Source organism: Rhododendron vialii, chromosome 5a (genome assembly GCF_030253575.1).
Source record: "Rhododendron vialii isolate Sample 1 chromosome 5a, ASM3025357v1".
Taxonomy (NCBI): Eukaryota; Viridiplantae; Streptophyta; class Magnoliopsida; order Ericales; family Ericaceae; genus Rhododendron; species Rhododendron vialii.
The window spans coordinates 32,886,590-32,958,034 of record NC_080561.1 but is presented as its reverse complement, the minus strand read 5'-3'; the positions used below and the strand labels follow the sequence as shown (position 1 = coordinate 32,958,034).

The 71,445-nt window shown below is 42.5% G+C and overlaps 5 protein-coding genes and 1 long non-coding RNA gene across 7 annotated transcripts in view; 4 read left to right on the top strand and 2 right to left on the bottom strand.

The window, feature by feature from the left end:
- Window positions 1-695, bottom strand: part of LOC131327242 (uncharacterized) — a 1,997-nt gene extending 1,302 nt beyond the window's left edge. Inside the window, exon 1 of the long non-coding RNA XR_009200243.1 lies at window positions 175-695. This is a non-coding gene — a long non-coding RNA (uncharacterized LOC131327242). The remainder of the gene's footprint in view (window positions 1-174) is intronic.
- Window positions 696-6,661: 5,966 nt separating this feature from the next.
- Window positions 6,662-10,819, top strand: LOC131327836 (disease resistance protein RPV1-like). The gene is made up of 4 exons (XM_058360964.1): window positions 6,662-8,350; window positions 9,329-10,458; window positions 10,553-10,612; window positions 10,656-10,819. The coding sequence occupies exons 1-4, from the start codon at window positions 7,824-7,826 to the stop codon at window positions 10,817-10,819; spliced, it is 1,881 nt and encodes a 626-aa protein (XP_058216947.1). The 5' UTR covers window positions 6,662-7,823.
- Window positions 10,553-12,757, top strand: LOC131327834 (disease resistance protein RPP2B-like). Its single transcript, XM_058360963.1, has 3 exons — window positions 10,553-10,990; window positions 11,075-11,953; window positions 12,062-12,757. The coding sequence occupies exons 1-3, from the start codon at window positions 10,949-10,951 to the stop codon at window positions 12,755-12,757; spliced, it is 1,617 nt and encodes a 538-aa protein (XP_058216946.1). The 5' UTR covers window positions 10,553-10,948.
- Window positions 12,758-23,125: 10,368 nt separating this feature from the next.
- On the bottom strand, window positions 23,126-24,176 carry LOC131327230 (uncharacterized). The gene is made up of 2 exons (XM_058360274.1): window positions 24,058-24,176; window positions 23,126-23,535 (listed from the first exon to the last, which is right to left on the bottom strand). Exons 1-2 carry the CDS (start codon window positions 24,098-24,100, stop codon window positions 23,273-23,275), a joined length of 306 nt encoding a protein of 101 aa, XP_058216257.1. The 5' UTR covers window positions 24,101-24,176; the 3' UTR covers window positions 23,126-23,272.
- A 36,045-nt stretch (window positions 24,177-60,221) lies between these two features.
- On the top strand, window positions 60,222-65,150 carry LOC131327228 (uncharacterized). 2 transcript variants are annotated; one of them, XM_058360272.1, is made up of 4 exons: window positions 60,227-60,450; window positions 62,584-62,677; window positions 62,828-63,680; window positions 63,759-65,150. In XM_058360272.1, the coding sequence occupies exons 3-4, from the start codon at window positions 63,504-63,506 to the stop codon at window positions 64,419-64,421; spliced, it is 840 nt and encodes a 279-aa protein (XP_058216255.1). In that variant the 5' UTR covers window positions 60,227-60,450; window positions 62,584-62,677; window positions 62,828-63,503; the 3' UTR covers window positions 64,422-65,150. The 2 variants fall into 2 exon arrangements, with proteins under 2 accessions (XP_058216256.1, XP_058216255.1); XM_058360273.1 differs by having other exon boundaries at window positions 60,222-60,450; window positions 62,828-65,150.
- Window positions 62,876-63,397, top strand: LOC131327833 (disease resistance protein RUN1-like). The gene has a single exon (XM_058360962.1). It carries the CDS (start codon window positions 62,876-62,878, stop codon window positions 63,395-63,397), a length of 522 nt encoding a protein of 173 aa, XP_058216945.1.
- Window positions 65,151-71,445: the final 6,295 nt, after the last annotated feature.

The following is a 71,445-nucleotide window of genomic DNA, read 5'->3' as shown; positions in this document are numbered from 1 at the left end:
GAAGGTTTAGAACCTCAACATAGGTGAATAGATTGATTTAAAACACATGTGCATACCACAGGGTCCCTACCGGTAGGGAGTGATGTCCTACCGGTACTAACAAGAGGCAGACGGTGGACAAGATTTGCACAATAAAATTAACACATGGCCTACCTGTAGGGAATAGGATCCTACCGGTAGAGAACTGGGTTCTGCAGGCGACTTCCACTGCTTTTGGATTTTGAACCGATCTCCACAATGATCAACACCAGATCCTAACTCAGCAAACTAGATCGAACAACTACAAGGGGGCACACTCGCGCGCGCGAAAGGGGGACCGGCTCGCGCCACTCGCAACCAGGTACGAGCAGAAAATAGAAACTGCAGCAGATCTCAAAACCTGCCCAATCAACAAAAATAAGCCTGATCCAGGCACATAAACATCATTTAAACGCATAAAGTGAGTAAGAAATCTCTGCCTTCAGTTTGGAGAGCAAACCCCCAAGATTGTCCAAGCTCTAGACTCCGAAAACTTCAAAATCAACCCGTTCCTCCTTTCCCGAGCTGGACCTACGAAATTTAAGACTTGAATCACATGCAGGAGATAGATTGGAGGTTAACCCATGTATATCTTGTGTTAATTTGGTGGGTTTTTGGCTGAGGAGGTGAGAGAGATGAGAGAAAGAGAGAGACGAGAGAATGAGAGGGTTAGGGAGAAAGACTGTAGAAATTTGATAACTATTTCGGTGGAAGGAAGAGAAACAAAACAAGTTCTTTCTTTCTTACTAATCAAACTTTCTTTCTTTTATTTCTTTCCCCACTAACTTACAACCGGATAGTACTCTATTTATAGTGCTAAACAAGACTCTTAAAATTCGTATTAAAAACAGCTTTAAAACAGAACAGTAAATTCTAACCCTTCCTTGCTAAAACTGCCATAACTCTCTGTAGAAGACTCCAAACGCACCCCTTGGCCTTTCAGCTACAAAGCCTCTTGACCTTTTATTTTCCACTAACTTCTAAATTTAAAACCCACTAAAGATAGCATTTAATGTTTATTCAACAAAACTCCCCCATAAACTTAAATGCTTCTACCATCCTTCATGCCAATCATCTTCTTGCATTTATCGAGAAGTACTTTCGGTAGCGGTTTTGTGAAGATATCGGCAGCTTGATCCTGACTTGCCACATGTACCAATTCCACACTTCCTTCCTTCACATGATCTCGGATAAAGTGAAAACGAACGTCGATGTGTTTGCTTCTTTCATGGTTCACTGGATTCTTTGCCAACTCAATTACTGATTTGTTGTCAACTTGAATCACGGTTGCACCTAGTTGCTTTAGCTCCATCTTGCTCAACAAATTTCTAAGCCATATTGCATGACATACAGACCAAGATGCCGCCACATATTCAGCTTCACACGTCGAGAGCGTCACGATCGGTTGCTTCTTTGAAAGCCAAGTAAACGCAGTATCTCCCATAAAGAACACATATCCCGCGGTACTTTTCCGATCGTCTATGTCTCCGCACCAATCGCTGTCGGAGTAGCCAACCAATTTGTTATCTTCTGCTTTTGAGTAGAACAACCCGAGTGACACCGTTCCTTGGATGTACCGTAGGATACGCTTCAACGCCTTCCAATGTGAATGAACCGGCTCCTCCATGAACCGACTTACAATGCCAACACTTAATGAAAGATCCGGCCTTGTGCATGTGAGATAGCGAAGGCTTCCTATCAAACTCCGGTATCTACTCGCATCGACACGTTCTCCTCCATCGAACTTCGAGAGTTTTGCACCTGGTTCCATTGGTGTTGATACCGGGTTGCAATTTGTCATCTTGTACTTCTTCAGAATCTCTTTTGCATATGTCTCCTGTGATATAAAAATACCCGTCTCTGCTTGTCTAACCTCCAAACCAAGGAAAAACTTCATCAAGCCCAAATCTGTCATCTCAAATTCCCGTGTCATTGTGCCCTTAAACTCTTCTATCATCTCATCATTGTTACCCATAAAAATGAGATCATCGACATAAAGAGCAACAAATAACACGTTACCTCCATTCTTCTTTACGTAAAGGGCATGCTCGTAGGGACATTGCTTGAACCCGTTCTCTTTGAAATAAGAATCGATACGTGTATTCCATGCCCGCGGTGCTTGCTTCAACCCGTAAAGCGCCTTCTTCAATTTTAGCACCTTCTTCTCTTCTCCGACTTTCTTGTACCCGGGTGGTTGTTCGATATAGACATCTTCTTCGAGCACACCATTCAAGAATGCCGACTTGACATCCATTTGAAATATCGGCCATTTGAATTGAGCAGCTTGTGAAATGAGTAATCGGATTGTCTCCATTCTTGCAACAGGAGCAAATACCTCGTCATAGTCGATTCCTGCCTTTTGCTTGTATCCCTTCGCAACAAGTCGCGCCTTGTACCGTTCTATCTCGCCTTGAGCATTCATCTTTTTCTTGAACACCCACTTCACACCAATAGGCTGACTTCCTTTCGGCAATTCTGCTAGCTCCCATGTGTTGTTGCGGTTAATCGCCTTAATCTCCTCGTTCATGGCAGTTTGCCACTTCTTGTCTCGCACTGCCTCTTCAAAACTGATATTTTCAGCATCTGCCAAAAGACATACAAGGTGTACCTCATTTGTCGAATCATACAAATCCTGCAAACTTCGCATTTTGGGTTGTCGTGGTTCATCTTCGTTATCAGTAGTTTCAGAGTTTGTTGGTATGCTTGTTGGTGCAACGACTGATGATTCTCCAACTTCGATGATTACACTACAAGAAAAATTCAATTGGGTGACGAATGAAAGTCGTCACAAATTGTATGTTTTTCGTCACAAATAATATAGGTGACGAAAAAAAATTTGTCGACTAAAGGTTGTCGAGGATTCCTACCTGGTGACAAAATCTATTTTTCGTCACCTATAGTGTATTTTGATGACGAAATATTTCGTCACCAAAAAGTGAATAATTGGTGACAAAATTTTTTTCCTCACTTATTGTGCTTTTTGACGACGAAAAAATTCGTCACCGATGGGTCACATTTGTGACGAAATTTTTTGTCACTAATATAAGAAATCGGTGACGAAATTTTTCGTTGCGAAAGATATTTTCATGTGGGAAAAGAAATCCATCTTTCTTGCTCCTGCAGGGTTTCGAACCCGAGTCCCTTGAGTTTTTCGCGCAAGTTCCAACCAACTGCACTACACACACTTTTCAGTAAATATTTGAAATATCTAATATATAACACATATGTTTAACATGAAAATATATTTCGAATGTAATTTTGGACCTTTAAATATTAAAATTAGCAATTTTGATAAACATGAAAGTTGTAGGCAATTGAGTTATTGTTCAAACCCAATTTGAATTATCTTAATCGGAGATTTTAGTAAAGAGTTATGTCCGAAATACATTTAGTGACGAAGCGTAATTCATAAATTTCGTCACGAAAGGTACCCACTTGACAATGAAATATATTTTTTGTCACTGAAAGCGTTAAAATGGTGACAAAGTTATTTTTTGTCACCAAAGCTAAGCATTTGGTGACGAAAAAAATATTTCGTTACTAAATTGCTCACATTTGGCGACGAAATATATTTTTTGTCACCAAATGATTATCTTTGGCGACGAAAAATAATTTTGTCACATTTTTTAAGCTTTCGGCGACGAAAAATGTATTTTATCGCCAAATGGGTACCTTTAGTGACGAAAATATTTTTTTCATCGCTAAACAGGCATAATTGGTGACGAAATTATTTCGTCACGAAAGTTATTAAAATAGTGACGAATTTATTTTTTCGTCGCCAAATATACTCATTTAGTGACAAAATTAAATTTCGTCGCCACTTTTTCGTCACTAATTTTCATTTTCCTTGTAGTGTTACCTCCGTCGAATTATTCCAGTCCCACTCGCTTGCTTCATTTACTCGCACATCACGACTCACCATCACCTTCTTGCTTATTGGGTCGAGTAGCTTGTACCCTTTTGTCTTCTCATCATACCCAATAAAAATATACCTTTTGCTTTTGTCTTCGAGCTTCGTTCTTCGTTGATCCGGTACGTGTGCATAGGCCACACTACCGAACACTTTGAGATGAGAAACTGTCGGCTTTTGTCCGCTCCATGCCTCTTGTGGTGTTTGATCATCTAACTTCACATGTGGACATCGATTTTGTACATAGATGGCACATTGCACGGCTTCTGCCCAGAATTCCTTCGGCATCTTCTTGCTCTTGAGCATTGATCGAACCATGTCGAGAATAGTCCGGTTCTTCCTCTCGGCCACACCGTTTTGTTGAGGAGAGTATGGTGCGGTTAGAAATCTCCTTATGCCTTGCTCCTCGCAATACTCCATAAAAGCCGTCGAGGTATACTCACCGCCTCTATCGGATCGTACGGCTTTGATGTGTCTGCCAGTTGCCTTCTCCACCATTACTTTGAACCTTTTGAACACCTCGAATGCCTCGGATTTTTCTTTCAAAAAATAAACCCAAGTTTTTCGTGAGAAATCATCGATAAAGGAAATGAAGTACCTTTTACCGCTGAAAGATTCGGGGGTGATTGGTCCACATATGTCGGTATGAATCAATTCGAGAATATATTTAGCTCGATATTCTGCCTTTTTCTGAAACGAGGTTCTCGCTTGCTTGCCAAGCACACATTCTTCACAAAATTTGCCCTCATAGTCCATGTCCGGCAGCCCGTGCACCATGTTCTTCTTTGCTAACTTTTTTAGACCACCATGATGTAAGTGACCAAAACGGAGATGCCACAGCAACGCCTTGTCTTCTACGTTGACTCGCAAACATTTTTCTCGCATTCTCAAATTCAGTTTGTACATCCGATTTCTTCCCATCTCGACTCGAGCAACCAGATGCCCTTGATTGTCTTTCAATTGTAGTACCCGGTTTTTCATGAATACCGAGTATCCCTTCTCCATGAGTTGACCCATGCTCAAAATATTGCTCTTAAGATCAGGTACATAATAAACATTCTCGATTGACCCTTCCGTACCACCTTTTTGTAAATAGTAAACCGTACCTTGGCCTTTTACTTGGATCTTTGACGCGTCTCCGAACGACACATGTCCATCTTCAACCTCTCGCATCTCCTTGAATAGGTGCTTGTGCCCGCACATGTGGTTACTAGCGCCGGTATCGAGATACCATACTGTGTCGTTATCGGAAACGGTATCTTTGTAGGCCATCAAGAGTACACCATCTTCTCTTGTCTCCTCTTCCGCGACTAGATTCGCGTTTTCTTATACCTTTTTCTCGGAATAGCACTCCTTTGCATAGTGCCCATACTTACCGCAATTATAGCACTCGATATTTGATTTGCACTCTTTTGCGTAGTGCCCATGCTTGCCGCAGTTGTAGCATTCGACATTTGAATGATTTGACCGGCCGCCTCTCCCACGACCACGTCCTCTACCTCGACAATTTTGTTGGCTTGACTGCCCCTTCTTCTCGTCATATTCACCTCGACCGCGGCCTCCACCACCGCGACCATTGTTACGACCTCCACGGCCACGACCTCTACCTAGAAAGTTTTGAGAATAGAGTAACTTTTCGTCTTTGATTGACGCTTTGGTATGAAGTGCTTGCTCGAGTGTCTCCTCCTTCTTTTTCTTCTTACGTTGTTCATGTGCCTCGAGAGAACCGACAAGCTCGTCGACTGTGAGCGTCGCAAGGTCCTTTGACTCTTCTATCGCGCATACCACATTCTCAAAATTGTCGGTTAATGATCTCAAAATCTTCTCCACAACTCGCGCATCGGTTAACGCTTCGCCATTACGAATGAGTTGGTTCACCACGACTTGTACACGCGTGATGTAGTCAGATACAGTTTCCGACTTCTTCATCTTCATGCTCTCCAACTCGCCACGAAGAGTTTGGAGACGCACTTGTTTGACTCGGTCGGCACCTTTGAACACTTTTGCTAAAATGTCCCACGCTTCTTTTGAAGTAGTTGCACCGGCAATCTTCTCAAAGCCCGACTCGTCAACAGCTCGGAACAAGAAGTAGAGAGCGATCTTGTCTTTCATACGCGTTTCTTTTAACGCCTTTAGCTGATTCGCCGTCTGATTGGTGTTTGCAGCCGGCTCTTCATAACCGTCTTCAACTACCTCCCATGCATCTTGCGCACCGAGCAAGGCCTTCATTTGTATGCTCCAGTTCTCGTAGTTCGCCTTCGTTAGTCGTGGTAACGGCATTTGACCCGTCACATTCGCCATTGGCTCTGATACCAAACTGTAGAAATTTGATAACTATTTCGGTGGAAGGAAGAGAAACAAAACAAGTTCTTTCTTTCTTACTAATCAAACTTTCTTTCTTTTATTTCTTTCCCCACTAACTTACAACCGGATAGTACTCTATTTATAGTGCTAAACAAGACTCTTAAAATTCGTATTAAAAACAGCTTTAAAACAGAACAGTAAATTCTGACCCTTCCTTGCTAAAACTGCCATAACTCTCTGTAGAAGACTCCAAACGCACCCCTTGGCCTTTCAGCTACAAAGCCTCTTGACCTTTTATTTTCCACTAACTTCTAAATTTAAAACCCACTAAAGATAGCATTTAATGTTTATTCAACAAAGACGTCTCCTGGAGAAGTCTCCTGGCAATTATTGCCATGGAGAAATGATTTCATGCACTCACACTCATATTCACACACACATGCACCTCTCTCAATAATTACTCTTATGCCCTCTCACTAATTCGCGTTTAACTCCAAAATAAATAACTAAGGCATACTCTCACGTGCAATTCGTAGTCTAACATTTTATAAAACTCCGGAATAATTAAAAAAAATTACGGGTCTCTACATGTACAGCACACTTATCTACCGTATGGTAGTGGTTACGTGGAACAGATTAGTTGTTAAGTTATTTTCTGCAATTAAATGGATATATGGAAGTATCCGTCAAATTTCTGTTCAAGGCATGCCGGTTAACTGCTTATGTGCTATAAATTATTTATGTGAATAAACTTAAGCAATAAAATGATTTTCAAATCCCACAAGTATTAGTAAAGATCGATTTTATCGGGCGAGAGAGGTGTTTTTTCAAACAAAATCTTCTCCTCTCGTAACCTGGCTCCCGAACCCAAAATCTTTGATTTATTTTCAAATTCAAAAATCATTTTCAAATTCCAGGTTTCTCGGATGGCAAACCATTTCACAAAAACCCGAGTGGTGACTCTTCAATTTCAAATGAGCACACGGGGAGGCCTCCGAAAAAGCCTCTCGGGCTCTGGTAGCCCACAGAGTGATTATAATCCTCCTCCGTTTATAGTGAATCCGTTGCCCCTCTGTGGATGTACTTATTTCCTTGGAAAACCACGTATATCGCTGTGTTGCGTGTGATTGAGTGTTTGTGTTTGTTGGTTTCATCATAATTCGGCACTAAAATCTGGGTTTTGAAGCGGCGATCTTAAAGCGGCAATTACCCCGCGATCTCTTCATCAAAATCGCCGGGGAGCTCGATCTTGGCCGGTATGTACTGTGTCCACGAACACCTCCTCCTATGGCATCAAAACGGGCTCTGTATGTTGATATCTGTGTAAATTGATGCATATATATGTATACATGATACTCTAATAGATATACTCCATTTGTGTTCTTTTATATGTGTATATATTGATGCATATAAAACAGACATACTCCATGTGTAATTTTTTGTGTGTGTGTATTTATATTATTCGTTTGATATAGATTCTAATGTCCGAGTCTGAGGTGGGTAAAACTAGCAGTAACAGAGCCTTTCGAACAGATTTTCGGTGACCAAGAAGCCTCGTTCATTTAGTAGTCTTTTTCTTGGGGTTTGTTCAATGTCTGCTATGAAATCCCAAGAAGCCTCTGCTTTGGCTTCTCCATGTAGTTATCATGTGTTCTTGAGCTTTAGGGGCGAGGACACTCGCAAGATTTTCACTGATCACCTCTACATAGCATTGGACCAAGCCGGATTTCGCACCTTCAGAGATGATGATGGCATAGAAAAAGGAGAAGACATCAAGTCTGAACTAGAGAAAGCAATTCGAGAGTCGAGGATTTCAATAATCGTCTTCTCGAAGAACTATGCCTCGTCAACTTGGTGCCTTGAGGAGCTTGTGATGATCCTCAAACGCAGGACTCTTGGACACGTAGTTCTACCTGTCTTCTACGATGTGGATCCGTCTGAAGTGAGGAAGCAAATCGGCAGTTTCGAAGAAACATTTATAAAGCATGAAGAGAAGCTCAAATCAGAAACAGGTGAGCTCGTGAAAGAGAAATTGAAGGAAAAGGTAGGAACATGGAGGGCAGCGCTTAGAGAAGTTGCAGATTTGGCCGGGATGAATTTACAAAATCAAGTTGATGGGTAATTTTCTCATACTTGTGTCACTTTTCAGCTCATATTCATCTGATTATTGAAATTGCAGTGGCGACACTACAGTGTAAGTAGTGGGGTCGGGCGATCCCACAGAGAAAAAAAAACAACGAGTAATATTATACTGATTTTAAAAAAAAAATTAATTAAGGACCTCATTACAATTTAATGATGTCACACTAAATTATTTTTTCTCACTTGAAACCCACACTCCCCCGTAAAAGTTAGTAGTAAAACGTGAAACCCTATTTCTCCGCTTGAAACCCTCCCCATCTCTCTGTAGAAAAATTATTGGGTGGTATTGGGCACCGCCTCAATATCCCTAAACACTACACATTTTTTGTGGAGTCTACCGCTAAATGTATGGATTTGTAGAGTCCACCTCTAAGTGTATAGACCACACAAAAAGTGTATGGTATTGATTGTTGAAAGGTGTATGAAACCACGTGACGGTGCCCCAAGATCATTGAATAATTACCTATTCGCAACCTTTTACAAAAGTTAATTAAAACACCGCCAACTGAATAAATCGCAAGGGCGATGTAATTGACAAATAGACTATCATGCAACAATTCCGAAATACGAAACTTCGTGGAATGCAATTGAAGAAACTGAAAAAAGATTATTATTTATTACTACATCTTTTTTTATATCTTTTTTTTTTGAAATAATTGTTGAGCTTTTGATGCGTTTTTGGTTGAAACTAGGTTATTAATTATCATTACTATTTATGTTTTTATTTATAATTGGTAAGAGAATTTATACTTATGAATAACCTCATGCTTTAAAAAATCTGGAGTCGCCACTATATATGCAGTAGTCCCAATAACGTGTTATATATATATATATATATATATATATATATATATATATTATAGTTATTGCTTTGAAATGTTTAATTCTTTGCTTGTGCTATTCAATCATGTATTCTTATTGTTTTTAATATCCCATCTTCATTGCAATTTTCAGACACGAGGCAAGGTTTATCAAGAAAATAATAAAAGTAGTTGGAGACAAGCTAAGTCGCACGACCTTGAACATTGACCCCAGCTTGGTTGGAATATATTCACAGGTCAAAAACATTCAGCTTTGGTTACAAGATGGGCCACGTAATGTTGGAATAGTTGCAATTTGTGGAATGGGTGGAATAGGAAAGACAACCACTGCAAAATTTCTGTATGATTTCAACTTCTCGAGATTCGAAGGTAGTAGTTTTCTTGAGAATGTAAGAGAAACTTCACAACAACAAGATGGTTTACTTCGCTTACAAAGAAAGATTCTTTCAGACATTTTGAAGACAAGGAAAGTAAAACTGAACAGTATTACTGAAGGAACTGCTATGATAAAAGATGCCATATGTTGCAAAAAAGTTTTTGTAGTTCTTGATGATGTGGATAAACTTGACCAATTAGATGCACTACTTGGAGTGCGAGGTTGGCTTTTTTCTGGAAGTAAAATCATCATAACCACCAGGCGTGAGCGGTTGCTAGGGGTTTATGAATTCTATAAGGTGCATAGGATTCAACATCTGAGTCACGAGGAATCCTTGGAGCTCTTTAGCTGGCATGCCTTTGGAAAATGTTGTCCTAACAATGGGTATGAAGAGGTCTCAAAAAGGGTGGTAAGCTACTGTGGAGGGATTCCATTGGCAATTAAAGTTCTAGGCTCTTCTTTATCAGGGAATTCCTTAAATGTATGGAAAAGTCAATTGGAAAAATTAAAAGTGATTCCCGACAGTCAAATCGTAGAAAAACTCCGAATAAGTTATGACTATTTACAAGATGACCACGACAAACGTCTATTCCTTAATCTTGCTTGTTTTTTTGTTGGAAGCGATAAGGATTCTACAGTTATAGTCTTAGACGGATGTGAATTTTACACAGTGGTTGGAATACAAAACCTCATGGACAGATGTCTGATATCCATTGACGAAAGTAATAAACTGCTAATGCATCATTTGCTTCAACAAATGGGAAGAGAAATTGTTCGTCAAGAGTCACCAGAGGAGCCAGGCAAACGTAGCATCCTCTGGAATCATAAAGACACATTTAATGTCTTAAGAGAAAACAGTACTGTAAGAATTATACTTTGCTCCTTATGTATTTTTATATGAGTTCATGTAGGGATGTTATTCACTAATTATTGTTCCTTTTGCCTATGCTTTCTATTTTTTTTTCCTTATTCTTATGTTAGGGCACAAGCAAAATAGAAGGCCTCAAACTCGATACGTCTTTGCTGAAAGAGGAAGCATATGTTTGTACTGTTTTTGCTGACAATAGAAAACGTCGCTATGAAGACTTCCTTGGGAAGCCCTTATTGTCAAATTTGGGTGGTTCGCTTAAAAGATATGGTTACGGTATCTTCTCCTCTCACCTCGAACCCACAGATCCAGAAAATTCAAATCCAGTGGCTTTGGAAGCTGATGCATTTGCAAGGATTAAAAAACTAAAACTTCTATAGCTCAATCATGTACATATTAGTGGGCCCTATAAGAAGTTTCCCAAAGGATTAAGATGGCTATGCTGGCACGGATTCCCACTTAAGTCCATACCTGGTGATTTCCCTTTGGAGAGCTTGGTTGCTCTTGACATGCAATATAGCTGCTTAAAAAATGCATGGGAAGGAACCAAGGTATGTTACTACTTTTTTCTTCCTTTCAAATTTCTTTGGAAAGTGAATTGAAGGCCTTGATACCCACTTTTCCTTCTTTTGCAGGTTCTACAGTGGTTACAGATCCTCAATCTAAGTCATTCATATGACCTTGCCAAAACACCCAACTTTTCAGAAATCCCCAATCTTGAAAAATTGGTGCTTAAAAATTGTACAAGTTTGGTTGAGGTTCATAAATCTATTGGACTCCTCGACAAACTTGTTTTATTAGATTGTGAAGACTGCAAAAGTTTGAAGAATCTTCCAAAAAGCATTTGTATGCTAAAACATTTGGAAACTCTTATCATCTCTGGTTGCTCGAATCTTGATGGATTGCCAACAAACATGGAAAACATGAAGTGTCTAAATGTGCTCGAGATAGATCGAATTACTTTAAATCAATCTCACCCAACCAATGGGCAGGCGAACGCAGTGCAATTTTTCATCTGGCCTTGGTGGTTGAAGGCAAGAGAAAGTGTGGAAATTTCATGGCCTTCTTTACCAAGGTCCTTGGTAAAATTACATCTGGCAAACTGTAATTTGTCAGAGGATGATTTTCCGAGAGACCTTAGCAACCTATGTTCACTGAAGGAACTAAATCTGTCGTGTAATCAATTTTGTAGCCTCCCAGATTTCATCAGAGGTCTTACTAAGATTGAGTCCTTGTACCTATATTCTTGCCCAAGGCTCCGCAAACTTGATGGGATACCGTCGCAAGCTGTAATCTGTCATTTGCATTGTGGAGCAAATAGATTGCTGGAGGAAGTAACGATTCAAATGTCGCACCGACCAGAGACTTTGAGCATATTCAAATTAGAATCCATAGAAAACGTTGAAGTTGAGATTGTTAACAATTTGGCCTTGTCGAACTTCCAATCCATGGGAAACCTAACTGTAAAGCTAACGTCATGGATGGGCATGCAACGAAGGAGGTTTCCCCTCCAGGTGCTCTCTCTCTCTCTCTCTCTCTCTCTCTCTCTCTCTCTCTCTCTCTCTCTGTGTGCACGCGTGAATGTGCGTGATGCTTAATTAGATTTTCTTTCTATGACACAGGTATGTTATGAATCACGTATAAACTGCGCTTATATTCCTGGTAGCACGTTCCCACCCGGGTTCACTTTTAAGAATTTAGGATCCGCAATTGATGTTATTGTGCCTTCATATCTTAATTCGAGGATCCGAGGCTTGAATGTGTGTTCAGTTTATGAGCACTTTGGTGATCCAAAACGTCATGAACCACATACTGTCATAAGTAATAGGACGAAGGGTCTGGTTTGGAGCTATTGTCCATTTGTCTTTGGAACTGCAGAAGATGGTGAAGATACGATGTGGTTAAGTTATTGGAAGTTTGGAAAAAATCATTTGGGAGCTGGCGATGAAGTCAATATTTCAGTGTCTGGAGGTGAATTTGTGCAAGTAAAGGAGGTTGAAATCCGCTATTTGTACAAGGACGAACCAGAAGAGATGAGCTCCCAATCAGCCTATGAAGATGAAATACCCCATCAACTCTATCAATTTGGAAATATCGTTCCAGGAATTGTTTCTGCACATCAGCCGGGAATAAAATTGTACCAACTCGGCAATCATCTTGTTGATTGCAAGTATTGTAAGCATCTATACCCTCCACCATGGATCCCTGCTCCTTACGAATATGATTATAATTTGGAATGTTGGGCTTCAGTAGTACTTATGGTGGGGGAACCATTTTATGTTTCTAAGACCTTGAACCGGCGTTCATTGATTTATTAGGCATTTCATGATACTACAAATTTAGTGCAGTTTTGTGGGAATGTGATCGACTTTACAAAGCCAAAACAAATTAGCTAACTTGATTGCTGCCAAGATTTTTAGCAAAAATTCGGTGCGCACCGCGACGTGGAGTCGCAGGTCCTCCACAGCCAGATTCGGTGTGGGATGCAAAACCAAGTGTATGAACCTCACAACAATGTGCGGTGGGGGAGTGGATAGGGCTTGTGCCCAAAGTAGACCGGATTAAATCCGAGAAAATTTGAATCCAGCTATCGAAGTTTTATCTGATAATCTGAATAAATAATTTGAAACTTAACTAAGGGGCTGGGTCAGATTTATTCGAATCCGATCCATTTACGAATCGGAGCCGATATCACACCAACTTATATAAATTTGTCTATTTGATCCGTTTTTTTACAAAGATACAAAACTACTGTAGTATTTTTTTCCTTTTGCAAGAGGCGAAACTGGCTTTCAATAAAATAAGAAATTATTTCTTTTAATTGAGGTAGCTTAAATGTTAATCCTCACTTGCTGCTGATATATGTCCTGAGGAGTGGGTTAATGTGTCCTTATGTATAGAAAGCTTTGAGTGCATGTGATGGCTATGGGCTCATTCAATTTTCTCATTGGATGTAATTTTCTTTTAATATTTTGTTTTCTTTGCTTGTCCTTTTACTATGCCTCATCCTTGGTGGCTAGCAGTTGATCTCATTTCGATGTACTCTTTGTCGAGTTTTTAAAAAAATCTTGTTGCCTATCAAAAAAAAAAAATTAATCCTTCTAGCCGATCAAAATAAAAAAAAGTTAGTCCTCTTAAGATATCAAGTTCAATTTTCCTCGCAATCTAACTCTTGGAGCCACCTCATCCTGATGTATAAGCGAGGGAAAATGCTGTGAGATGGGCTATAAAAATTAGTATAGGATATGTCTAAGCTGGCTTGAGATACCCTGCATTACCAAAAAAGCAACAAACATAAACAAAACTTAAATTTTAGTCATGTCCCTTAGTCTGCCTGATAGGAATAGATCCTAGTTGAAATAAGAACATTATGTTTAGATCAGAAATTCAAATAAACCCATACTATCCTTCCTCTTCCTTAATCTTCCAAATCTTTCTCTCTCCTAATTTTCTCCCTCCAATATTATATCTCCTAAAAATATTTCCAAGTACTAAGTCTATAAAAAAAAAAAATTCCAAAACAGTAACTTTGAAACTAAACTAGTAACGAACATTGCAAAAGTATTACGATAATTATAGGCAAGTGAGATGTTCCATTTGTGCAAAGGTCACATATTGGCGTCCGACATTTTGCCGCCCCCGTTGTGGTCTCCTGAAATGGTGTGTAGACATTGCGTAATGATCCGTATCAGAGAGCTGTCTAAGCCAATAAAATCATACTTGCGTGTACTATTAACAACTCGGATTGAAAAGTAAGTACTAATATTGTGGATTGATCTGTTTCAGTTCAAAGACCCAAAATAGTAACGCCTACAGTAAAAATAACACTTGGGGCAATTATTACACTAAATATTTTAAAAAAAAATACAAAACGATATGAATAATGGAGAAAGTCCACGAAAGGAAAATTAGTAAATGCCCTGAATAAATCTAACAAGTTACTAATAATCATGTTATACGAAAAAAAGAAGAAGAAGGGGTTTTTAGATCCCAACCCTTTTTTTCAGCGTTGGTTTTGGAATAGTCCTCTACAAATTATTTTTTCCTAATCTTTTTAAATTAGTCCTAACCCATATTAATTTAGACAAAAATATTTTAGAAAATTAGAGGCCGGTCCTCTTTTTTTGGTTTGGTTTGATCCCAATCCTAAATATTTTTTCCAAACCTATATAGGCTTGGTAAAGTTACGTAATGACTTTTATACCCAGATGGATCAATTTAAACCTCTTCTCTCTCTCTTAAATACTCCCCTCTCCGTCACCGATTTCCAACCACACAGATTTCCAACCATGTCCAACCAAGCCCATACCAGTTCGGTTCTCAAGACAACGACGACGTGGCAGTGGCCGACTAACGTACATGGATGTCGTGGACGTCGTCGGAGCTTTGGTCGAGTTTGAGGCCACCGTCCTTGACGACGGCGTTGACGGAGGTGGAGCCAGCGTCGAGTCTGTTCTCGATCAGCTTCACGGCAGAGACTAGCCGCCGGACCACTTCTCTGGCAGCAATTCGATTCACCACAGACACGTCCAATTCTGTTCTTGAGATGACGACGTGGTGACAAATCGGCACAAAAGAGAGCGGTGCAGTGGAGTGCTCAAGATGATGGGCTTCGGCCGATCGACAGCGGTGGTGATCAATGTCGTCATAGGAAATCCCACACTGCAAATTGCATTTCAAACTAAATAGGAGAGAGAGTCCTAATCGGTGGGTGCCTCTTTATTCGTTCCTATTTGAGTGAATATGTACAGGAGGTGGAAATGGTGGAATCTAGAAAGAAGTAGTTGTGTGCATGTGTAAATTGTTGAAAGATTTTTGGGAAAATTTCTGACATGGTTGAAAATTTTAGAAAATTTTTGTGTGTGTTTATATTTTATGAGAACTACGTATTTTTTTATGAGAATTGTGTATTATTTATGAGAACTGTCTATAACAATTGCGTATTTTCTATGAGAACTGTATATTTTTCTATGAAAATTGTCTATGAGAACTATGTATTTTTTATGAGAATTGTATATTTTTTTATGAGAACTATGTATTTTTCATGAGGATTGTGTATTTTTTATGAGAACTGTGTATTGTCCATGAGAACTGTGTATTTTAGTGTGTGGTAAAACTATGTGAACTGATTTTCTATGAAAACTGTGTATTTTTTATGAGAATTGTGTATTATTCATGAGAACTGTCTATGACAATTATGTATTGTTCTCATAGAACTAACTATGAGAATTGACAGTTCACATAAGCAGTTCTCGTAATTCAGTTCATATAGCCAGTTCTTTATGAGAATTAAGCAGTTCTATAAGAACTGCCTATGAGACTTGGCAGTTCTCATAGCCAGTTCACATAGCCAATGATATTTTTGTTACCGTGTATTTTCTATGAGAACTATATTTTTTTTTATGAAAACTGTGTATTTTAGTGTGTGGTAAAACTATGTGAATTGTGTATTTTTCAGTTCACATAGTCCAATTCTTATAATTAGTTCAAAAAGCTAGTTCTCTATGAGAACAGTCACTTCTCATAGCCAATTCTTATAGAATTGACTATGAAAATTGGCAGTTTTCATAGAACTGACTATGGAAATTTGCAATTCACATAGTCAGTTCTTATAACTCATTTCACATAGTCAGTTCTCTATAAGAACTAAGCAGTTCTCATAGAACTGACTATGAGACTTGACAGTTCTCATAACTAGTTCACATAACCAAAGGTATTTTTGTTCGAAAATAATATGATTCAAGAATTGATTCTAAAAATATAGCTCTCATAGCCTCAGTTCTCATAGCCATAGTTCAGGGGTATTTTTATTCATTTGTGTATTTTCTATGAGAATTGTATTTTTCTTATGAGAACTATGTATTTTTTATGAGATTTGTGTATTTGTTCATGAAAACTGTCTATAAGAATTATGAATTTTTCATGAGAACTGTGTATTTTCTGTGAGAACTGTCTATGAGAATTGTGTATTTTCTATAAGAACAGTGTATTTTTTTTACAAAAATTGTGTATTTTTCTAAGAGAACTATGTATTTTTTTATGAGAATTGTGTATTGTCCATGACAACTATATATGAGAACTGTGTATTTTCTATGAGAATTGAGTGTTGTCCATGAGAACTGTGTATTTCTATGATAACTACGTATTTTCTATGAGAACTGTGTATTTTAGTGTGTGTTGAGACTATTTGAACTGTGTACTTTTTAGTTTACATAGTCATTTCAAATAATTCTCATAGAACTGATTATGAGAATTGGCAGTTCTCATAGCTAGTTCACATAACTAAGAGTATTTTTGTCCGAAACAGTTCTCATAAAGACAGTTCTCATAGAAACAGTTCTCATAGAAATAGTTCTTATGGACAATTCTCATAGAAACAGTTCTCATAGAATTTTTTCATAGCAAATGATATTTTTTTAATCTTTCATAATTTCATATTCAATATGGATCTTATTTAGTAGATATCGTCGAGTAGATTCCAAAAATATAATTTTTTTTACAAATGAATATCTACAACAAAAGATATGACTTTTTGAAATTTAAACAATATTTTAATGGTGCACCAGTGCTTATGGAGCATTGGATAATTTTTCTATACTAGATGTTCTCTAGTTCCGTGCGTTGATGCGCGTGGAAGAGCATGGTTGAAATAAAAAATACAAATTATTGTACTGGACTAAAATAAGACCGAACCTAATTTTTTGGGCCGGCCTAAAAATACCCCAAAATACTTTTGGCTATGAAAATTATCTATGAGAACTGCCTCTATGTCTATGAGAACTGTATCTATGAGAACTGTTTCTATGTGAACTGAAAAATACACTGTTTACGTAGGCTCACCACACACTAAAATACACAATTCACATAACCGAAAATACACAGTTCACATAACCCAATTCACATAGTTTACGTAAAAAATACACCATTCTCATAGAAAAATAATCCGATTCTCTCTTGCCAACAATGCAAAGAGGAATCAGTGACTCACTTTTATCTTCACTGTTTGCTTCATATCCAACCCAAACCCCACCAATTCATTCATCTTCTTTTCTTTTCTTTTTCCATCTTCCTCTCTCGTAAATTGAAGGCCAAAACCAAAACCCACAACATCCACCATCCACGCCAGAAAAGAACTTTCACAACCATCCCACACTCAAATTGAGAACGAAGAGAAGTACCTTCGCTCAATTAATGTCGAGATTTTACCGTTGAATTAATCAAATGAAGACCGGAGAGGATCAATAGGCGTGAGAGATTGACGAATTTCAGTCCGAGAATATATAGAGAGAGAATATATTCATGTAGGTTATATGAGTATAGCGGCGGATTCAGATCGTATAGCGGCGGATTTGGGTCCTCGTCACAGCTGAGGGCGGGGGCAAGAACTTAGAGACGCCGCCGTCGAGGTCGCCGCCGGTGTTCAGATGCTGGTGAAGGTGGAGGAGGATGTGTGGGTGCTGTATGGGATTGTGGCGGGAGGATCGGGTGGGAGAATGAGGTTGTCAGATTCTTCTGGTAGATCGTCGTCGACGCTAGGGAGTATAATAATGCCAGGTCCCTCTGTCGGGGGCAAAATAGTCATTACCAACATATACCCGAGCCTATGTAGGTTTGGCGCGCAAAAATATTTACGGGTTGGAATCAAACCAAATCTAGAAACTAGGACCGGCTTTTAATTTTCTAAAAAAAAAGAAATGAGTAGCTAGCAATTCTCTAACAAATCATATGGCCCGGTCAAATGTTGCTCACATAAGGTTTAAAATTGTGTGCACCACCATTGAACTTGTATGCACGATATTTGACTATGGTAATACATTATGTATTTTGCATGCTTTTTTGAGAAAATTCGTGAAATAATCGGTTGGCAAATATATACTCTCCTCATCGAACAGCCGAAAAAAAATTCTCATTCCTTTATCACATGTATTTATTCCATCCTAAATAAGCATAGTACAACTAACTCAATGACACAACGTTAATTCCATCCTTTCCAACCCTTCCCATAATCTATGTGAGAATCAAAGGCGCCCTAGGTGGTGAGTTTTCCATCATGTGCAGCAAATATTGTCAGATGAATTAATTGGTTAGTTTTCTCACGTTGTTGTATGGTACTCCCCTTACCTTTTTAAGTGTTCATTATGATTTTGCACATGGACAGAGGCACTAAGGGATAAGTCCTGGGGTCACTTGACCCCACTCATTTTGATTTTCCACGTGAACATTTGATATTTGTAACCAAATTTTGTTATTTTGACCCCACAGAAAATCCCTAAGAATCTTTTTCATTTTTATCCCCCAAACTATGCACATTTTTTTCTACTTAGTCCATATACTATCAATTTGATAATTTCATCTCCTCAACTATCATACCGTTACCTACTTAGTCCAATAGAAAACATAAATTAGGAATTAGGACGGAAAAGACCATGTAAGACCTGTTTGGAATCCAGTAGAGCAGATATTTGATTATGAGAGTTTTAGAGATAAAAATTAATTATGACCCTTTATGATAAAATTATTAGAAAAATAAGACTTTCGCACCGATTTCAACATATTAAAAATTGGAGCACTTAATTTTTTTAGAAAATTAGAAGCCACCCCCGTTTTTTAGCCTTGGTTTGAAACAAACCCTAAAATATTTTTCCAAATTAACCTAAATAGGCTCGGGTATGTTGATTCATGACTTTTGTGCCCCTCTGTAGAGACCCATAGTTTTGGAAACTATTTAAAAGGATTATTGGATGTTGGAAATTGACGGAAAAATATGAAATTTGTTAAGTTTATTTGATTTGAGGGTAGTATGAAAGGATTGTTAGTAGAGGGAGTGCAAGTGTGAGTTGTGTGTGTGAGAGTATATATATATGCGGATGTGTGTGTAGAGGATTAGAAATCCAAATCCTCTCTCTCTCTCCCTCCCCCCTCCCCCCCGGCCCCCCCCCCCCCCCCGGCTCTCTCCCTCTCCCTCTGGCTCCCAATCAAAACCTCACGAAACTCACCTCAATTTTACCTTCTCTACATGTTATTGAGCTTGAATCTCGTGGGTTTTGCTTGGAGGAGGTGTATTTCGGTCGATTTCAAGATTTCGGAGTCTAGGGCTTGCGTAGGCTCGATCTCTCTTGGGGTTTGCTCTCCAACTTCAAATTAGGGATTTCTTGCTCTTTTTATATGCCTATAAGTTGATTTTGTGCTTTGATCATGCTTGAAATTGTTGGTTGGGTTGTTGAAAATAGTTTTGAAAATTTGCAGAAAATCTGCTCAAACTGAACTGGTATCGATACCTTCTTAAAAAGGTATTGATACCCTTAAAACTCACGTAATGATCTGGTATCGATACCATTCCCTTGGGTATCGATACCCTTGTGGCTGGAAAGATTTTGGACCACTAGGTACCGATACCTATCGATACGCTTGGCTTAAAGACAGTTTTTTTGTTGCATTGCTTTCCTACTTCAAGGCTTTGATTCTGAGTCGTTCCAACTCACTCTAAACCCTTTAAAATCAATCCTTCATGATATATTATTCTTATTGAACCCATTGATCGTTCCCATTCCTTAGGTACTTGTAAAGCGTAATCTTAGTATCGTTGTAAACGGAAAACGTATCATAGAGTGTTTATGAGTACCATAGTTTGTATGAACATCGTGGTGGGTATAAATGGTAGATGGGAGAGGTATAATGACTTCAAGGGTAAAGTAGTAATCTGTATCTTCACGACTCGTTGAACCTCTCGATTTTTCCTTGGTACACTTGCCACCGGATTCAAGTATAGGAACTAGTGGGTTGGGTACTTTAGAAACCGTTTGTGAGTAGCACGTTGTGTATCGATACCTTTTGAAAAAGGTATTGATACCCTTAAAACCCACGTAATGATCTGGTATCGATACCATTCCCTTGGTTATCGATACCCTTGAGGCTGGAAAGATTTTGGACCACTAGGTATCGATACCTATCGATACGCTTGGCTTAAAGACAGTTTTTTTGTTGCATTGCTTTCCTACTTCAAGGCTTTGATTTCGAGTTGTTCCAACTCACTCCAAACCCTGTAAAATCAATCCTTATCATGATAAATCATTCTTATTGAACCCATTGATCGTTCTCATTCCTTAGGTACTTGTAAGCGTAATCTAAATATCGTTGTAAACGGAAAACGTATCGTAGAGTGTTTATGAGTACGGTAGTTTGTATGACCATCGTGGTGGGTATAAATGGTAGATGGGAGCGGTATAATGACTTAAAGGGTAAAGTAGTAATTTGTATCTTCACAACTCGTTGAACCTCTCTATTTTTCCTTGGTACACTTGCTACAGGATTCAAGTATAGGAACTAGTGGGTTGGGTACTTTAGAAACCGTTTGTGAGTAGCACGTTGTGTAGGTGCTGGGATATACTTAGAGGTATGGCGAGGGCGTGTGTATTTGCTTATATGCGATACGGTAGATTGTTGGTCTGATAATACCATATGATTGATTAAATGGCTTTTGGATTTGATTGAATAATTTGATGTTTGTGAAATGGGAATGTGGAATGAATGTGGATGACATATGGCCATAAAGAGAACTTTCAAGGCTCTTAAATGAGTAAATGTCTGGCAGGAGCTAAATGCTCATATCGTATGCTTTCAAGGCTCTTAAATGAGTAAATATCTGGCAAGAGCTAAATGCTCATATCGTATGCTTTCAGGACTCTTTAATGAGTAAATGACAGGTAGGGGCTAAATACTCATATCATTTGTCTTCAGGGCTCGTTATCGAGTAAGTACCTGGTAGGGGTTTCAGCTTAGACTCTTAACAACACGTAATTGGTTTATAAAGTTAATGAGAGAATTTTGATTTTGGTTAATGAATTTTGATGGAAATCCTCTGGTATTCTTGAGTGAATCAACGGAGCTCGGCCTACAATGGTCTTGAGTTTTCTTTAAATTATTTTGAAATCAAAAGGAAAGGTTTTGTAATAGAGGGATTTGATGATGATAAATGTGGACACGAGAAAGATTGTAATGTCGTACGAAGAATAATAAGATGATTTAGAATTGGTTGTAGACTAATGTGAATTGCCGTGAGTTTATTAATGTATCTAATTTGAGAAGTAAACGATCAGTGACATTTATGTGAAGTCCAGAATGCTTGGACCATCGCGTGCAACTTGTTGGTAATCATTCATACTTTGGGCGTATCTGTCAATTTCACTCATTCATGATGCATGATTCATCACATTTTCATATAGTTTGAGCATAGAATTCTCTACTGGGCTAGTGTAGCTCAATCTATCATTTTCAGGTACATTGCAGGTCACTATCATAGAGTGCTTGGAGTACATGCTGATGTATGGTTTAAAGCTATTTTTGAAGAGTATTTTATTATCCTTGTAAACTAAACCGCATTGTTATTTATTTTCTATTTTGGATTGTTGTATTTGAGAACAATTTTGTGGAATTGGGTACCGAATTGTATTTTTGGAGTATTATATGTACTATTGTGAAGATATTGTATTTCAAATGGTTTAGTTATTTATGTTGAAAATTGTGGGCGTGACACCCTCGCCCTCACACTCTCACTTTCTCTCTCAAACTACACCCACCAGTTCTCGACGAAGCCTCCAATGGTGAGGTCGACGATAATGAGTTGGACAAGGATGACGAAGAAGACTTCCACCGCCGCTGCCTTCGCCGTTGCGCCACCACCGCCGCTCTCTTCGATGCCGACTATTTCTCCTTTGCCGCTCTTGGCGAGATCATGATCGCCAATCGGACAAGGGAACATCGTGAAGTTAAACTCCTCTTCTTGATCAAACCAAACATAAAAATTAAGGAACAAATTTCTGCAACAAATTGTCCAATAACAACGGTAAAATCTGAAACCCTCCTCTCCCTCCCGAGCTCTGCCTCAGTCACCAAGGACGTCGACTCTGATGAGGTCCCCTTAGAACCAAGGATCCTTTCTTCAACAAATCCTCTCCTCCATCGGCTCAAGATCTCTGGGACCCCGAACCTAGTTGCCGGAGTCTAGCTCTCCCATCTCCCGTAGATGACACTGTTGGTGATCGGGACTCCGACGCTATCTTCGGTACTGGGAAATGCAGGAAACTTGTGATTTGTATCCATCCTTCTTATATATCCACCCTCTTTCTATATCCACCTCCTTAATTTCTATATCCATCTAAAACAAATCCGTCATCCAAACGGACCGCAAAAAATAAAAAAAAACCCACAAAAATTAATAAAAAAGGGACCACATAACACTACAACAAAAATCACATTTTATAGCATGCGAAAAACGCTGTTAAATGTCATAGATAGCGTTCCGAAGAACGCCTTATTAGGCGATGCTATTAAAAGTCGAGACTTTTAATAGCGTTCATTGCACGCTATAGCATGTAACATTTTTATAGCGTTCTTTGAGAGCTGTCTTTAACATACTTTTAATAGCGTTCTTTGACCGCTGTTGTAGATAAACTTTTAATAGCATTCTTTGCCCGCTGTCGAATGTCGAAGACTTTTAATAGCATTGACTAATACAGTGTTCTTTAAAACGCTATCTTCTACTTTCCATAGCGTTCTTTGCCTGCTATCCTATACTACTTTTTATAGCTTGCAATGAACGCTATATTAGCCAATTTTTGGCCCTTTTTTTTTAATATTCTATAATATCAATATGCTAGTATTTTCAAATAAGATCATGGTAATTTCATTTAAGAAAAAACAAAAATGAAATATTCCATTCAACACCAACTATATCCAACCATCAATGTACAATATACAATTCAACCATTGAATAAAGATTCATTACATTAGCGGGGAAAACAATTCCCCGACAAAAACTACATAAAAGAGTCTGACTAATTAGATGATACAAATGATAAAACTTCCCCTAGTTCAAATAGTGATAGCAAGACTTCAATTTCAGATGTCTCTTGTAGTAGAATTGATAGCTTGGGTGGTAGACAAGCTGTTGTTACCAACTCTGTTGTGTCTAATGAGGAAGCTCCAGTTTCAGCTATTCCATTTGTTTCAGAACGAGCTTTGGAAAGTGAAGGGGAAGGTACTGAGTATGTTAATGTTGGCTTGGTATCTCTTCTAGCAGCAGCTTCCAAGGATAAACCTGTGGTTGAACTTAGTAGGTCAAAGAGTAATGTCTGCAAAGGAAAGAAGAAAAGAAAAGAATTTCTTGAAAAAGTAGATGCTTTGGGAACAACCTCTGATCTGTATATGGCCTACAAGGGTCCAGAGGAAAAAATGAAACTGTTGCCTCTTTAGAAAGCACTACCAGTGCATCTAGTATTGCTTCGAAGCAGGAATTTGTTTATACCACGAAGGATAACGTAAAAGAGACTGGCGCCAAAAATTTGGTGGAACGCTATGCAAGTAAGAGTTTTTCTTCTACTTATCCCGTGTCTCTTTACAATTTCAGCACACTTCAGCAAACTTCAGCAACAACTGAGGTATATCAGCAACAAAAAAATCATATTCTAGCACTTTATCTAAGCAAAAAAATACTATTTTTTCACTAAACATCCAATCTTTCGAGATTGCAGTATTATCACATCATAACAACAAATATAAGTTGAATAACTATTCGCTTATGAAAGTATAATCAACGAACTAATTTAAATTTGGAGGATACCTAATCTGACCAAGCACTTTCCCCAACTCCAAAAACTGCTCATTTGATGATTCCTTAGTCTCTTAAGATCAGAGTATCCAACCTTCACATAGACAAGAGAAAAAAAACCAAAGTCTATCCTTCCTTCGTCCAAGTCTCCTTTTCCTCACCCCCATGTCCCCTTTATCCTATTTGGACTAAACGCAATTTGTAACTCCCGTATTCTCTTCATTTCAATGGAACAATGACAACCAAAAAGTTCAGTCACACATTACAAAATCCCAAGACAAATATCAACTAGTAAGAGTATAATGGAAGTCTGACCTCCTGGTTATTGTAGAGTTTGAGACTTACACAACCATTATTTCAAGCAAGAGGCACATCAACATTATCGTCTTATGGATCCGCTCGCCGAACTTCATATCTATCATTGGGTTTCAAGCGGTCATCCTAAGCAATTAATTGGCTTAGGATATGGAAGAGGATTGGCACCTTCTTTTGCTCTTTGTCTCCAATCTGCAATTCAGCTATACAAGTGGGTTAGGCACCAAAGGATCACTGATAAGGCAGTCATCAATCATTCGAACGAATTGAGTTACTAGAACATTACAATATAGAGAAGTACCATAAAGCCCATATAAAAAATTTAACCAACTTACGAAGAACGAATCGGATAAATATGAGGTGTCAATGTTGCAATCTTACAACTACACCAAAATGCACATACGTTTCACTTGTCTTTTCCTTCACATTTTTTTAACCTAATCTTGACTTTGAGGTTCTCCAGCTCTCTACAACAAACATAGAAGGATAATTAGTAATAGCCAAAGAACGAAGGAGTAACCTTCACTTCATCACAAACAGTTCTTTAAGACATTAATATCCCTAAACAATCATTCTAAGCATTGCTCTTATGGGCCAAATGATTAGAGCCTATCCATCTAACGTTGTATTATACAATGACAAAATAACAAAGAGAAGTCCTTTTGTTATACAAAGATGAAAGGACCATAACATACCAAATATGTCCAAATGCTCATGGTGCTGCCCATTGCACTAACCTTCTAAACATACATAAACATCAGAAAAATGAGAAAGTCCCCTTTTTTCACCTAATCAAAGTGAACTTTAGTATAATCACTAAATCCTTCAAAATTGGGAATAGTGTGGAATTTAGGATAATCGGTTAAGATAATGCTCAAGATTGGTAAAGGACGAAATAATAGGACAGAGGCAAAAGATATAATCCTTATTGTAACATTTTTTACGACTGAATTTCTTTAGTATCTTAAATTCTTAAACAATACAACTCAAAAAGACAGACATCAACAAGATAAGACTAATGGACTAAGAGCTTTTAGGTTTGCTTTTTTCAAGTACAAGTTTCCATCTTACCATGAGTCCATGAGAAGGTGGAAATTGAGATGGAAATTAAGCTATGATGGGTCCTCAATCGAACAGGAAAACATACGCAGATATTTAGCTTCACATTAGGTGTCGATCAACAGATTTTTTGGTGGGTTCAACAGTATGTTTCATAGTCACCCCAAGATAAGTTTTTTTCCAAGACCAACAAAAGAAATGTTTCATAATCACCCCAAGATAAGTTTTTTTCCTCAACCAGCAAAAGAAGATATATTAAGAAACAAAGGGTAGGGACACTTTGACCAATAGGATTAGTAGCAGAGAGACAAACCAAAAAAAACTATAGCAGATGAACTAAGCAAAAGCATAACCAAAGCATAAAAAATACCGATCCCATATAAGCAACACCAGCTTGATTGAAGGAGTGTGCAACCAAATGACTAAACCATTATCGCCACAACAATTAAATAGAAATTGCAAGAGCTGACTAAGAACCCAGCCAATCTAAGAATTATAGCAGTTAAACCCATGGGCAGCCGCAGATGTAGTATCAAAGGTAGAATACTACCCTATCTTTTACTGCATCAAGCCAAATAGATCCATATCCAATTTATAATAGCTGTGAACAGAGATTAAAAAGCCCATCCAACATATAGAATCTAATATTAACACAAGTCACAATGTCAATCAGGAAACACATGCTGTAGATTATCGCGGAATGCTGACAGCCCGGGGAGGGGCCCCCCACGAGGCAAGCCCGGAGTGCCCTGAAAAAAGCTCTATTTAGGCTACTAACAACAGTGCTTTTTGTGACCATCCTCAAATAGTTCAGATTCTACACAAAAATGTTACCTTCTTCAACACTTGAATCTGTAAAAGCAAAGCCTAAGGTACCAAGACCATTAATCCGACTTCCCTTTTTCATAGAAAATATAAAACCCACAATAATCTTCTTGTGCTTTATAGGCAAACAATGAAGACATATTCATCTTGTATTCTGTTTTCTAGAGAGAGCCCAATATTCTTATCAGAATGAAAATAAAAAAACTAGATTCAACCCCTATCTATAATCTATGCAAACCCTATAGATCATAACCTTTCACAAGCCAATGAGTGAATATTAAACCCTATCTATATTATGGCAAGAATCAAGGAAAAAATCGAAGCCAACCTATTTAGGGTTCCTCTGTTCGACCTGGAACAATAGGTCTCCATGATTTGCTTCTTTCTCTGGAAGAAGGGATCGAGCAGAAGAAGGGTTTTTTTACCGAGTATTAGCTAAATCGGATAAAACGAGAGAAGAAAGAACAAATCATGAAAGAACTCAGTAACTCACGATTGAAACCCTTGCTCATGAAAGGAGAACTCACGATTGAAACCCTTGCTCAAAAAAGAGAACTCATGATTGAACGCAGGACCTGAGTGAACCATTTTAGGTGCCAACAACAAGCTTTTCATTGAACTGCAAGTGATGCATACAAGTGTACACGCTCCCATCAAATGCAGCAGACAATATCCCACTTGATGGTGGATTGGAATTCAGCATATTGGAATGATCAACATTTATCTTTGATGGAGAAGTTAAAGGGCTCGAAGCATGCACATAGCTCATAAATGATTCAGCAAATATAGATATTAGCTTCCCTGTTTGGCTGTTCCAAACATGTACAGTTCCCTCGCAGGAAGCCACCCTATAGTAGGATGAAAAGATAGAAATATCATTTACAACCTGAAAGTTGCAGAGTAATTAGAGACCTATCGACCATTGCTAATACCATAGGGGGGGAAAAAGGGCCCAACTCTGACATGCTGTAGTACTGCACTAAAAGTAATAGTCAAATTGTACAAGAATATGAAAAGCAGAAATAAGAGTTATCACCAATTATCATTACACAAACCACCAGAGCAAACTAGTAGTACTAAGCGAGAGGAGTGAAACACATATAATGACCACCAATCAGCATAGTACCCCCGTCAACGCCTTCTGGGGGAGTACTTCCTACGACAGGTAAAGGATGGGAACTAGAATTGTCGTTTGCTTCTATGTCCGTAGTACACTCTACGGGAGATAAAAGGTCCTTGGCTGATGACTCACTGGTCATCATTTCGATGTGCGAGTTCTCATTCATGGATAGAGGTTCATTCATGTTATATAGCGATTGTGAATGAAGAGGCGCTTCACAATACATAGGACTGGACTTAGAAGCTTCGGGAGCAGGACTAGCCAAATCCCCATTAGAGTCAAAGTCGTCATCTAAACATCCAATGGAACGAAACTCTGAATCGTGGAGATCATGACCAGCCAGATCCCACTGAAGATCAAAATCATCAACTAATGTGTCAAAGATCGATCCCTCACTAAAGAGACCCATACTAGGAAGCTCATGCGAAGGTGACGAGCATGAAGGACTACCCTTTGATTTTCCGGTGTCCACAGCAGGTGCAATACCTTTAGTTTTTCTCTTCGGAGGGGGACATTGTTTCCCCACTTTAGCTACCCTAGGACTAGAGAAGCCCCCTATACGAACCATACAGTACTACAAACCAAGGACTAAAAACCGAGACCCAAAATAAGCAAACCATAAACTAAGTCACGTAATCCAGACAATTCAGTCACACAACCTAGACACCAACTATCACACCCACAGACAGATGAAACCATAAACCTAAGCAAGCTCAGCCCATAATTGATGACCAGGAACTAAACAGAGAGACTTGTAAACAAATTAAAAGAGCATAATCGGTGTACAATCCATCAAACCTGAAGAAGATCGAGGCTCTAATCTGGTTCAGAAGGACCCCAGTTAGACAATTGATGCTCGAAATGCAAGTTGCACGCAGAATAGGTTCTGTCCTTGTAGGCCGACCCAACTCGATTCTGTACGCCAAAGAACAACCTTCGAAACAACTCAAAAAGCTTCGGTTAGGGTTTGATTCGCAGGGTATAAGGCCCGCTATAGAGTGCACAAAGTTTGGGAGCAGTGTAGAATCGAGTGAATGGAAAACGGAGAAGAAAACAGTAAATTAGGGATGAAAACAGTAGATCGGCCGGCCGACGAAGGATAATAAAGGCGCTGGTGAGGTTGACCGTCGACGGAGTGGTGCCGGTGCCGGCCGGCCGATAAGCAAACCCACAAATCGGACGGCTGATGTCTGCTTCCTGTGGACGCTACTTTTTCCTAGAGAGAGAGCGGGGAGAATTACTGTGCTCTTCGAAATTATGAGAGCCCTTGTGAAGAGTTAGTCTCTCCGTTTGGTGTTGAACGCTATAGTAGGGGCGAGTTTTAATGAAAACGCTATGAAATTCTTTCGGTGTTTCTTGCACCGCTATATTAGGCTGATCCCCTTCCTTGTATGCTATTATTGGTCCTCTATCATAGCATTCTTAAAAGAACGCTATAAAATTATGTTATTAAAAGTCATAATTGTTGTAGTGTAAATTCGTAATGGAGGTATGTACCAGAGTTTTATCCATCCTGTTAATAATTTTATGGAGGTCTGAAAGGGTGGAAGGCCATAGTACTAGTGCAAATTGAAAATTAGAGCAGTTATGTAACGTCCCGCGCCAGCTGACCTACTTTACTCTTAGTTTAACCATGTAGCTTAAAAGGTTAATATCAAGTTATACAGTAGCTCATTGCTGTCAGTAATATTCCACTTCAGTTTTTCCCAATCTACTAATGTAGGATATTAGTCCCATGGTGGGTTCTCACAATTCCCCATCTTGGCTGCAACATCCTCGTTGCATCTCACAGTCCATCATAACTCACCAAGCGATATGAGACATATACCCACTTAACCACGATAAGCACCTCAAGCTCCTCTCATGTGGGATCCGTCTAAGCACAACAAACACCACAAGCTCCTCAACTTGCCAGGCCCACCCAAGCACGTCACCTCGCAGGACCCGCCTCACACTTCCGGTTGGTGTCGGCTCTGATACCACCTGTAACGACCCGTACCAACTGACCTGCTTAACTCTTAGCCTAATCACGTGACTCAAAAGGTTAACCTCAAGTTATACAGTAGCTCATCACTGTCATTAATATTACAACTCAGTTATTTTAACAATAGGCCCTCTCTCTACTATATCAAACCCTCTCTCTCTACCTTACCCGCTATTAGGGCTCTCGGCACCATCGCCGCCTAGGGGGGAGGCGCCTCCCTCCCTCTCCCCCCGGGCTTTTTTTTCCTCCTCTCTCTCCCGCTATCTCTCTTTCTCCTCCCTCTCCTCTCCTGATCCTGTCCCTGCTCACTGTTTTTTTTCCCTCTTTCCATTCTGTGTATCTCGAGCACCACCCTTCTCGTGGGGAGGGTGTGGCGGCTGGGTGTTTTGCTCTCCGTCACCGACCAGAGGTTTCCATGGCTTCATTTGGAGGCCTAGCGGCGCTGGGTGTTCAGATGATTGGTGGTCGTGGGCGGCGGTGTGGCTGGGTTTTTGATCCGGTTTGCATGGGTGGAGGTGTCGGGTGGTGGTGCGGTGGAGGTGGAGGTGTAGCTAGGGCTTTCTAACTTTTGTTGTCGTAGGTGTTTTTCAAAATCGATTAGCAGAGATGGCGGTCAGATCTGGTTCGGTGTCTCTCCGGCGACGGCGAGTTGGTTGCGTCCATATGATTGGTTTGCTCTTGGTCGTCTTTGTGTGCCGAATTCCGGCCGGCGGCCTCTCTGAGATATCATTCGGTCCTTATGATTGGTTTGCTGCTTGTTTGCTCGTGAAGCTTGGGGTTTTTTTGTGTGTTTTCTGCTATGTTTTGGTGGCTGGTTTGGTACCCAAGCCGTGGCTGCATCGGTGGTCTCCCACGTAGGCCGGATTCCAGCTGTCGGTTGCTACTTCTGGGAGCAGCCGGATCGGCTTAACGGTGAGGCTGGATCCACCGATGGTCTGTACAGTGGTGGCCGCCATTGTGGTTAGGGTTTTGGGGGTCGGTTTGAGTAGGCCGATCCAGGGTTGGGCCGGGATTTAGGTGTTTAGGCTGTTTTGTATTATTTGGGTGTTGGGTTGGACTCTAATGTTTATATTTTGTGATCCCTTGTAGACCCTTAGGTGGTTGGGCTTTGGCCTGTTTCAGGTGTAGGTGTGTTCCAATTCTTTGTTGGATCCCTTTTCCCTTTTCTTATTTTTAATAAAATTTCATCTTTGCCGATCAAAAAAAAAAATATTCCAATTCAGTTTTTCCCAATCTACCGTCGTGGGATATTAGTCCCATGGTGGGTTCTCACAAGTTAATTTTGAAATAAAAAATTTTAATATATAAATAGTCTAAATATTTTTTTTGGGGGTATTGAATGCCACACAATAAAAAATTACAAATTCTTATTAGCACAATAATAAATACGTACTTGGATATGTGCATTCTACACAATATTTACAACATAATAATTAATTAGAACACAATAATAATAATAATAATAATAATAATAATAATAATAATAATAATAATAATAATAATAATAATAGTTACTTGGATATATCACCGGATCCCAACAAAAAAATAAACTATTAAAATTGTTAAATAACCAAATTTAACATTTTTACAATTCATATTTTAAAAAATGAAATGAATAATAAAACACTTTAAAAAACAAATTTTTAATTTTTTAAATTAATTAATTTATCATTACAAGGAGAAATCCGTCTCATAGGAAGTGCAATATATTGTAATTTAAAGAGCAACTCTGTTTTATTGAAGGAGCAAATATAGGTGTCATTGTGATGTGAGATCTTACTTTTACTGAACTATTCCAATTAAAAATACTTACTATCGAATCTAAAAGCTATAGGGGACTTCAATAATGAATGCGCGTCCTGATGGGCTTTCAAAACTCAAAAGACCCAAAAATTTACTAGAATGATTAAAATATGAAGAACAACAAAATGAACGGTATTGATCGTCGTGATTGTGTTGCAATCATGTGGTTACCGTATATTATACTATAGTAGAAGACCTTGGTCTAGAATCAAGTAAGTTCAATGTATAGATTTTAAAGGTACGTAGCTGCCGACTAATTTTTTTGAATACTCGATCTGAACCGTTAGGATTTAACGTCTTATCATTTCTACCATTCTCGCCCAAATCGGTGATAATCGGATGCCGGTAAAAACATTGCGGAACACATTTGGTGCTTCCAAAGGCATTAAAATCCTATAATGCACCACTCGAGGGCCACCTACGCTATTTTTTTAAAATCGAAACCATCTATCTTTTACGTGAGAGGGATTTAGATAATTCCTACCAAGAATGAAGTAAACCTCTTATTGTTACAAACTTAATCGGACGTAAGTTATCATTATTACAATGAATTTCGGTACTGATGAAAAAGCTTCATAAATTCGATGGAGCCCAAAATTTACAAGAATAATTAAATCAACATTAACAACCAAATCAACAACCTCAATTATTAAAATACACGATTCACCAAGGTCCGTTACATTTTATCGTTGAAGATAATTGCAAAAAATTATATAACACAAGATTGCACATTCCATATAACACAAGAGGCTGTGTAATATCAAATTGTACACTATTTTTTGGGAAACATATCTCTTGCTCTCTCAATCAAATAACATTGCACTTGGTATGACATGATATTAAACTTTTTATGAAACAGATTGCACCCTATAAAAAAATAATTAAAAAATATACATGCGTTGGATTATTTTTGTTTTTACTTAAAAAAATTGATTTTTGAATTTAATTTCAGAAATTGACATTCACACTTTTTTGTTGTTGTTATCCACACTCCTTTTTTTTTTTGTTATCCACGTTTCGCAAGGCAATTGGAGGCATTACTTTTGATATACATCATTTGAGGAAAGACGAATCTGACAGGACGATCTTGTTGGAAATATATAAGTTTGATTGGCAATAATTGAAATGTGGCCTGGGGTGTAATGTGTGGTTGAGTGATTATGTGCGTCTTGTGACTGTTGTCTAATATCTAGCTTATATATGTATGTTTGTGTATGCATTACAACTTTTGGGAGAGTAAAAAGACAAAGTGAGAGAAAGAGAGAAACCAATAGGTTTCGAGAGAGAGAGAGAGAGAGAGAGAGAGAGAGAGAGAGAGAGAGAGAGTGGGGGAGGGCAAAAGAGAGCTAGTGCATTAGTAATTCTTTTGTGACTGAAAAATGAACTGTGTTTGAGTATGAGTGTGAATTTCTCCCACAACCTGGTCTTGTGTGCCAGTAGAAAAAGTCCCTTTGAAGAGTTCCTTGATAAACCAGTTGTGAAATTTGTGCGGTTCACTGAAAAGATAGAGTTTCAGACGACCTGGAAGCCACTGGTCCATAAAATAATGCAAATCAAGTCGATTTGGAAGCTGATGCATTTTCAAGGTTGTGCAACTGAAACATCAGCGGCTCAATCATGTACTCCCTCCGTTTTCATTTAATAATCTCTCGTTTTATTCTAATCGGATAAAAAACTAGTTATATGTTTAAATTGATAATAAATTTTATATTAAATATAAATCTTATTTGATAGATCTCGATTAGTTTTATACAATAATGTTTCTAAAATCACATAAAATATTTATAAATTACAAGATATAATATCAATTGAAAATTGAACAGACTTTCAAAATGGACTATTAAATGGGGACGGAGAGAGTACATTGTTGAACATATGAGAATTTTGCCAAAGGATTAATTAAGATCGTTGCGTTGCACTGGTGTGAGTTTACTCTGGAATCTATACCTACTGGTTTCCCTTTGGAAGCCTTATTGCTCGACGTGTCGTATAGCAGCTTGAAAAATGTATGGGAAGGCACCAAGATATGTTACTCCTTTACACTAGAAAGACTTGTTTTGGTAGATTTGAACTGCAAAATTCCGAAGAAGCATCCTGGAAAGCCCTGGTATGCTAAAGTTTTAAAAAGGCTCGTCATTTCTAGTTGTTCCATGATAGCTTTTTACTCCCCGTGAACGATCTCGGACTTAACCGCTATTCTTCTGGATAATATGGAGTCTCTAACAATGATCTGTGCGGATGGAACTTCTATGACACGACTACGTTCTACAACCGGTGAGGTGAAAGTAATGCAATTTTTTTTCCATCAGTCCATTGGATATTGAATCCAAGAAAAGGTTTGTGTGGTTGTGTTGTTATGGGATTCCGCTCAATGTTTGGAGTAATACTTCCTTCCAATTTATTGGGGAATTATGGGGTTCCTTCATATCTACAGACGAATCGACACTGAAGATGTCATCTTTTGCGGAGGCTAAGATTCTAATCGCCACAAATATTTTCAAAGAAATTGACGAGTGGATTATCGTTGATGTCGAAGGTGTAGACACCCCAATTTGACTTCCTGATCGTTTTACTTTGTTCTTCGGTTTCTTGATTCCCCGATGATGAATCAGGTTGAAACAGTCTCGAGAACTTGGAATGGCTTGAGTTTGGCATGTGAGGAACCCATCCTTAGCCCTAAAACCTTTAATCAGAACCTGGACCTTGTTTGAATGTCGCGCGACATACTGGAACCCTCGCACGATGGTCCATCTGCCAGGTGGTGGTCAAAGTCAATGCTTTGACCATTGACCCTCGCGGGGTTGGCTGGACCCTCGCGCGATGCTCTCACTTCATCGCGCGATGGTCAACACCTGTCATTTTCACCCAGATTGCGTGGTGGTCAGGGGGCTACAGGCCTATGTGACCCCGCTTTCTCGGCTGAACAGCGTTCTGGGGGGGCTCCCCTTGCACCACCTCACCCCCCATTCTCCCATCACCTTTGCCACCCACTCCTCCACCAAGCAATTGTAACCAGCATTGTTGGCTGGTTACAAGGCCTTGGTTAGCCATCCACTAACCCCTTCTTTCTATAAATACCCCCCCATGCTTCCTTGCAAAGGGTTACCAATCTCTCTCCAAGAAAGAAGAAGGCAAACTCAAGCACAAATATCTCACACCACTCACTCCCACATAATCACCCTCCAAATCTCACCATCTCATCATTCAAGCCATCTCCAAGACACTCAAGCAAAGGTATAATATCTTTCTGCTCACTGTTCGAACCCCTGAGGGGGGCTGGCAGGGTCAAGGCTGGTAATCGATACCAGTTCTGGCCCTAAAGCTAGCAGGGTTTCAAGAGCTGTTAACTGGGAAACCCTCGCGCGATGGTCCCGTATACTCGCGCGACAATTCTGTCTGCGTGAGATTGGACCACGTGGGAAGGGACCTTGGTCTTTAAGTTTATTATTGTGTTTGTAGTCTTTTAAAAGTCTTTTAAGGAGCTTTAGCTCACTGCTTTGCTGTTTTGCATGTTGAAAATCATTGTTTGGCTTAGTTTATAGCACCTCTTGGTTTGGAATGCTCTTGGGAAGCTCTTGAACATGTCTCAGAGCCCTAAGTATGCAAAGCAATTCCTGGAAGTCCAGTCTGAACAATCGCGCGGCTGTGTCACTCTGTCGCGCGATGGTTCTGTGTCTTCCAGGGACTGCCCTTGCATGAGCAGTTTGGCCTTGGCCTCCGTTTAGACACCCCCACTGTTTAGGGGTTGCGTTTATATAATATTTCCGTCTGTTTGTTGTAATATTGTTTACTTTCAAGTACCTATAAACTGCTTGATTTGCACCTGGGTGAGCACTGGTCCTTCCAGAGCCCAGAAGGGGATGAAATTCAAACCATTGGTGAAACGTCAATACTCGCGCGAGTATATGGTTATGTCGCGCGATGGTTTGCTTGCATGCGGATGAACTCACGCATGCAAGCTGGCTGTTTGTTTGTGCCAAAATCATACACAGCGCTGTCTTGATGTATGATCGATGTTTTGAACTTCATTCTATTAATTACTTGTCATCTCATTCATCCATGCTATCTATCACATCTTGCAAACTGTTACAGTTTTAATCCCTTAAACTATCCCCCCGCCCTAAATGGCTAAAGAATTGACTAATCAAAACAGAATCGCAAACAAACATTTTTCGCAAATGCCTAAGTAGAGACCGATCTCCGGATTGGGCGAGAGGGGTGCCATAAAACCCTTCCCCTCTCGTAACCTGGCTCCCGAACCCAGATATGGTTATGACGGACTAGTTCCTTAACTTTTTCAAATCAAACAGCGCAGCAAATGCTTCGAAATACGGTTCCTTGGGTGTCGAACCTTCAAACCCGAGTGGCGACTCTGTATTTTGCGAGCGCTCGCTTTCCCCGCACGCGCTCCCTCGACCCGGGCCCCTTGCCTCGCGTCTCGGAATCCGAAAATTCCGAAAACGGGCACGCATGCCCACAGTGGCGACTCCGCTGGGGAGCGAACCAATATTTGTCTATGCTTAGATTTCAATACACTTGAAGAACGATCCCACAAAAGTTTGTCAAAACGGTGAGCTTCGCGCTGCCGAAGGTTGGAGTGGTGATTTAACGGGACCTCGTGTCCGGCCAAATCAATCTGGAACTTTTCCGTTCGTTCTCTTATGTAGTTTCTTCTAAGCATTGACTAAATAAAGTGAGCCGAATTTGAAAAAGGCATTTGCGAATTTGCGATTCTATTTTCATTAATCAACTTCTTTAGCATCTTCATTTGCATCGATGTGGGATAAAGCCTCGTTGGATCGTTTTGGCAATCCGGCACGGTTTACCGGAGCTCGGGGACCCCGAATGACCAACAACCTTCGACGATGATGAGTCATTCTACCGTTCGACTGTTGCTCAGCGATTACGCGGGCAGCAGGAGGTATATCTTGGCTCTAGTCCGAGGAACCCGTTACAAGCCAAAACCAGCCTTTGCACGTACAAAGCATTAGAACTCTCCAAACTAGGACATGTACCTATAGGTTAAGATCTACTTGCATCTAACCCCCATATACTGTCTACGTGTTACTGCTTTCCCTATCGCATGCACTGTACATACATACCGTTTTGCGTAGGGGCATGTTTAGGGCGGCTTCTAGGTTGTCTCTCTTTCGAGTCTGTCTTATGTTTATTTGGACGCTGCTAGGTCCGATGAAGAGTCATGCATCTTCGCGGTGCATGTTGTTAGATTTTCAAAAGTCCTAGGATCAACAAGACTTTGGGAAATCAAAACTTTCTAAGTCCTTGGCCATATCCTGATTAAAGTCTCAAACAGAAAACAAGGAACGACGAAGAGAATGCCGTGATGCTCAAACCACCCCGGTTATCGTGCGCAGCACGTACACCGCTCAGGCTATGACACTGTGTTGCCTACGCCGCCCCGGTTAAGGTGTCACGTCATTCACCCCGAGTTATTCCAAGTTCAAAGTTGAAACTTCAAGAACGGAAAAGTCAGAGGCTTAGGCTATTTTTGACATCTCATAGTATTATTCGATTCAAACGAGGATACGCTCTCAAAAAGAAATCCGAGGATTTTGGCAGTGTCCGAACGTCATGAGACAGACTCGTCTATAGTCTTAGAGTCTAAGGGCGACACTGACGACGATGGCTGCATTATCACTTTAAAGTCTTTTGCTTAGAGTAAGGTTGCTGCAGGGCCCTTATCGAACCTTTTCTTACAGCAAAGCAAAGCAGAATTCTGAACCATTGGGCCACCAAGGAAAGTATCGAGGCAGAAAGCCAAACCCACTTGGGAACGTCTACATCAGAATTCCGTTCAAAGGCTAGTCAGGTTGCAAGCTCAGTCAGTCACAACGGAAGACTCTCCGTGTTCCCTTTTGGCCGCTTTACGATCAGGATCACCGTCAGTTCTCCAGGAAATTGAATCTCCGGCGTCACCAACCTCCCCGTCCTCGTCAAGCTCATCCGGGACCTCCATTATGGCAGATCATCTGCAACCACTGAGTCTCGAAACCATGCTCATGAACATCCAGAACAGCATCACCACCATGCAGCAAAGGGGTGCTCAGACTGATGCAAACCTCACTAGGCTCAATGATCTTATCAACACTCGTCTTTCGCCAGCTGCAGAAGTGGGAGGCGAGGTCGATGAGGACGACCATGCGGAACCAATTTTTGTTGAAGACCCTAACCATGCGGGGCGGATCATAATTCAGCCCAACCCGAGAGAGGCTCACCCGGAGGCTACGAATCTGAATCTCGCTGTGGCAAGACCCGTTCTGGATCCTAACATGACTGCTCTCATGGCGAAGATCGTCAAGCTGGAGGAATCTGTGTCCAAGTCTGAAAAGATCAGTGCCGGGGGAATTGATTTAGATCGCCTTTGCTTGTATCCCAATGCTAAGCTCCCCGACAAGTTCAAAATGCCTGATCTCGCCAAGTTTGATGGGAGTGGCGACCCGAAGACTCATCTCTATGGCTACCACGCCGCCATGAAACTCTTAGCTGTTGAACCCGAGGCCGTGTCCCAGCTGTTCCCTCAGACTTTCTCGGGACCCGCTTTTCACTGGTTTTTGTCGCTTGACATCGCTAAAAGGAGGACGTGGGAGGATATTGGTGCTGCGTTTATTTCGCAGTATAGTTACAACTCCCAGCTCAGGATGACAACCCGAGAGCTTGAGTCCACGAAAATGGAAGCTAAGGAATCCTTTGCGGATTTTGTCAAAAGATGGAGAACGAAGGCTGCTCAGATGACCGATCGCCCGAGTGAGAGAGATCAGCTCCGAATCATCTCTCGCAATCTTCAACCTGATTACGCTAGGCATTTGGTTCTTGTCCAAGCTTCCTCCAACTTCGATACTTTCTTCGAATCTGGGTTGGCCATCGAGGATGCGCTACAAAGCGGGATTCTGTCAAGAGGGGAGTCTTCTAACCCTTCGAAGCCAAAGCCTCGGGTCTACTCAGGAAACACCAATGCGTTGTTTGGCAGTGGGACATCTTCCAACACAGCAACTAGCGGCACTAATGCTTCCTCTTCCAATACAACCAATCGTGTCGCTGAGATTAACCAGGTGCAAACCCCACAAAATAACCGGCCCCGCGGTCAGTCCCGCAGTTTCTCCGCGTTTGAAGCTCCACTGTCATCTGTCATGGAGAAGTTAATCCAGTCAGGGCATCTGAAACCTCTTGACCCAACTCCTCTGCCTAAGAACCCTTCACCCAACTTCAAAGCTAACCTTTATTGTGCCTACCACCAAGGGGTTGGACATCTTACGGACTCCTGTTTCCGTCTCCGACATGCGATCCAGGATCTCATAGATGAAGGAACTCTCCACGCTCCACCTCCACCAACCCAAAAACCAAACATCCTCTCCAACTCCCTGCCAAAGCACAATGCTGCTCCCCGCATCAACCAAATATCCATCAGCTCCACTTATATCAACCCTAGCTCCACTATATTCAACCCCACTGACCATATAACCTCAACAAACCAACCCAGGCCGGTCGTGCCCATCCCTTCTCAGCCCGAAGCCGAGATTTTCTACATCCATCTTGAAGAAGGACAGTCGTCCAATCCCGATGTGCCTCTCGCACGCCTGCAGAATGGAACGTTTGTCTTCAACGCCTCCATCAGCGAACTGTTTCACCAGTCCATTCCTTCCGTGCAGCTCAACTCTGCTTCTTCCTTGGACAGCCCGTATTTTGATGTGACGGATCCAAACTCCTCTCCGAATTTGATAAGCCGCTTTAGGTCTGCCGTCCCTTTTCTACCGAAACGGCAGGTTGATATGCAAGCAGTAGGATGGGCTATCGCCGATAATGATGATTATGCAGCCCCCATAATCAATGAATGGACGGAGCTAGAGTTAGACGGTTTCCCCTAGAACCCCGAATATGTCCCATTTAACCATGCTTGGTATGACGCCTGGATGGCTAATTATGAGGCAGGTATGCTTGACCCTTTGGATGGATTCTCTTTGAACATGTTTTTTCAACAGCCTGAACCCGTTCTGCCTGAGGAGGAGTACTATTGGGATCCCGAGCCCGCATGGCAGTTTCCATTAGAGTTCGACCTTAATCCTCTTCAAGGATATGCTCTGCCCGATCACGAGATTCAATTCATAGAGGAGGGTCTCGTTCAGGAGGAAACTCGCGTCTTGGGGGAATGCTTTCTCCCTTCTACTCTTGACAGGCTGGTTGGCTCTGTAACTAACACTGAGTACGACCCTACGTTCTACATCATTAGCGAGGAACTCTCGCGCCCCGCACCGCCTTATCCGACCAAGGAAGATCACAGCATTATGGTTACGGACCTTGTTCCGCCAGCAGACCTCTGGGATGTTGATGACGTGGTTAATATCCAAGTTGGGTCCGAGGTCTGGACTGTCAACCGTTCTCTTGCCGATAGGGGACTCTGGGACGTCCTGTTTGTTGTTAACACGGAGCCCATTGGGGAGGCTGTAGCTGTTAAGGAGCCAGATTTCTAGGAGTCGCTGCTGTGGAACGATTTAGCTCAAGACCTCGATCTAGGCATGGAAGCACCTGTAGCCCCACTACCTTCTGACAAAGGAAAACGCAAATTGGGGGAGGTCCCTGCTGATCTTTAGGATAACCGTCAAGACCTTCAAGCGATACCCTCTTTAGAGAACGTTCTCAATGTTACGAGGAGTGGACGAATTTTTCAGCCTTCCAATCTTCAGGCTGGGAGCTCGTCCAATTCTTCTAACAAAAGGAACGAACCTTCTGCATTCTCAAGGTCTGCACCGTTTGAGGCACCTCCTAGCTCCCCGAATGATGACATGATTCAGAGGCAGCTGGAGCGGATTCCTGCTGCTATATCACTCTGGGGGCTAATCTGTTCCTCCCGCGAGCATCGTCAGAAGTTTTGCCATACTCTCTCTCGCCTTGAGATCCAACCCGATGTCACGCCTGAAGCCATGATATCCATAATTCTCCCGCCTACTTTGAAGCACACCGTGGTCTTCACTGACAAGGATCTACCGATCGAAGGGGTTGATCACAATCGCCCCTTGCACATCACTGTTAAGTGTAAGGGACTCTGGATTCTAACTGTTTTGATCGACAACGGATCGGCGATCAATGTTTGCCCGTTGAGAGTGGCTTACCATTTGGGACTGGCCAAGAAAGACTTTGCACCTTCCAATCTGGCTGTTAAGGCATACGACAGCACTCGTCGCGTGGTCGAAGGCACGCTCATGCTCAAACTTGACGCTGAGGGATTTGAGATGGATGTTGAGTTCCATGTGGTCGACATCCCCGCCACCTTTAATCTTCTGCTGGGAAGGCCGTGGCTTCACCGATCTGACATTATGGCTGTACCGTCTACTCTTCACCAAAAGGTTATGTTGGGACTCCCTACCGGAACTTTGACTATTTGCGGGGACTCGGGCATTCGCCTGCTTAAGGAAGATGGCACGCCTGTTTTGGGGATTGCACACGGCGAGAAAGACGTTGATCTCGGGGGTTTCTCTTTCGACACTTCTGGTTCGGTTTTGGCTATCAACGTGGATGGGGACTTCATCATAAGCTCTGTCGCCTTGGACATCATGAGGAGGATGTCCTATTTACCTGGTCTTGGTCTTGGGATTCACCAACAAGGGATCCCGGAGTTCCCTGCCTTTCCTTCCTGCGAGGGCCGCTTTGGTTTGGGGTACTCTTCCTCTACCAAGGATGCCAAAAGAAGGAAATGCACGGGAAAACCTCGATCTCTCTATGGTGAACCCGACAGCTACTTTGTGCGCGAAGTGGGGAATGACGTCTACACTGGACAGCCTGAGCCTTTTATCGATTCAGTCACTGGGGATTTGCTGCCTGGGTTTGAGGTTTTCGCTGATGACACTTGGTCCTCTAGTGATGAAGAGCCAGCAAGGGCGGAATTCAAAAGGAAGCTTAGTCAGCCCAAGTTAAAGACTGATTGGCTGGTGTCTTTTGATCAAGGGAGCTTGGAGCAGCTATTTTATGAGTTCTCCCAGGTGGGTTTGGCCAATGAAGCTGAAGAGGCCGAGGTGTTCATGCTCGGTTCTGGCGACCTCAAGGATCCCCTCTCCCTCATCACAGAAGCAAAGGGTAGCCTTAAAAATTGCATTTTCAAACTGCGCCTTACTTGCATTGATGATGTATCAGAGTCTGACACTGAGTCTGTTGAGTCGTCTGAGTCTAAGTCTAGCTCTGAGTCGGAGTTTGTGCCTCTTGGCCCTCCACGTCATGGCTTTTACTTTGAGTTTGATTCCCTTGTACTTGGCGACCCTGCAGGGTCTTATGAAATGAAGGAATCCTCTTCTGACTACTTGAATGATCTTTATATAAACTGTGTCGACCCCGACGATGAAGGGATAGATTTCGATGGGGACATTCCCAAGGAAATCCGTGCCCTCATCGAAAGGGAAGACGAAAGGCATGCTCAGCCGTTAAAAGAAGAAATAGTTTTAATAAACTTGAAAGACGAGAATGATCCCCGAATGGTTCAGGTGGGCTCCACTTTATCTCCCGAGGAACATCACGATTTCAAAGAACTACTCTCAGAGTTCAGTGACATATTTACGTGGTCTCATCAAGACATGCCCAGCATCGACCCAGAAATAGTGGAGCATCGAATCCCCTTGCTACCGAATGCCAAACCTGTGAAGCAAAAGTTGAGGCGGATGAGGCCAGATTGGGTGCAGAGGATCAGGGAAGAGGTCACTAAGCAGATCGACGCCGGTTTTCTCATGGTTTCTCAATACCCTACGTGGGTTGCCAACATCGTTCCAGTTCCTAAAAAGAATGGGCAAATTCGAGTGTGCGTGGACTTCAGGGATTTGAACAAGGCAAGCCCCAAGGACAATTTTCCCCTGCCTCATATCGATGTACTGGTTGATAATACGGCGGGCCATGCCCTGCTTTCATTCATGGATGGTTTCTCCGGATATAACCAGATTCTTATGGCGCCGGAAGACCGTGAGAAGACGACTTTCATCACCGAATGGGGGACTTATTGTTACTTGGTCATGCCGTTTGGTTTGAAAAATGCTGGTCCCACCTACCAGAGAGCCGCTACGACCATTCTGCACGACATGATGCACAAAGAAGTTGAGGTCTACGTGGACGACATGATTGCTAAGTCAAAAACTCGGGAAGGGCATGTTCCTGTATTGAGGAAGTTTTTCGAGAGGCTCCGAAAGTTCCGCATGCGTCTCAATCCACAGAAATGCACCTTTGGGGTCACAGCAGGTAAGATGCTCGGTTTCATGATCACTTCGCGTGGGATTGAGGTCGATCCATCCAAGATCAAAGCGGTGCTTGAAATGAAGCCACCAGAGACTGAAAAGGGAGTGCGAAGCTTTTTGGGGAAGGTTCAGTTCATCAGCAGATTCATCGCCAAGTTAACCTTAACTTGCGAGCCGATGTTTCGTCTACTCAAGAAGGACACCCCGTTCGTATGGTCAGACAGATGTCAGGCGGCCTTCGTGTCCATTCAGAGCTATCTGCAAAACCCGCCTGTCTTGATGCCACCGGTGCCCGGAAAGCCCTTGATTCTATACTTATCTGTGAGTTCTACATCCATGGGATGCTTGCTAGCTCAAGAGGGTGACCAGGGAGTTGAGAAAGCCGTTTATTACTTAAGTAAGAAAATGGTTGGATCTGAAGAGCGCTACACCACCTTGGAAAAAACATGCTGGGCTTTGGTTTGGGCTTCCAAGAAATTGAGACACTACATGCTGGCTTACCCAGTGAAGTTGATTTCTCGAATGGATCCACTCAAGTATCTGTTTGAGAAACCGGCTCTCACTGGTAAGTTAGCACGCTGGTTGCTCCTTCTGGTAGAATTCGATCTCGAATACGTCACGAGGAAGTCGGTAAAGGGGCGAGCCATCGCTGAGTTTTTGGCTGATCACCCTGTGGATGGACCGGAAGATGCAGATTTTGTGTTCCCAGATGAGGAGGTGCTAACAGTTGTCGAGGACGTCTGGACTCTGTACTTCGATGGGGCGGCCAATCAGAAAGGATTTGGGATCGGGGTCTTGCTAGTCGCTCCCGATGGTTCTCATATTCCGCTTGCATTCAAACTTAACTTCAATGTTACAAACAACCAAGCTGAATACGAGGCCTGTATCGTGGGTATGGAGGCTGCACTCACGCTCGGCGTTGAACGACTCGAAGTCATCGGGGACTCCAATCTCGTTGTATCTCAAGCCAATGGGGACTGGAAGGTGCGTGAAGAGGGGTTGAAACCTTATCATCAGGATTTGGAGGGGCTAATTCCTCGCTTTAACAAAGTGACTTTCACCCACATCACCCGTTTGAAGAACCAGTTTGCCGATGCCCTCGCAACCTTGGCTTCCATGGTCGAACTACCCTTCGGAGTCAAACTCCGCCCAGTCTTAATTGAACAACGGGACCGCCCCGCTTATCAATATGTCAACGCCATCGATGATGTCGATGATGGCCTACCCTGGTACCATGACATATGGAACTTCGTCGAGAATGGCACGTATCCGGTTGAGGCCTCCAAGAAGGATTAGACTGCATTGCGAAGGATAGCCGCCCAGTACATCATTTGTGGGGGAAAGTTATATAGGAGGTCTCATTGCGGAATGCACAAGCTCTGTGTCAACGGGGCCGAGGCCGTCAGAATCATGGAGGAGATCCACGAGGGGGTCTGTGGCCCTCACATGAGCGGCGTCATGCTGGCTAGGAAAATCTTGCGCCAAGGCTATTTCTGGTCTACTATGGAATCTCAATGTGTAGATTATGTGCGGCGATGTCACAAATGCCAAATTCATGCTAATCTAATGCATGTTCCACCCTCTAACCTGTTTGGCATGGCTTCGCCTTGGCCTTTCTCTGTATGGGGCATCGATGTCATCGGCATGGTCCGACCATTCGCATCAAATGGTCATAGGTTCATCCTCGTGGCCATAGATTATTTTACCAAATGGGTGGAGGCTGAATCTTATAAAAGCCTAACGGCAGTTCAAGTCGCTCACTTCATCAGGAAAAACATCATCTACCGATATGGGGTTCCGCAAGCGTTCGTATCAGACAATGGGAGTCATTTCAAAGGCAGGGTCCTGGAGCTCTTCGAAGAATTCAAGATCCAAGTCCATCACTCAACGGTCTATCGTCCCCAAACAAATGGTGCGGTTGAAGCGGCCAACAAAAATGTCGAGACAATCATCAAGAAGTCTGCAGAGTCCGCCAGGGACTGGCACGAGCAACTGCCTTTAGCTCTTTGGGGTTATCGAACGTCGATTCGAACATCAACGGGGGCAACCCCCTATTCCTTGGTCTACGGGATGGAAGCAGTTCTCCCTATAGAGCTTGAGGTGCCGTCTTTGAGGATCATGGTAGAATCGGAACTCTCGGAATCTGAATGGCTCAGTGGGAGATTTGTCGAACTCATGCTTTTCGATGAAAGGAGGCTTCGGGCCCTGTATCATGTTCAGGGGTATCAGCGGAGAATTGCCCGGGCATTCAACAAAAAAGTGAAGTCTAGAGACTTGGTCGAAGGGGACATGGTTACGAAAGCGATTCGGGCACCAGTTTTTGACCCCCGTGGCAAGTTTCGACCCAAACGTTCCGGACCTTACATCATCAAGACCATCCTTTCTGGGGGAGCGGCTCAACTCATTGATCTTGACGGCAATGAATTCAGCTCTCTGGTTAACCTGGATCAACTCAAACGATACTATCCCTGAGAGAAGCTCGTTGGGCCGAAAACCACAAGGGTGGGCGGTTCCAAGCAAAAATTAGAGCAAGCCTGCTAGACCGAAAACCTGAGAAGGCGGTTTAGGCAAAAATAAATAGGCATCAATCAAAGCTCGCTAGGCTGAAAACCCGAAGTGGCCGCACTAGGCAAAATTTAGAGCGCAAAAGGAGAGTTAAAATACTCGAGCAAACCTTAGCCTGAACTACGTGCTGACCTGATTCCCTGAAAAGGGATACGTAGGCAATCTCTCTGTGAGATTCGGTCACAATCCTTCAACTTGATCCACGGTTTCCCATTACCAGGAGTTGACCCGATACTTGGGTGACACGGCGGTTTAACACTTGGATCAAAAGGGGAAAACTCTCGAACTTTCATTTTTATTCAAATTATAACTTCTATTACACAGGCTGAGCAGTCTTAAAAAGATTAAAGCATAAAAACAGAATAAAGTGCTCGAGGCCTTAACAGGCTCACGATTTATTCTAGATCATCAGGATTCGTCAGAAGTCAATTGTTGTTTTGCCTGCTTGCGATTTCCCTTCTTAGCCATGTTTGATATCCGTGCGTAAGTTCCGTGCTAAAGTCTGGGTCAGCTCCTCCGAGTTGCCGCAGGCCCCAGTCGTGCTCATACCCTCTCAGATTTTGGGCAGTGAAAGCAGGGACTTGGAAATCTTCAGTCCCAGCTCGATGGAATCCTTGGCTCATTCCTAGCTGACGAAGGATGCGTCCGGGGATGTAGAATGTGAAAGCGGTCAGCCCAGCTATCACTACTCTCTCGAATCCTGCAGAACTCAGGGCCATGTCTGGAATGTTTAAAGCTTCATGCCGCCATGTGATCTCATTCGGCAGCATTTCTCTCATAAATGCGGACCATTGATGCACAGTCATTTCCGGATAGATCATGCCCCGCTGATGCATTCGACCGGGCAGATGACGCCAATTTGCTTCCGGTGCTGTGAGCAATCCCAATTTGTCAGATAACCAGAGCTGCATGAGTGGAAAAACAAGTGAGAAGTTACATAAAGCTTGAGAGAAAAGACAAGTAAGGAGCTTCGATATAGCCTTAGCTGAGAGATGAGGTAAAAACAGAACGTGTGAAAGCCGGAAAAAGGTGAGCTGAGTGAGAACTAAGCTAACCTGCAGTAGTAGTGGACTACCGCCGAACACGTCTGTTTGGCCGGAAGAAACCAAATCCAAACCTATGAGTGTCTCTGCTAGAACCAGTGGTACTACATTTCTCCGGGCACCCATTTGAGCGGCGACGCTCACCAGCATGGGGTTGACTTGCCCATTTGGAGATACCAGTAAATAAGCAGCCAGCACGCCAATTGCCAGGGCAAATCGACGTCGAGCCTGCGCGGCTATATTCTCTACGTCCCCTTCTGGCCCATACCACTCCATTAGGCGCATGATGTTGATTTGCCCTCTAGTTAGCAAACTTTCGACCGCTCCTCTAGTAATATCAAGACTTGACTGTAACAGCTTTGGCATGCTCTTCCTATAAGGCGGCACGACAATCACGCTCGAGGCAACTCCTTGGAGGTATGCTTGGAATTCCTCCACGGTTGGGCACAGCTCGTTAATCCCAAACCTGAATACGTGAACCTCTGGGTCCCAGAATTGTAGGGCTGCCCTCAGAAACTCAGGACGGACCCTCACATTGCGCAGGAAACGGAATGCGGCCAGCCCGTGAAACCGGAATGACAACCAATCTCCAGCAACAAAGGCCGTGAGCCAAGGGCTAATCAAGGCCGGAAGATTATTTGCCATTCTGCTTCCTCGTGGGACTTTCAAACTATGGGAGGAATGCCTTTCATTTGCAGAATATTGGCCTCTTTATAGGCAGAATGCATAGAGTGTCGTCCCTTCCCAGTACAAACATCCATGCCATGTGGCGTTTTCTTCTCCAAAGTGAGGGCATCTCTGCCCCCCCCCCCCCCCCTCTGAAGTACTCTGAGCAGTTAAAGGTTGATGACGAGGCTTGGACGTCCAAAAATCTGAGATGGTCAAATAAAGGTGGCCTGGCACGGCCCAACCATCGCGCGATGGTCTCAGCCCATCGCGCGAGTGAGTACCACTCACTCCATCGCGCGACATTCTCACTCCCTCGCGCGATGGTTCAGCCTGCATTTTGACAGATCTCACCAGCTACTGTCCAATTTTGGTTGCTTCCTGTTCCAAGGGTTCTTTTGCAACTTTTATGGTTCCGGCAAGTCACTATGAGCTTATGCAACCATATCCAAGCATCGGATTCAAGATATTGCGTTTAACGAGGTTTTTGAACCCTTGGTGGCTCGTTTCAAGGCCAAATGTGTGTTTCGGAAGGTCGAAACTCGTCCCGGAGGGTCGTGTCCTTTTCTCTCAGGCCGTACAGGTCATGGTGACCTATTGTGACTGTGCGGAGGTGTCGGTTTCAGTCCGGGACATAATAGAGTCATGTTTTCCCATCTCGTGTCCCTTTTGTGTCCTTCGTAAGGTTTTCGGGCAATTTTGCGTTTCGGGAGGTGTTTCTCGAATCCGTCGGCTTTCGTAGGCCATTTTGTATATACATGACCTTACGAAAGTGTTCTTTTTACCCAAGTTAGAATATTCTGGGTTTTGGCTTTTGAATGTCCAATATTTCGTATCCTCGTATCCTGATCGTATCCCGGGGTACATTTCTGTTTTTTCTTCGAGTCAATTATGTATGTGCGTATGTGTGCGTTTGTGAACAGCCTCGGTACATTATCAATGCAAGCATGGTATTAGTGGCAAGCGTTTATTTATTCTAAGTTCATTGCAAGAGTAAAATGAACTGAAAATGCAAATTTTATAGCTAATCCATATCTATCCATGTCAAAACAAGGAATACTACTATGCATGTGGCGCTTCGGCCAGTCAAAAGTCATCATGTTAGCTCGGGCACACTCGCCCATCAAATCAAAAAGGCGCACAGGCCCCAAAAACATGTATCAAGTATCAACTAAGGCACTCCGGCCTTCCATCTATCTACGCGGGCACGCAGGCCCAAAAGCAAAGATGTGGAAAGACAAATGAGGCTTCTTAGTAGCCCTCAGTCCTCCCCGAACCAGTCACCATCCCCGTCGTCGTCGTCGTCGTCGTCTCCCTCTCTAGGATCCTGTCTAAAACCAGGGTCATCGGCTGAGTCGTCTGAACCACTGCTGTCAGGCGCCTCCTCGTCCTCCTCTTCTTCTTCTCCCTCCTCTTCCTCTTCTTCCTCAGAATCCTCGGGCAGGATCAGCCGCTTCTTGCGGACCGGCTCATCTTGCGAGGGCCTTTGGCGCATCTTCAATTGATACCTCTCCTCTGCGCGCGCCACGGCCTCTCGGGCCGCCTCCTCGCTCGCGACGGGTGGCTGTACGCCTCGCGTCTGTGGTCTAGTAGTAGGTGGAGGAGCGGGAGTCCTGCTTGCTAGCTTCTTCTGTGGAGGCTCTCTCGCGCTCTTCCTCCTAGGAGCCGCCCGTCCCTGAGTCTGCATTGTAAAATTTTGCACATTTAGTATACATTCTATATGTTGTATGTTTGCAGGCAGGTACAATCAATTTCAAAGTTGACGGCAATCAAAGTACACTATGTATCGAACAAAGCATGCATATGTCAAGTATCGAATGCAGGAATGTATCGTTTCTCTAAAGGATATACCTGAGATCTCTGAGCTGCCGGTGGTGGGTATCGCAGGTCCAAAGGCAGGCCACTTGCCGCCCGTCTTATCACGTTCTCCAATGCGAGCATACGCCGAACGGCTTCGTTCGCCCACTCATTAGGCACCTGCAAGGATAACTTGAACAAAAGTAATGGAGCTATATTTCAAGGCTTTATGGAAGTACAATAATGAAGGGTACGATGCCTTACCGGCACAGTGACGGGCGCTGGCTCAACTCTGGCAGGAACTAGGTGTAGCTTGGCCGGATTGCCCTGAGAATCCACCACAGCTATGCGCCATGTCAACTCTAGTGGCCCACCTCTCACAGGTCCACTCGGACCCCGCCTCGCGCGACTCTCGCCGCTGCTCTGCCTCGCAGCGACGGCCCTCCTCTCCTCAGCAGCTCCACGGGCCTGACTCCGGACCTCCCTGAACTCTCGTACTCTCAGCGGCCCCGCCAAGCGCTCTCTCTGGTAAACTGCATAGTCCATGCCGGGACGCAGGTAGCGTGTCAAGTCAGTGTCAGGCCGCGTGAAGATCTCTAGCTCGGCCAACGTGTACTCCCCTGTGTGCGAGGCCCGTGGTGGAAGCGGTCCGGGCACCTGGAACCCTGCGTGGCCAAGCGACTGGCGTGTCACTCGGTCACCCAAGTACCACTGCCAACCAAAAGCCGACTCCAGCAGCACTCTGCTCGCCGTCACGGCCCTGCTCCTGGCCAAGTACTCAGGCTCTGACTCTGCCACTTTCCAAGGATCCACTCTACCTATGCAAGCAAGCGATGCAAACGTCGGTCAGCGACAGCATTAAAGCAATAAAAGGGACGCATATTTATATTTGATGAAGTCGTGTCATACCTGTGAGGGTCGGAGCTCATCTAGGTATACCCTGAAGCTGTTCAGGTCGCCTCGCCCTCTTTTCTCTCCCATATTCTTTTTGCTCCAGATATGAGCACGTGGGAGGATCCCCAAGTCCAGGCTCTTTGTCACTGGACGGCACATGTTCAGAACTTCATAGGCCCAGAGCTACAGTCATCAAGGTTCAAATCATTAGTACAATGCAGGAACATATTTGAGCAGTTTATGTATTCAAACAGATAAGTACATAATGGAAAATGTGCTTTACTCAATTATGATCATACCTCCCAAATCCGCCAGTAGCCAGCAGTGCTCATCTCAGTCCTCGACGAGTCCCCCATGAAACCATAAGCCGCACCAAGCGCAGCTCCTCCCCAGTCAAAGCGTGAGGCCGTCCTCAGATCCCTCAATTCAGGCAAGTACGATAGGTGGACCTTGCTGCGCCTGTTCGGATACAGGGTGGCACCAAAAAGGTACAGCAAGTAAGCCCGGGCCATCTGCTCCGCCTCTTGCTCCGTCGCCACCTCCTTTGCAAGGTACCGGGTAAACTGCCCATATCTCGCCATCCCCTCCTCAACCTTGGGCACCTCTCCCAAGAACCACTCCAGGGCCGCCTCGTCCTCCTGAATGCCCGAGTCAAACGGGATAGGGTCGCCTCCAACCCTCAGACCAGTAATCGCCGCGAAATCAGTAGGCGTCACTGTCATCTCCCCGAGTGGTAGGTGGAAAGTGTTGGTGGTATCTCTCCATCTCTCTGCGAGTGCAACCAAGACCGCGTGGTCATTCCTGGCCCGAGTCAGGGTCTGTATGAACTCCCCAAAGCCTGCCATATCCACCAACTGCCTCACCCTCTCCGGCAAACCCTGGTACAACGCCAAGGAGCTACAGGCCCCCCCGAAACCCCGGATGTCCCTCTGTCTCGCTCTCTCCTGCATTAGACACGGAAACAAGCAACAGGAAATATATCAGCATGTGAGGCTTTCATTCTCAAGTTCTAGGTAATCAATACAACTTGGCAGTAGATGGTTGGTTCAAGTTATTATGTCTCATGCATGGCATTCAACGTGAAACTATAGTGTCACTATTCGTATCTACTTCAAAGGATCATCTTATGTTTTTCGGTACGTAAGCAGCATGCATTGTATTAAAGTGGCAATCACAAAAGTAAATGAGGGATTATCAGAAATTTACCTCAGCCCAGCTGCTCGAAATGTGGGTGTCGGGGTCTCTCAGAACAAGCTCGGGGTCGTACTCCGCTTGTCGTGGCCTGTATGCCGCAAAACCTGACGGTACAAACAGGTGCGGAACTGGTGGCCTGTATCCCACTGCTGAAAATGGGGCACGAGTCAAGCCCTCCGCCTCTGACACTGCTGTCACTCTGGGTCCTTGCCCTCTCGCTCCTACCCGCTCCTCGGCCTCCGCATCTCTCAAAACCTCCTCCTCGGCGGCCCTCGCCGTAGCCTCTGAAGCGGCTATCTCTCGCTCTCGCTCCTCTCGAGCCTCCAACACGGCAGCCCCAATCATGGGGTCCTCTTCCAGAAGCCGGGCTAATCTCTCGTCACTCAGGAACTCCGCAAGATCCTGTCTCGTGATCGGCCTGTGGCCCGATGACGTGGCCCCCGGCCGAAACAGTACCTCCTCCTCAGGAACCTCCGTGGCTTCCTCCTCCTCGGCCGCCACGCCCTTGCCCTTCGCCGGGTCCCTTGGCGGAGTCTCGCTTGGTCCGTCGCCACCACCCTCGGTACCTCCACTGTCTACACCCTCGAGAGTGCCGCCAACTATTACCGAGCCACTTACGGCCTCGCTCGGGTCCAGTTGCACGACTCCAACAGTCACGGCCCCGACCTCCACTGTCGCGCGACGGTCTGACTGCGTCGCGCGACGATCCTCGTCGCCAACCACCTCCTGCTCGTGACCCTGTTCGCCATCGCCACCGCTAGTTGCCTCTGCACTGGCGTCTGCGGCGGCCCCCGCTCGCGACCGATTCTCTGTTTCGACCTCCATTGGTCCTCCCTCGTCCTCCGGACGATCAACCACTTATTCACTACCTCGGATATCGCTGTGATCCGCCATGGGTGATGATACGCACGTGGGTTTGCTTGGTTTTGGGACGAAATCAAGGGTTTGGAGAGGAAGAGTTTGGGAGAGAATAGTATTGGAGGGAGTTCGAAACTGCTGTGAGCGGTTTTCGAACGTCCCCGTCGATTGTATGGAAGAAAGCAGGTCCGGGCCGGGTCTGGGCTCTTAACAGACCCAGACCTGAACAGATAACTCTCGCGCGACGGTATGATTATGTCGCGCGATGGTTTGGTTGGGCCTCCAGGCCCAATGCAGCTTCTGGATAGGCCCAATCATGCTTATCCACCCTTAAGAGCCCATAGGTTCTCACTTAGGCGCTGCAACAATTTTGAGATCTATTGTGAGTTGATGACTTTTAAAATCCAAGGCGCATTTATATCCCCAGCAGTGGTCTGCCCGTGTAAAGTCCAATTTCAATCAGCGACGATCCATCCGTTCAATTTCAATCAGCGACGATCCATCTGTCCAATTTCAATCAGCGACGATCCATCCGTCTAATTATCAATCAGCGGCGATCCATCCGTCCAATTATCAATCAGCGCCGATCCATCCGTCCAATTTCAATCAGCGACGATCCATCCGTCCAATTATCAATCAGCGACGATCCATCCGTCCAATTTCAATCAGCGACGATCCATCCGTCCAATTATCAATCAGCGACGATCCATCCGTCCAATTTCAATCAGCGACGATCCATCCGTCCAATTATCAATCAGCGACGATCCATCCGTCCAATTTCAATCAGCGACGATCCATCCGTCCAATTTCAATCAGCGGCGATCCATCCGTCCAATTTCAATCAGCGGCGATCCATCCGTCCAATTTCAATCAGCGACGATCCATCCGTCCAATTTCAATCAGCGACGATCCATCCGTCCAATTATCAATCAGCGAGGATCCATCCGTCCAATTATCAATCAGCGACGATCCATCCGTCCAATTTCGATCAGCGACGATCCATCCGTCCAATTATCAATCAGCGACGATCCATCCGTCCAATTTCAATCGGCGACGATCCGTCCGTCCAAATTTGTATCAGCAATCAATCTGCTCCCCAATCCGTTGGTGCACGGTATTTGTATATACTTGCTAGCACTTTTCGTTTAAATCGGCTTTTGGGTGGATTGAATGGGTGTCTAGAAATCTTTGACGTTACCCGTACCAGCCAATGGTGCTCCGCGTGCCGTCAAAGAGGGACTACTGTAGACACCCCAATTTGACTTCCTGATCGTTTTACTTTGTTCTTCGGTTTCTTGATTCCCCGATGATGAATCAGGTCGAAACAGTCTCGAGAACTTGGAATGGCTTGAGTTTGGCATGTGAGGAACCCATCCTTAGCCCTAAAACCTTTAATCAGAACCTGGACCTTGTTTGAATGTCGCGCGACATACTGGAACCCTCGCGCGATGGTCCATCTGCCAGGTGGTGGTCAAAGTCAAAGCTTTGACCATTGACCCTCGCGGGGTTGGCTGGACCCTCGCGCGATGCTCTCACTTCATCGCGCGATGGTCAACACCTGTCATTTTCACCCAGATTGCGTGGTGGTCAGGGGGCTACAGGCCTATGTGACCCCGTTTTCTCGGTTGAACAGCGTTCTGGGGGGGCTCCCCTTGCACCACCTCACCCCCCATTCTCCCATCACCTTTGCCACCCACTCCTCCACCAAGCAATTGTAACCAGCATTGTTGGCTGGTTACAAGGCCTTGGTTAGCCATCCACTAACCCCTTCTTTCTATAAATACCCCCCCATGCTTCCTTGCAAAGGGTTACCAATCTCTCTCCAAGAAAGAAGAAGGCAAACTCAAGCACAAATATCTCACACCACTCACTCCCACATAATCACCCTCCAAATCTCACCATCTCATCATTCAAGCCATCTCTAAGACACTCAAGCAAAGGTATAATATCTTTCTGCTCACTGTTCGAACCCCTGAGGGGGGCTGGCAGGGTCAAGGCTGGTAATCGATACCAGTTCTGGCCCTAAAGCTAGCAGGGTTTCAAGAGCTGTTAACTGGGAAACCCTCGCGCGATGGTCCCGTATACTCGCGCGACAATTCTGTCTGCGTGAGATTGGACCACGTGGGGAAGGGACCCTGGTCTTTAAGTTTATTATTGTGTTTGTAGTCTTTTAAAAGTCTTTTAAGGAGCTTTAGCTCACTGCTTTGCTGTTTTGCATGTTGAAAATCATTGTTTGGCTTAGTTTATAGCACCTCTTGGTTTGGAATGCTCTTGGGATGCTCCTGAACATGTCTCAGAGCCCTAAGTATGCAAAGCAATTCCTGGAAGTCCAGTCTGAACAATCGCGCGGCTGTGTCACTCTGTCGCGCGATGGTTCTGTGTCTTCCAGGGACTGCCCTTGCATGAGCAGTTTGGCCTTGGCCTCCGTTTAGACACCCCCATTGTTTAGGGGTTGCGTTTATATAATATTTCCGTCTGTTTGTTGTAATATTATTTACTTTCAAGTACCTATAAACTGCTTGGTTTGCACCTGGGTGAGCACTGGTCCTTCCAGAGCCCAGAAGGGGATGAAATTCAAACCATTGGTGAAACATCAATACTCGCGCGAGTATATGGTTATGTCGCGCGATGGTTTGCTTGCATGCGGATGAACTCACGCATGCAAGCTGGCTGTTTGTTTGTGCCAAAATCATACAGAGCGCTGTCTTGATGTATGATCGATGTTTTGAACTTCATTCTATTTATTACTTGTCATCTCATTCATCCATGCTATCTATCACATCTTGCAAACTGTTACAGTTTTAATCCCTTAAACTGTCCCCCCGCCTTAAATGGCTAAAGAATTGACTAATCAAAATAGAATCGCAAACAAACATTTTTTGCAAATGCCTAAGTAGAGACCGATCTCCGGATTGGGCGAGAGGGGTGCCATAAAACCCTTCCCCTCTCGTAACCTGGCTCCCGAACCCAGATATGGTTATGACGGATTAGTTCCTTAACTTTTTCAAATCAAACAGCGCAGCAAGTGCTTCGAAATACGGTTCCTTGGGTGTCAAACCTTCAAACCCGAGTGGCGACTCTGTATTTTGCGAGCGCTCGCTTTCCCCGCACGCGCTCCCTTGACCCGGGCCCCTTGCCTCGCGTCTCGAAATCCGGAAATTCCGAAAACGGGCACGCATGCCCACAGAAGGTAAGAGCTACAAAGTTAAGGTGATGGAAGATCCGTGTGACCAACCATATGAAGCGGAGAAATAGATTCCAAGAGTTAGTCTAGATATTTCCTCGAATTCAGAGGAAGAATCAAAGGAAGAGGAAGAGGACGATGTGGGGGTTATTCCGGTGTTTATGAGTGAAACCAATGGGTCCTCTTCAGATGCGGAGCTGGACTCTGTTCACAGAAGTGAATCCCATTGCAAGTCAGTAAGTGGTGGCGTTGATACTAGACTCAATGAGGTCAATCTTGATGAGGATAATATGCTTGTGGCCGACTTTGAACCTTCGGAGTCTTTTCAGGGTAGAGAGGATAGTGAAATAGCTGCAAAGGAAAAATCCCAAACCTTTTATGATGGAGCAATTGTTGCGGGGATAATACTCCTTGTTCAGAAGATGGCGCAATGGTATATGACCCTGCTTCAGAGGTGGCGGAACCTAATGAAGGTGATGTCGGTCAAAGTCCAAGAAGTCATTGCGTCGATCGGAGAGTCTTTTAAAGTTTCTAAGTGTTTTAATTTTTAAGTTTCTAGAGTCAAACACATCTTTCAATTAGTCTATGGTCAAGTCTTTTTAATTTTTGTATTGGAAATCTAAGTTTATTTTTCCTATGTTGGAGGGATGTTCCAACAAGTCCTATTTATATCCTTTCCTATGAATGAAATCATTAGAGAGTGTGTTTGAACTAAAATAGCCTTTGGCTTGTGAGAACATAATTCTTCTTGTAACTCTTATCCTTCGGTGGATTCCGATAGGTGGCGAGTTCCCCGTTTTCTGTATCTCTTAGGTGGATTTCTTCGAGTGGTGAGCGGTTCCCTAGCCCTGTATCCCTAGTTAATCCTCGGGTGGTGATATCTGTATCCCGTTGATTCCTAACTTGGGTGGTGAGCGATTATCCCTTTATCCCTTTTTACCTTTCTTCCATCCCGTCTGAAAAATCCGCCGTCAGTTTGGTATCAGAGCTCTTGGCCGGGTTGCCATGGCTGGAGTGTTTCAACATCAGCAACAAAAACAACAACAATCATTTCAGAATCCACATCGTGAGAAGGACAAGGATAGTTTCAAAGTGGACGATGCTACTCTTGAATGGCCCTTTACAACAAAAATTATTCCAGATCCAATTGTGGATTTGAGTAAGCCGCCAATCTATGATGAATACACTGAAGATGGGTTCTTGATTTTGCATAATGTGCACGTCAAGAATATTGTTTATGTGGCTAATGAAGTTGTTGGTCCCGTTGATGGTGAAATTGATAATTTATTCGTGGCCAACGATGATATTCAAGATGGCAATAGGCAAAAGCAAATTTTGGAATTATCTAGTACAATGGTGAGTGCTATTCATGTCAAACATATTGAAGAGAGCAAACTGGAAGTTGAAGTGAAAAAGCATTTTGATTGGATTGAATCACCAATTTTTGACGAAAAAACAACTATTGTTGAAAAAGTTTCTAAAGCAAATGGTGAGTTCCAAATACATGGTGCATCTTTTGAGCAACAAAATGTGGATCCATTTTTGAATTTTATTGAAGACTTTGCAAGCAAGAATCCATGGGTTACGTATTTAGAGCACAATTTGAAGGAAACAACTCATTTAGTTTTTGGCGTCGTTTTAAAGTTCAGGTATGAAAAAATTAATTTCAAGTACAAGGTTGATGCAGACAAGATCCGGCGTTCTAAACTGTTTCAAGCCTTGGAAACTCAAGGACGAGTTTTCTCAACTGGGGGAGAATGATGTCGGTCAAAGTCCAAGAAGTCATTGCGTCGATCGGAGAGCCTTTTAAAGTTTCTAAGTGTTTTAATTTTTAAGTTTCTAGAGTCAAACACATCTTTCAATTAGTCTATAGTCAAGTCTTTTTAATTTTTGTATTGGAAATCTAAGTTTATTTTTCCTATGTTGGAGGGATGTTCCAACAAGTCCTATTTATATCCTTTCCTATGAATGAAATCATTAGAGAGTGTGTTTGAATTAAAATAGCCTTTGGCTTGTGAGAAGATAATTCTTCTTGTAACTCTTATCCTTCGGTGGATTCCGATAGGTGGCGAGTTCCCCATTTTCTGTATCTCTTAGGTGGATTCCTTCGAGTGGTGAGCGGTCCCTAGCCTTGTATCCCTAGTTAATCCTCGGGTGGTGATATCTGTATCCCGTTGATTCCTAACTTGGGTGGTGAGCGATTATCCTTTTATCCCTTTTTACCATTCTTCCATCCCGTCTGAAAAATCCGCCGTCAGAAGGCTTTTGGAACCTATCAGAAGTAGGCTTTTTAAATGACAAGAAAGTTGAGGGCATCCATCTTTTTGTTGACCTCAACCCAGTTGAGGATCAGGGAAAGAAAAATGGGAACAGAAGTCAGTAGACAATATTTTGGGCATTCCAAAACCCAAGAAGAGGGGTGCAAGTAAGAATCACAAATCCAAGAAGACAGGCGGAAAAAAGAAGCAAAATAGTGTTGTGTTTAGATCTGCGATTGCTGCTGCGGCTTTATCCGCTTTTTCCGGAGACACTAACAGGTTTCACCTTGATGATGCAAAGGTTGCTCGGTCTATTGACAAAATGTTGGCCGAAGATTATTTGGGTGATGATGAGGAAGTTTTAAGTAAACTCATGATTGATCATTAGTCATCTCAGGGGCAGGTGGTTGGGTCTTAGGTGTGTTTTGTCTATTCTTTGGGTTTTTGGCCCGGGTTGGCTTCTTACCATCCATGGGTGGTTATTTTCTCTTTTGGTTCCTAGCGGCATGGCATATGATTGTCAGAGTTCTCTTTGCTCTATTTGATGTCTTGTGTTTTGGATCCTTTTAATCTTTGTAGTCTGTTTTCAAAGATTAATAAATTTTCTTTGCTGTTCCAAAAAAAAAAGAATCCAAGAAAAGGTCGGGAAATTTATAAAATTGTTAGAACTAACTCTTGCATACAGTGAAACGATCAAGGGCAACGATACACCAAATGAGAAGCTTACTACTTCTCTGCAATCCAAGAAAAGAATCTTTGTAGTCTGCTTTCCTCGCAATCTTAATCTTGTTGGAAATTTGTAAATTTGGGCCCGCAAAAGCATTTGGCAAAGGGTAAAAAATAAGCAGATATATTGATCAAGGGCAATGATACACCCACCGCACGAGCGCCGGGCCCACTCTGGCCATCGGACGGCCGATCCGAACAGTTCAAAATTTCTATAAAAAAAAACGAGTGGGCCAACACGAGAATCAACGGCATCCGACGTGTGTAAGTGCTCGAACCAATCTTCCATTTTTTAACGGCTCGGATCATCTGATTTTTGGAAGTTCAGATCGAGCACCTACACACGTCGGATGCTGTTGATTCTCGCGTAGGCCCACTCGTTTTTTTTTTTTTAGAATTTTTGGGCGGCTCGAATTGGCTGTCCGGTGGCCGGAGTGGACCCGGCGCGCATGCGGTGGGTGAGTGCCGGTGGGTGTATCATTACCGATTTATCAATCTTGACTTCTGATTTTGGTTTTTTCAATTAAACAAAGCTCGCTAGCTTGCCTACCCCAGATACATCTCCGCAGGGTTCATAAGTTTCCAAAGATGACAAGTTTAATACCAATAATGAGAGCCGGATGTCGTTGTGCCCCAACGTCACTCATGTACACAATACACATTGATTTCATAGCGAAACTCTATCTATATTAAATGTGGCAAATAGATAGGTTTGGGCGGGTTGAAACAGGTTGTGTGTCAAATGTGGATCAAAAAGTAAATGGGTTGAAACGAGTCGGGTCGAATATGAGTCAAGCCAAACCCAACCCCACCGACTTGACCCGTTTTCCTCCTCTCTCTCTCTTTTTTTTGTTTTTTCCCCCACCCTTTTCCCTATTAAAAAAGTAAAATTTTATTATTAAAACTCAAATTTTTTGAATAAAAATGAAGCAATTAGAGGCTAAAAAAACTTTAAAAAATCAGGTTTTTACTTTTTTTTCATTTCCAAACAATAACGTAACTTCGACGTAGAGTCAGGGGCAGCATCAGAGAATTGTCTGGAAGGCGATGAATGCACCGATTGTACAGTTTCGGTCTTTGTTACGTTCGCCGAGGCCACCGCTTAGGTTTGAATTAAAAAGTCAAGTGACTTTTTTTTGTCTCTATTCAAATGTTTTTGTATTTGTTTGTTTTGCGACAAACTTTTTATCCCAATTAGTTTGTCTCGACGAGAGAATTGAAAAGTAAGCTTTTTTTACTTTTACCCTAATATTTTTTGTAATATTCAAGATAAATCCCAACAACCGGGTTTTTGGGCTTTTATCTTGGATGTTTTCAAAAATAAAATTTTCTTTAAAAATTTTGAGTTTCGATCAAAAAAATTTACTCTTCCGATTCTTCTCGATGAGAAGAATCAATAAGCTACAAAAATTTAAAGCAAAATTAACAAATATGGAAAAAATTTAAATAAAGAGAAAATATTAGTAGGTAAGGAAAAAAAAATGCTCAAAAATTTAAGCTTTTGGAACTTTGTTTGTCTGTTATGGACATTCGCCACAATCCTCTAATTTCTGTAGTCGAAAGTCAGAAACAAAACTTTTGGATTAGAAATTGGAAAATGTTCACTGAAAATAATTGACTTTTATGATTTTCCAATTATGCCGAAATCGTTAACATTATCTCCAAGCACAATAATGTTTTGCGTCAAATTATGATTGAAACTCAGATCACATTCAACTAAGGTTTTTTTTTTTTGATTACTTATTTCTCATTTTAAGAGAGACATGTCATTCTCTCAGAATATATTACTTTTAATTAAAAAAAATTTACTTTTTTGATTACTTTCAATGAGATGAATCAAAAAATCACAAAAATTTAACACAAAATTAACAAATGTAAATTTTTGTTGGCAATTAAGGAATGTGAAGAAAATGTGTGGGGAGTAAATTTGAACGAGAGGGGAAACAGGGAGGCCCCACCATCCACGTAGGATCTTGGCTGTTAGGTGGGAGTTGGGAGTAAATTTTTGTTTTTGTTGTCGTTAATTTGAGAAAATCACGACATACCAGTACGGGGATTTTAGGATCTCCTTCCATGTGTCTTTTAATTACAATTCATGTTGAACTCATTTTTAATCCATCTAAACCCATGTAAATATGGATCAATATAGATTGAATCTATATCAACCCATTATACAATATGACCGAGTTGAATTGGGTTATAAGTGGGTGAATTTGGACGGGTTCAAAAATACAGATTAGGATTGTAATCTCTAGTCTATAAATGTACACCATATACAAACATGAAAAGCCTCACTGAGAGCCACATTCCAGCTCACTGCCGGGGAGCCACAACCGGCTCCCCACTCGACCTCACCCTCTCCCTCACATCTGTGCTACCACACTACTTCCAGCCTCTACACAGTACACATGTATATATAGGCAAAACCAGGGAGAAACTTCCAAAGAGCGCGCATTGGATGCTCTTTTCACGCGTGAGGGAGTCAAGATTTTCAGGTGAAAAAATCTTCTACAGTTAATGCAAACCCAGCAGCTCAAGTGGGGAAAATCTAGGAGAATCAAGAGATGTCCCATGCACAGATGCAAGGACTGCAAAACTACTGCGAAACTACTACGAAACCACAAAAAAAAAAGTTTGGATTACGCGGTTCTTTGACTAGCTTTTGCTTTTCATTACTCGGTTTCACTTGACTCTCGTTGGTTCAACTGGCATCTCTCTTCTTAAAAACACATTAAATTGTTAGATATAATCTCCAGCATTTCATTTTGCTTTTCCCAATGAATAACACTTCCAAATTCGTGGGCTTCAAGAAGTATTCAAATTTTGATCACAAGGTAAGTCTGCTGGGATTGAGCTGACTCAAATCTTTGGAGCTGCCTCAATCAACAGGTAAATCTTGTATGATTTCAAATTTGAATTCCACCAATTTGAGAACATTTTTCTTTATGTCTTGATCAACTAAACCACATACTTTCCATTGAGAGAATTCTCCAGCCATTTAAGCTAGGAGAAGATTATTTCTTAATTCTTCCTCCTTCCAAAATTAAATCTTGACTAATGGAGATAGGAATTTGATGTAGCAATCTTTCTTTGTGTAACTCAATCAAATCGTTCGAAATAAACATTTACTCAAATCAACACTACATATCATAATATTAACTATATTTCTCTTTCAATAAATTATATTTTGATATCATCAAAATCAATAGGGTATATCGAGGAAACCTTTGGGCTAACATGCTCCTATCACACCCGCCAAACTTCAATGCTTACGTATTTGATAATATAATATAAAGATCAAGTAATAATTAATTAGTTCGGGAGTACTACCACGTGGCACTCTAGTCTACTTTACGACCACATATTTTTTTGGGACCCATACACTTAGCAGTAGACCAATAGCTAGAATTTTTTATTTGGACTTGACATGGGTTAGTTTGGGATTTTATGATACTATCTCCAATATGTTGTGAATATTGAAAAATGAGTGGGGTCCGAACGGAAACTCCCGGCCCTCTCTGTTGACTGACGAAGTGACGATCACTTTCATTTACCTTTTCAAGGTCTCCTCTTCGGTCTTCTCTCTAGTCTTTTTGTTTCTTCTTCTAGGCTCTCTTCGATTTTAAGCAAGGATCGATCAATTTCTCTCTCTGGTCTCTGGTTCTTGAAGTGACGATCTATCTTGAAGTGGCAATCACCCCGCCGCGATCTCTTCGTTGAAAGCTCCGGCGAGCTCGAAACGGGCTCTGTATGTAGGTATACTCCATGTGCATTATCTTATAGTATTATTTAGGACAAGGATAATGCCACGAAGCCTTTTTATTGTGCCACGACAAATGATCTTGTTTGTCTATATTACGGTTATTACCCTTATGTAATTATCCCAGATTCCCAACCACACTTTCTTCTCTCATCGTCAATCCCATTTTCTCTCTCTCTGCTTTTCATTGTGTATTGCAGAGCAGACTCACATCCTCTCTCTCTCACGCATCGTCATCACCACACAAAGGTCGGCATCACACTGTGAATCATCCACATGCATATGTATAGCAGACAGCAAAGAACAAATATTTTCGTTCTTGTTTCTTTTTTCTTTCTTCTTTGTTTTTTCTTGTAAAAAAAGGCTGACAATCATTCACTGTCTCTTGGAAAAGAGGAAGAGGGAGAAAAAAAAGTACAACAAACCCAACACAACGAGACTGATGTCTACCATTTTCCTCTTTTTTCTCTCTTTACCAGAAAATTTTTCAGTGCCGAGCGGGTACCACGTGGTGCCTGCTCGGCCATCTGATCCGTCCATTTCGTATTTGAACGGCTTAGATTTGGAGAGAGAAAAGGAGAGAGAAAATGTTTGGGTGGAAGGAGAGAGAGTTTTAATCCGAACCGTTCAAAAATGTATCGGACGGCTCGGATGCGCCGAGCGGTTGCCACGTAGGCAATACCCGCTCGGCACTGAAAAGTTTCTCCTCTTTACCAATGCAATTGATTTTGTAGATTGTCCCTGTTTTATGTATTGAGATTAAAAGAGAGAAATGAAGTTACGGATATGGAGGTGTTGAAGATTTGCGGCGGCGATCAAAGTCATCATCCACTGGCAAAGAAGGCCGGCGACCTCCCAATTTTAATTTGTGCGAGACAGAGAAATTGGGTTCGGATAAGAAATTGTTCGTGACGAGTATCTATTTCAACAGCTTCGAGTCTGCCGCCCTCTTCGGTGGTAGAGAACTGGCATTAGGCGGGACGAAGAGAAGAGAAGGGGGATAGATTGGAGATTCCAAAAACGATGAGTGAAAGAGAGAAGGGGAAAAGATGAGAACGTGAAATGAACGCGTGGAGAGAAAGAACACGTTGTAAAAGCAGTGGGAGAGACACGCTTTGAAAGAGAGGGCTAAATTGTCAAAAAGCTATTAATGTCGTGGCAGCATAAAAAACTTCCGTGGCATTATCTTCCTTGTGTACGTTCTATATACTCCATGTGTGTTATTGGTAGGTCTAACTACTTTAATGTCCGAGTCTGATCAGGTGAGCAATAAAGCGATCGATCAATATCACTTCTGGGTTTGAATTGGCGATCTTCATCGAAAGCTCCGGCGAGCTCGATCTTGGCCAGTACATTGTAAGTAGCTTTCTTTTTACTGCTGATAAACTGAACATGCTGTCACACCAACCATGAAAGACCACCGTTCATACACCTCCTCTTGTTTTATTATTTTCATTTTTTATATTCTTCCCTCTTCTAAATTGAGAATTTCGTGCAAATCCACAGATTAAAGGTTGACTCCTTCCTTCGTCTTTTTTCTTGGGGGGTTTTTCAATGTCTGCTACGAAATCCCAAGAAGCCTCTTCTCCGGCTTCTCCATTTAGATATGACGTGTTCTTGAGCTTCAAGGGTCCAGACACTAGCAACAGTTTCATCGATCACCTCTTCGCAGCTCTGAACCATGCTGGATTTCACACCTTCAGAGACGCAGATTTATTAGAAGTACGAGATTATGATCCCGAGAAAGTGATTCGAGAGTCGAGGATGTCAATAATAGTCTTGTCGAACAACTATGCCCGGTCAGCTTGGTGCCTTGAAGAGCTCGTGATGATCCTCAAACTGAGGACTTTTGGACACATAGTTGTACCTATTTTCTACTATGTGAATCGATCTGAAGTGAGGAAGCAAATCGGCAGTTTCGAAGAAGCATTTATGATCCATGAAGAGAGGATCGAATTCGAAACAGATGAACTAGTGAAAGAGAAATTGAAGGATATGCTACGAAAATGGAGGGCTGCGCTTAAAGAAGTTGCAAATTTGGCCGGGATGGTTATTCCAAATCAAGCTGATGGGTAATTTCCTCGTAGCTCGCTTCTTTAGCTAGGCATACTTGTGTCGCTTTTCATCCCACTTTAACAGTAATGCCAATAACGTTCTCATATTTGTTAGTTATTGCTTTGAAATGTTTAATTCTTGGTTAGTGCGACTCAATCATGTATTCTTATTGTTTTTTATGTTCCAACTTTATCGCAATTTCAGACACGGGGCAAGGTTTATCCAGGAAATTATAGAAGTGGTTGGAGAAAATCTCAGTCGCATGTCATTGAACAGTGCCCCCAACTTGGTTGGAACATTGCAGGTGAATGCTGTGCAATCTTCCAACAATCTCAGTAGCATGTCATTGAACGGTGCCCCCAACTTGGTTGGAACATTGCAGGTGAATGCAGTGCAATCTTTCAACTGGCCTTGGCCAAGGCTCCACAAACTTGTTGGGATTTCTCCTCTCTTCAGCAGAGCCAAGTTGCTCCATGTTTGGCCGGGTCTCAACTTCTGGTACTACCTTGCTATCATCTCGTCACCGGCATGGGTTTTCTCATTCTTGGCTATGGATTTCATCAAGAAAACCACCGACCTTGTCTTCATCTTCCTGATTTCAACACTTGCACTTTCATGCTTCGCTATTAACTTCATGCTTTCACAGTTCTATTTTTCGTTACCAAGTATTCCAGAAACCGATCGTTTCTTTCGCGGATACCAACGTGCCGGGAAAACAATCGGCTACACACTTCTGTTCTTCGGCAATGTCGGACTCTACTACTTCACCGAGAAATCCGTTGCTTGCATGCTCACTTTCCTCCTCCTCGCCTTTTACTGTCTCTGCGCTCTCTTCTGTATCCAACCATATACGGATTTTGGCGCCCTAGAATTCCTCCTCAGCGCGTGTATGAATCAAACATTGAGTCTTTTCGAGCTCCGATCTTCATACTCATGGCTAGTTATAATTGCCTGTATTGTCATAGCAGGGATCCGTTTTCGTCTAGAACCGCCAGAAGCAACTACCGATGAAGTTGATCTTGAATCAGGCCATCGGAATACTTAGCGAAGAGAGGTCAGGTCAAGAAAAACCCCGTCGGATTATTAACAAAGTCGTGAGGCTTGCACTAAAGAGTAGTACTATTGCAATATTTCCAGAGGATTTCCAAATTCTTGTGTGGAAGTTGATTTGGTCATTTTTATCAGGGAGGTAATAGATTGCTGGAGGAAGTAACGTTTCAAATCTCACACTGTCCAACCACCACTTGGTCACTTGGTCACTTGGGCGGGAGAAAAGTTGGTGGGTCCTATTCCTTGGTCGGTGACACAATCTTGCACTGAGATAGGCTATAGTTTTGACCCCAATATCTACAGATCCGCCCTGCTGTTAGGTGCTCCATAGCAAGAGACGCTGCGGTGCGAAACAAAGAAGATATCACATTGGTATGTATAAAGCAAGCGAAAGGGTAGGGCTATATATAACAAGAGAAACAATGGCGACTGACAGATGGAAATTTCATCCAACGTCTGTGGGTGTGAGAGTGAGTGCGTTCATCCAGCTATTAATCTCAAAATTCAAACAAGAAAAAAGGATGATCCTGCATTTCGGTATACTGAGGAACTTAAACATCAGGCATATTCTCATGATCCAACAGTATCTATCGATGTACAAAACCAGGTTGTGCCATACTGTTGAGTTCCAGTCAGAGAAAGCATTCACATGTATCACATCTGCTTTCACAGAGATGAAAAGTAAACAATCCTCAGCTTCCATATGGTGGAAGGACCACCCAAATGCCTCTTTTTTCTCCAAATTCCAAAGGGTGACTGCACTCTTATACGGGTACCATAACTGAATTGATATGACTAAGCATATAAGAGTACACATATAAGAGTGCTTGATTCACATAGGTACTATTCATGCCATCTGGTCTCGAATAACCATGCCCTTCTCCGCTGACCTGTGTTGTGTTCTTTGATATACCCAAAAACACAGAAAAACTGTCAGGGAGTCTACTTGGGAGGTGATAAAAGAAATTAACCACGTAAACAATGCCAAATTGGGGGATTGGGTACGTAAACAGCCAAGTTTCTAACATTTTCTTTCCTGTTATCTTTTAAAGCAAAACGAAAAGGCAACTCTCCATACTGTCTATGGAGGTTTGAGTGGAGACATAAATCAACCCAGAAACAACTGGTATTTCCATGTATCCCTATCTAGAAACAATCCAAGCATCTTTGAGGCTTATTTGTACGGATGGTCCCCAAAGTATTTCCAAATTGTCAATTTGGTCCCTAATTTACAAATCGCGTCTATTGCATCCCCAACGTTTACAATGCGCGTTTAAATGGTCCTCGGAGCTAACTCCATTCAAATGAGCCGTTAAAGAGTGGGGCATTTGTAGCACTTCATTATAATTTTCACATTTGATGAAGAGGCAATTCTATTCCGACCCCTTTAATTTCTCACACCCCCTCAAACAAATGGCAATTCTATTCACATCCCCCCTGGGCCTCCTCTCTCTAGCTCGCAACCCTCACTCTGGCACAAGAGGATAACCTGACGAGCTGAGATTGACATTACCCACCACCATCACATTCTAAAACCTCCTCAACAACCCAATCCGCCTTCACATACTTGGCAGCTCGATTCTTTTCGCATCTGAGGCTTCCAAATCGAGGCGCAGCAGATAAAAGTTCCTTGGGTGGCTTGCCGCCCAAAGCAGCCATTTTATCCTTGGCACATCGTTTTTGCCACCGGAGAGGTAGTACGCAAGCCGGGCTAGCTCCGGTGGGCCCATTCTAAGGTATGCAATTTGGGTAGGAGAGTGGAGTGGATATGGGTTAGGGGTTGGTTTATGGTGGGGAGGGGTGGTGAGTAGGAGGGAGATGAGGGAGATTGTGGAAGTGTAGAGCACAAGGATTAGGCATTTGAAGCCACATCCACCAAACCCACAAAACAAAGCCCTAGGAAAGATCTGCACATGCATGTAGAATGTATACAGTGGAGACTGATTGAAATAGATTGGTTGCACCAAACTGAACCACTCACCGGTTCTTTACATGCTGGAAAGAAAATGTTTACCCTGCGGAATCCAACTTTTGAGTTGAATCGAGCAAAATACATTCTGCTTTAAGATGTATCCGTTGGAGGGCCAGATTCAAGAATTAATTAATACTACATACTATCAGATCATAGCTAAACATTGTACTTCACTGATTTCCAAGTTTTTCGCGTATGTTAAATGTATGTGACAGTTATTTCGATTTGGACAACATTCACTCATCCAAAACTACGTCCAATGATGCCAAAATATACCATTATGTCATAATACTACATACTATCAGATCATAGCTAAACATTGTACTTCACTGATTTCCAAATTATACCTCACTTAGATATACCAGAAAAGACCACTACATCACAACGTTTACCCAGCTTGACCTCACATAACTACTTGCAGCATCCCAAAATGATGTGTGTGTATAATGAAGCACAAATCGTAGACTAATTAAACTTCAAAATTTTCAGTTAAGGGTCATAATCAAGGCAATTACCTTTCTTACCCTTTTTACCATTCTCATTATGATATACATATATTATGTTATATTGCTTTCCAAATTTAGTGGGATTAGATTATATTGTTTTCTCAATTTAGTAGGATTGGATAAATTCCGTCATATTCCGATCCACATCGAAAATCTCGACCAAGATGTTCATCCTCCCCAAAATCATGTAAACCCATTTTAATTCCAATCTCCACCAAAATTTGAAACCCACATGGCTTCCTCGGTTCCTCCACCACTCTTAATTGAAGACCCAGATGTTGGCTTCCTCTGTAGGTATGGTTTTCATGCAAACCAAGCCATGTCAACCCCGAAATCTCAATCAATCGGTTTTTCTTTGCAGGTATGGTTTATTCTTTGCAGTCGATCATCTCTCTCTCTCTCTGAAAGACATGCAGATCCCCTCTCTCTAAAATTCAACCATCGAAACACTCATTGGACATCACAATCATCGCCGGAGCCCAAGGGCCACTTGCGGCGAAAATCCACACTAGTCCGGCCTCCATTGTTGTGAAGTTCGTGAAGAAGAACGACACGGTTGCTATGGTGGCCGTGGTCGAAGTTAATGCCAGAAGGCCACGATCTAGATTTTTCGATTTCGATTTCGATTTCGGTTTTGTTTAGTTTTATTTTATTAATTCATGGTAAATTATTTACTTTATTTACCATGAAATATGTTTTTCTATATTCTATCATTTCATGGTTAATTAATTGTCCATGAATGTTTGATGAAGAAAGGGATAATAATCCCATGATTTTTGGTGAATTATCTATGTATGTCTATATCCCCAATTGTTGAGTCGGTGGTTGGGTTGTATTTACGATTTCATGGTTTGTTTATGTATTTCATGATTTATTAACCATGATTTTCATAGTTTATTTTATTCATGGTGTGTGTATTTTATTCATGATTTTCATGGTTTATTAACCATGAATTATCTTTATTCATGATTTTCATGATTTATTAACCATGAATTATCTATGAATGAAATTGGTCGAATTATATTCACGTAAGTTTACCGATTTACAAAAATTCAAGAAATTAAGAATTTGAAAGCTGATGCATTCTCAAGGTTGCGCAAACTGAAACATACGCGGCTCAATCATGTACATAGTAGTCGAACATACGAGAATTTTTCCAAAGGGTTAAAATTGTTGCGCAGGTGTGAGTTTACTCTTGAATCTATACCTTGTTTTTTTTTTGCTAAGCGAATCTATACCTAGTTAGTGGTTTCCCTTTGGAAGCCTTATTGCTCGACATGCGGTATAACAGCTTGAAAAATGTTTGGGAAGGCACCAAGATATATAACTCTTTTTCACTAGATGCCTAGAAAGACTTGTTCTGGTAGATTTGAACAACTGTAAATTTCCGAACGAAGCTTCCTGGAAGCCTTGGTATGCTTAAGCTTTTGAAAAATACCTTGTCCTAGCTAGTTGTCCAAATCTTCCTGGATCGATTAGAGTAGTCGATTTGCTGGATTAGGGGAACCCAACAAATCGAATACTCTTATCGACATTAACTTTTATGATGATTGTTTCTTTATTTAACTGGGTACTAAAGTTGGCAGCCACTACGTACACTTGAAAGAGAAGGTACACCAACTATTTGTCTGTTTTTTATTTTTTGGTTAAAATGGTAAAACCATCTTGACGACTCTGCTGATTGGATTAGGTTGGTTCACTTGACACGTTAATCCAGGTGTTATTGTTTTTCATTTGGTTAAGAGAATTATTAACTCTAGCTTTGACAGCAAGAATGCATTACAAAACACGCAATCTCAAACTCTGATTTTGATTTCCTCCCCTTACGTAATAAGAACCACTTTGGTTCAATTTTCGCAAGCCAAATTTTGGCCAATTTGAACCAATTTGCCCCTCTTCTCCTAGCACATTGCTCTTGGTAAGTTTGGCACAATTGCCATTTTACCTGCTTGTGTATTGTGGGCTACATGGCACGATGGGCATCGATCCAGCACCTTCCACATCCTCACCTTCCATAGGCCATGACAAAGTGATGAGTCTTGACCGTTGAGCCGTTTCGGATCGAACCTAGGTTGGCCCATCGCATAATTCCACAATTACGTAATTACAGTTTTGCCATCCTAGGCTTAAAATGCCTAAGATATCAATTATTAGGTTTACTCTCTGCCATGGCATGTGCATCACATTACGAACTGTCACTATAGCTATATCAATTATTCGATACTTGTACCATAAAAAAGATGAGAAATTAAGCTAATATTTTGTCGCAACTTTTGCCTAAAGGGTTATATTGCACTACGAAATTTTAATTTAAAGCCAATACTGGTTATATATTCTTTTATAAAAGCTGCCGATCTGAATTCCTACATACTATAATATATTCGGACCAAACACAAGAACGTCTTCTCGGGAAGGGTAAAAATGCAACTTCAATGGTAAACCCATTCTCTTGTTGATAACTCCGATTTTCGGCCAGTCCACGCACACCTCAATTAATCTTCGGGGGCCGATCACACCGTCCATTTGATGGAGTCCAAATTAAAGGCAGAGAGTAAACCATTTCACTTTGTCTTGACAAAGTAAGAGGAACAGAACAATGTCCCCCTTCCAATGAAGTAATTAATAGAGTAAACCATTTCACACTATAACTACCTTATTCTTCGTCCTCCTTTTTATTCACTTTTCTTTTTCGTGTGGGCATGCGTGCCCGTTTTTGGAATTTCTGGATTCCGAGACGCGAGATGCCCGGGTCGAGGGAGCGCGAGCGGGGAAGCAAGCGCTCGCAAAATACAGAGTCGCCACTCGGATTTGAAGGTTCGACACCCAAGGAACCGTATTTCGAAGCACTTGCCGCGCTGATTGATTTGAAAAAGTTAAGGAACCAGTCCGTCATAACCATATCTGGGTTCGGGAGCCAGGTTACGAGAGGGGAAGTGTTTTATGGCACCCCTCTCGCCCAATCCGGAGATCGGTCTCTACTTAGGCATTTGCGAAAGATGTTTGTTTGCGATTCTGTTTGATTAATCAATTTTTAGCCAATTAGGGCGGGGGAACAGTTTAAGGGGATTAAAACTGTAACAGTTTGCAAGATGTGAATGATAGCATGGATGAGCAGTTAGTATAGGATGAGAACAGACTGCTGTGGGAGTTTAAACAAACTGGGAGGCCCCTGTTTTGGAGTGACGTGCGTAGGAAGAAACCAGCATGCACTGAGCAAGTCACTGCATGCTGCTTACTCCTGCGCACACAATTCCAAGACAAGCGCGCGCCGGTAAGCTCAAACCCACAGCTCTTATTCTCAAACCATCTGGGCTCTGGAAGGACCAGTGCACACCCAGGACAAACCACGCAGTTTATAGGCAGTATAATATACAGTTTAAAGGTTGTAAAGCCCTACAAATTAATAAAACACCCCATAAACAGTGTGGGGACAAAACAATGGCCTAAAACTAAGCTACCCGTGCAAGGCCACTCACTGGTCAGGGGCATACTATCGCGCGATGGTTTCAGATTGGCGCGCGAGGATGCGCCCTGGCGCACTGTCGCGCGATGAAGTCACTCAGTCGCGCGATGGTGCGCCCTGGCGCACTGTCGCGCGATGGAGCCAGTCCGTCGCGCGATGGTGCGCCCTGGCGCGAGATGGCCGCGCCCTGGCGCAACCAGACCAGTGCTTGGTTTACACTTTTCTGGGTTCTCCAAAACAGCAGAAACTCATATTGAACTAAGACTAACAGTTTATACTAAGGAAAGCAGTAAACTGATTTTTATCATGCTCAACAGTGATCTATAACATAATAAAGCACAAAACAGTAGGAACCAATCCCCACGCGGACCAGCGAGCACAGACTAGAACAGTCGCGCGCGTGAGTGGGTCCGTCGCGCGCTGATTTGTACCACGACGGTTTTTGAAACCTTGCCAGCTTTAGGACCAGAACTGGTATTGATTACCAGCCTTGGCCCTGCCAGCCCCCCTCAGAGATCAGAACAGAAAACAGAACAAAGGTAAGCTATACCTTCGGTTTTGAGTTTGAAAGGCGTTGAGCTTTGAGATTTGAGGATTGATTGAGTGGTTGGATGTTTGATAATGGAGGAGAAAGAGCAAGCTATGCTCTTGAGATTTTTTTTAACCTTTGCAATTCTTGAACCCTTTTAATGGAAGAAGAATGGGGGTATTTATAGAGAAGGATGGAGGTGAATCTGGTTGGTGTAATGAGAGGAGCTCAGCCAGTCCACGAGGCTGGTTGAGGTTTGCTTGGTGGCTAAGCAACCCAGCTGATAAAGGTGATGGGGACAGCTTTGACCATCGCGCGATGGTTTGAGTCTGTCGCGCGATGGTGCGCCCTGGCGCACTGTCGCGCGATGGAGTGAGTCAAGCGCGCGATGGTGCGCCCTGGCGCGGGATGGTTGCGCCCTGGCGCACATCAGTAGGGTTTTTGGTTTTTGAAGTGGCTTAGGCTAGGTTAGGTTCAAGGGTTTTTCAAACACTCAAAGCTCAAACACTCGACATACCCGGGGTGTTCTTGATCCATTTCATCATCGGG

Bases quoted from the DNA above. Each gene is read 5' to 3' on its own strand.
- LOC131327836 (XM_058360964.1), top strand. From the start codon at position 7,824: ATGTCTGCTATGAAATCCCAAGAAGCCTCTGCTTTGGCTTCTCCATGT. The intron at 8,351-9,328 runs GTAATTTTCTCA...TGCAATTTTCAG, and splicing joins TTACAAAATCAAGTTGATGG to ACACGAGGCAAGGTTTATCA. The intron at 10,613-10,655 runs GTTTGTACTGTT...GTCGCTATGAAG, and splicing joins TGCTGAAAGAGGAAGCATAT to ACTTCCTTGGGAAGCCCTTA.
- LOC131327834 (XM_058360963.1), top strand. From the start codon at position 10,949: ATGCAATATAGCTGCTTAAAAAATGCATGGGAAGGAACCAAG. The intron at 10,991-11,074 runs GTATGTTACTAC...CTTCTTTTGCAG, and splicing joins ATGCATGGGAAGGAACCAAG to GTTCTACAGTGGTTACAGAT. The intron at 11,954-12,061 runs GTGCTCTCTCTC...TCTATGACACAG, and splicing joins GAAGGAGGTTTCCCCTCCAG to GTATGTTATGAATCACGTAT.
- LOC131327230 (XM_058360274.1), bottom strand. From the start codon at position 24,100: ATGAGCAGTTTTTGGAGTTGGGGAAAGTGCTTGGTCAGATTAG. The intron at 23,536-24,057 runs GTATCCTCCAAA...GTTCAACCACAG, and splicing joins AAAGTGCTTGGTCAGATTAG to GTTTATCCTTGGAAGCTGCT.
- LOC131327833 (XM_058360962.1), top strand. From the start codon at position 62,876: ATGTCTGCTACGAAATCCCAAGAAGCCTCTTCTCCGGCTTCTCCATTT.
- LOC131327228 (XM_058360273.1), top strand. From the start codon at position 63,504: ATGTTTAATTCTTGGTTAGTGCGACTCAATCATGTATTCTTATTGTTT.